Genomic DNA, 70,905 nt, shown 5'->3' on the forward strand with positions numbered 1-70,905 from the left:
TTCATACACATCTTACTCTTCCTGCAGTGTCCTTTTTCCTTTCTTTTTAATATGTTTTTCAGGCTTTTTTTCTTGAATTATGTGTTCAGTTTTGCATCCTAAGTGACTCTCAGGTCTGTTGGACTGGATATACCATACCCAGTATATTCACAATTTTATTCTGTGCAGTGGAGCTGGACTTACAAAACTTTTACATAATTATGCCTTTGTTTCTAACATCTCCATAGATGTCCCATAGCATTATTCAGGTATGTGTCTCAGCCCAGTTCTTCTTTCAGTCTAGGAAGAGAACTTTGCAGCTTTAAACTCACTCAGAAGAATACTTTTGGCTTGCCTTCCCTCCCCTGGTCTGCAATTTCATGTTAATGTCTTCTATCTGTAGCTTCAGGAAACAAGGCTAATTCTTCTCTCCCTTTCTCTCTGTGAGCTGTCATGCAAGGTACCCAGAAGTGTGGCTGTAACAATAACAGGCTACTTAATTTGAGAATTAGCTCTGGGGATTCAAAGGCTGTGAGCCATGAGTGTAACTTCACAGGAGCCTGCACCTCTGAGGGCCTTGCAGATAAACACTTTAATATCTTTCCTCCAGACACTAAAGGTTATTTCCATTTTCTTACACATGTGATGCAAGGTACACAGCATTTGTATTGTCTTCTTGGGAGGCAGCCTCTCACCACCTCCTGTGCCTGTTCTCAGCCTGCTGTCAATTGTGGGCTTATTTAAGAGAACCAAATGGCCAGAGTGAATGTCACCTCCCTCTCCACTTGCTGAACTCTGCCTAAACACAACACTGTTTTTCTGCCTCAAAAATATACATAAAGGTATGTATAGTATGTTAGCCCCTCCTTAGCCTTTCCCACCCTGAAACTTTTCAAACAGGGATGGCATGTTCCTCTCTTCACTGCCAAAAAAAAAAAATAAATTCCTTTCTCAGCATTTCCCCCTTCCCCCATTTCTTCTCAGCTGACAGCTGTGAGAGTGGAACTTTCTGGAGCTATCCTATCCATTTCCCCCAATTCTGTTTTTAAGATAGATTTGGTTTAAATATCCAAGCCATCTTTCACACTGCAGGATTTTTTTAACATAAAGTGGCTTTGCAAATGCTTAATGTGGGTAGAGACATGGCAACAGTTTACATATATTTATTTTTCTTTTTTAAACAACATTCCACCTTCTTCCCCCAGCAATTTAGAAAGTTGATAGAGAATGAAATTGAACAATACAGCCATTTAAGAAATTACAGGAAGGCCAAAGTTTTGTAATAAGGCAACTTTTTTTCAAGACTATTTCCTTATAATTCAAACCATCTATTTGATTTTCATAATAATTCACTTCTAACCAAATAAAAATTTCATTAAGAAATATAGGAATAGTATTCAAAATCTGGAGAGTAAAATGAAAATAATGGAATTTAAGACAATTCTGGAACTTCACACTTCTCAACCATGGAAGGCCTGATAGCTGTAGGCAGTTCTTCTGTTGGCTTTTTTTGTACTTTGATCAGACTTTGAGGTTATCTCTCACCTACTGTAACTCAGCTTTGTGGGAAGGTGCTTTTCTGCCCTCATTGCCATTAGCCTGTGCACAAAAGGAATCAGACATGTACTTGTCCTTCAGCTGACTTTACAAGGCAGGCCCCAAAGTACAAACATGTGCAGTTGTCTCTGCAGAATCTAACATAATTTAATTATTAAAACATTCAGGTAGTCATTTTTCCTTGGATTAACACAGCGGCATATCTGTGTGCTGGAAAATCTGGGTTTGACAGTGATAAAATAGGATCGATGGCTCCATGAGTTGTGAAATTCAGGAATTTGTGAAATCACATGATTTCTGGAAAATGTGTTCAGGGTGCTTTGAGTCTCCTTGTTGTCCTTTTATTGAATTTGATATGTTATTAGAGTGGACCCACTGGAATGTGGCACTAGAGATCCAAATGATGGAGACCATGTAGGAATAGGTGAAAGTGATGTTAAATTTCCTGTGGCCTTAAGGGCACACAGACTTGAATCATCAGATAGCCAATGTCACTTGTTTTGTATTTTATCAGTCTCATCAATTATCAAAGAGATAATTTGACTTCAGACAGTTGGGGGTTACCCATTCAACATTAGTCTATGATAAAATGGCATTTAAAAAAAAGGAAATCTACTTTTCAGATTGATTATAATAATCCTTGCTATCACACTTCAAAATAGTCTCTGCATTGTGCTTCAAAATCACTGTTTTCTGAAAAGGGTGTGCTGCAGGCAGACATGTCTCAATTGCCTGTAGTTTTAAATAGAGAATTTTTAGGAAAACTTAATTTTGGAAATCTTAGAGTTCTCCTTGTCTTCCCCACACTCTTGCATGCACACCTTCAGCTTCCCTCATCCCTGGAGCCCTGAAACCTCCACAGCAGGAAGTGCACTGGAGCTCTGTGATGTAGATTCACCCAGCACTACACAAGTGTTTTGTAACTCCTCAACAGAGGAGAACATATTGTTTTCCAGAGACATGATGGTTGGCACATGAACAACACCTAAAATGCCTGCTGCCAATTTGTTGTTTGTTACTTGGTTTATTAATTAAGTTACACAAAAGATTTGGAAAAAGGCCAACAGTTATTGTTTTATTTTTTGTCCCATATTTTGGACTGCCTGGCCAAAGCAGAACAATTGCTGGTGCAGAGATACAGAGGAGTCCCCAAAGGTTAGCTCTGTTCTGGGACTAAATTACACCAAAGCCTTGCTCCTTCACTGCTGCCGTGAACTTTAGTAGACATATCCTGTTGGGCTATTAATTGACTTCTTAAGAACTTCTGTTTACATCCAAGAGTCATGTAGTTTTGAACCAGAAGAAAATTTCTTCAAAGATCAAATATGCGTGAAATCGAAATTTCAGCTCAGCTCATTTGATATTTTTCCCTATTTCTATGAACTTTACATTGCTTTTTCTTGATTTCTTTTTACTTTTTGGTAGATGTTTTACCTTTAAGTTACACAAATAAAACACAGAGTTTCATGTGGCTTCTTTGTAACTTAATTATATATGTATTTTTATATGTATATAGGATCACTTTCAATTATATTTGCATGCTTCTATGTTTTTTCCAAAAGGAATCTGATAGCAAGATTCAGTTGGCATGCCAGATACAATTGGCAAGCCAGATTTCTAACTGTAGTTACATGTTCTGTAACAGGCGCACAAATTTATGAACAAATAATGGGTTTGCCACATAAATCTGTTCCTACACAATTTTTTTGACCATAGGAAGAAACTCTTCCATAGGAATTTCTGTAGTTATCAGACAAGGATTTAGCTTGGTTCAGTAGTATGTCTGAAGCTGGTCATGATCAGCCTGAGGAAAGCAGCCTTTGTGTTGTGAAGTGAGTGAAGTGTGAAATACTTTCCTCTAATTGTGGACATTCCTGTTTCCCATATAAAGTTAAATTTTTCAAAGTCATTGGAGTTCAGACTTCAACAATAGTTTGTGCTGAATGGTTCCACCTGGTCCTGAAGAGCAGAGTTGAGTGTGGGTCAGCCTTGCACTCATTGCTCATTCTTCCTTAAAATACCCTCATATCTAATAATTCACTCAGTTAAAAATGACAAGAAACACTTGTGCCTGCAGTATGCTTAACCAAGGTCAGACATTGCTGTGCTGCACTGGACGTGGTTTTGGCCCAATAACTCTCTGAATTTTTCTTCGGTGCAGTCCAAAAGCAGCTTCGAGGCAGCAGTGCTCACTTCCATGTCACACAATGAGGACAGCAAGAGTCTGTCCCATAGTGACATTATACACAGCAGGAAAATCTTCATCTGTGAAATCCTTTCTAGTGCCATCCTGAACACCGCTGACACATTTTCTTGAAGCTTCACTGGGTATTTTAGTAATTTACTCAGAGACACAGCCCCCTGAAGGACCTCAACTGCCTCAGGACATTGTGGCTAACACTCAGTGATGAGGCTGGGGGGACCATGCCACTCTTTACACCACCTTGAAAGGAAGTTGTAGCCAGGTAGGAGCCGGGCTCTGCTCCTGGGCAGTGACAAGACAAGAAGACACAGTCTTAAGCTGCACCAGGGGAGGTTCAGCTTGGGCATCAGGAGGAATTTCTTCACAGAAACGGTGCTCAGATATTGCAGGGGGCTCCAAGGGAGGTGGAACTTCTGTTCCTGAAGTGTTTCAGGACAGACTGAGCGTGTCCCTCAGTGCCATGGTCTGGTTGGCACGGCGGTGCTGGTCAGAGGTTGGGCTGAAGAAGCTCTTTTGCAGCCCAGGTGAGCCGGTGGCTCTGTGAGGACAGCCCCGGTGCCCAGGGCAGCAGCGCACGGCACTGCGGGAGAGCGCCGGCCCTCGGCCCCAGCAGCGCCCGCCATCGCAGCGAGACCTTCGGGGCCTTTTGTACCGCTCCGTTACGCGGCACGTTACTTTCTGTTCACCGAACCCCGCACACTTATTCACTGATTCATTATTTACATTTATTTCGCTACTTTTCACAGCGCGGGGCCAATTCCCCACAGGGCCCCTTCCCACACGCACCCGGGCCGGGCCCGGCCCTTTTCCCGCTTCCTCCCGCCGCCGCCGTGGCGCGCGCGCGGCCCCGCCCCGCGCACATCCGGGTCCCGGCGCTGGCCCCGCCGGCCCCGCCGCCGCTCCCGTCCCGCCGCCTCCCCCGGCAAAGTTTCGCTGCAGCAGCAGCGGCGGCCGCGGCCCAGCCGGCGCCTCACGGACACCCGCCCCGGGGAGGCCGCCTGCTCCGCGCCGGGTGGGTCGGGGCGGCGGGATGGTTGGGGCGGGCAGGTTGCGGGCCGCGGGGTCGCGGCGCTGCGAGTCGGGTTCCGGGCGGCCGTGGGAGAGCTGGGGGAGACGGGGCCGAGGCCTCGGGCGGGCCCGCGGTGACACCGGGGATTACAGCGGGGCGGGAGGGCACGGGGAGCGGCCTGCGGGGGAAGGAGCAGCCCCGGGAGGGAGAGGAGAGCGCGGGGCCGCCCGCGGGGCTGCTCGGACACGCGTGGTGCCGGTACAGGAGCGGGCACCGCCGGGCTCGGCAGAGGCTCCAGAGGGTTGTGTCTTATTTTTGTTGTTTGTGTTTTTCCGGGTTTTTTGTTTTTTGGGGGAGGATTCGAGGACTCTCTTAACTGGAGTCAGGCCTGGGCGAGCGAGGGGAGAGCAACAAACACGTTTGCAGGCGGTGGTGAAGAGGCGGGAGGCGATGTGCGGGCTCACACACACACAGAGCGATCACAAACACACACACACAGCGATCACAAACTCACACTTGTCCACCTTGGCCTTCTTCTCGTGTAGCCCTGACAGCTGCCTGACAACAGATGCACAGCTTCGGTGATTTAGAATGGCAATTTTTGTCTTCTGCGGGTTGTAAATTTAATAGAGGAAATATGCTCTTGCGGTTAAAAGCACGAGACTGGAAATCAAATGATCTGTGCTTTGTTCCAGTTGTGGGGTTTCTAATGTGACCTTAAGGTGATTGAGTGATATTTCGCAGGAAAGTGAGATAGGGAAGAACTGATTCAGCAGTAGTGTTGAATGTATTATTGAATAGGTTCAATAATGGTTGTTGAGTCTCTTGGTAGAATAGGTAGGGATTTAGAAATTCCATGCAGTGAATCACTTGGGCTCACTGCTGTAACAAAACCTCCAAGGAATAACTGTCAGAATTTGCATCAGCAAAGTTTTGTCTGTCACGGGAAATTAGATTGTCAGTGTATGATGGGTTTAGATGAAATCTCATGCTGTTTTCATTCCTTCGTTAATTTCAGATAATTAGCCTTCCATGGGTGGCTTAAAAAAGAATGAAAACTGAAATGAGCGTAGTTCATTGCGTGTGTCAGTTACAGAAGTTCTGCTCAGAATGTCTTCCTGGTCCTCTGAGGAATCACAGTTTGACTGGAGTAAAGAAAAAGGTGCAAACACTTGCAGGCATGTGCCTGTGCTCATCAAAACCTGTAATGCTTTATGAAGTTGGCAGCTAGTGGTAGTGGAAGTTAATAGAAGCAGCAAATAACTTAATTGAAGATGTTTCATAATTAGTGTGTTGTAACTTTTGAGAGTGCCCTGTCTGTGTTGGATTTAATGTCTTAATCCCTACCGTTTGATAGTGGTTTACTTTTACCTCTGATATTATAATTTTGTTCACTTGGCCTTGAAATTGCAGCTAAGTGACTAATGCCACTTATTTCTGCAAAATAAAACCCCAAGAAACCACGTGCTTACTGGGATACCTACCTTTTACAAACCTTTCTTTTCCTTTCAAATGTGGAGGGCATACACGTGAGATAGGAATTTTCTCTTTTTCTGAAGAGGACTTTCCAGGTGGAAGCCCAGATGGACAATCATGATGGGGCTGACAAATGGAAAAGAAGGAAGAGAGGTTTCCTCATTTCTTTCTATTGGTGACAAACGATCACAACAGGGTGTGCTGCTGAGTACAGCTGTGGTGGGTGGTTTTTTGGGTTTTTTTGAGGTTTGTAGTTTTAACCTCTAATGGAACTTGAAGGAACAACTGTAATTTTTGACCCTGTACTATTTTGTACTTGTTGGAAGTCAGATTGTTAATCTTGCACCTGGAGTCGGTGATCTGTGCAGAGTTTTTATGATCACAGAATATTATTTGAGCTGGAAAAAAATGTCTCCCAAGATGGAATGCTCATGCTCAATTAAGGAACTTTTTGGGCTTATTTGAAAGTTCTTTACAAATTATATTGTGATCTTTAATGCTTTGGAGGACATACTTAATTGCAGAAAACTGTCCTCTATTTTCTTTATAGGTGTCTAAGGAAGGTGCTAGGGACTCTTTTGTTGCTCTTGGCTGAATTACATACCTGCAGAAATACTCCAGTGGCAATTCTGTGCAATCCTGTGTCTTCCCTTCCTTCCAGTTAAGGCCTTGCTGGTTATACTCATGTTTGTTTGGGTTTTTTAATTTAAGTACGAGTTTCTTCAAATGTCTCTCTTAGATTTGGTGGAATGAATTTTATTTTAATCTGTTAATATTTCTTTAAAGATCTTTCCTGATTTTTTTTTAATAACAGGTAAGGAGCTCGTGTTCAAAATGAGAAGATTTGTTCTTGTGCGAGCTGAGTGCACTTGAGATATCTTCACGGCTAACGATAAGCAGCTCATTAAAAGCAAGCTGAGCAGTAATTTAACACTTTTGCCGTTATCATTAGTCACAGTGCAGGTTCCTGCCCTGTTTTCTGGAAGCCTTTTTAGCCGTGCTCCTGTGACCACGCAGAGGAGTTTGGCTGGCACTGGGGCGCGCTTGACCAGCGTGGGTTGGCGCGGTGCAGGGCGCTGCCTGCCAAGTCCCTCTCCCCACTGACCTACCACCAAGGTTGTGCTGCCAGCACTGTCATCCTCGACAGAGGATCTTTGTCAGAGTCCCTGCTACTGATACACCAACTATGAAGTAGTGTCTCTGAATTCTGGGTCAGTGGATGTCACAAACTGACAAATTTAGAATACTTTGCCATTCATTCATTCTGTGTGAGGGGAAAAAAAAAAACTTGCTGAATTACTATTGTCAGTGTTCCCTCCAATCCTGTAGCTTTTGTAAACTTGTCACAGGCTTAATGCAATTCAGTTGGAATGAAGTGTATACACACACACACACATATACATCTTTATTTTTTGTCTTCTTTTAAAGCTTTTTGGCTGGCCCATTTTCCAGGTTATACTTTCTGTTGCCAACTCATAGTATTTAGAATCTTGGTCTCTAATGAAGGTCTTGCACGTGAGCATTTACATTTTTAGAAGGCTTTGTCCAGCTTGTTAATTTTTTAGCATACTTTAGGGTTTGTGAAAAGCACAAGATGCCCTTTATTTTCCCATTTTTGTTTCCAAGTGTAGTACTGAGGTCATTCCTAATCACCCACTTGCTTGTCCATGTCCAACCTACCAGTGGAGGCATAGGCCTTTGTTTTCATGTAGTGAAATGTAGCAGTGCTTTTCTCTGGAATTTTAATTAAGAAATGGATTGTAAGTTGTAGTTATCTGCTTTGGTTAGAGTAGATCTTAAATAACCTTAAAAAGAGGAGGCAGTTTCAGGGCTGTCTGCTGTTGATGGTGGTATTTTCCAGCATAATGCTTCTGCTGGAAAGTGCCAGTTAGCTGAAACAGAAAAGTGAGAAAATGTACAGTTCTGATAAAACACTTAAGGAAGACAGGTTTTGGTTCTAAGATGGAAATTATAGTTTTCAGTATTTCTGCATAAGCTAATTGCTCAGTAATTAGTGCAGCTGCAGAGACCAGGGGCATGGGAGCATTGGATTTTTTTGTTGTAAATGTGGATGCTTAGAGAAATAGACCAATTTAGGCATTGCAAGTTTTGGTGTTTTCTCCCTCCCTCTCCCTTCCCCTGCATCAGAGTTAAATTCGTATTTTGCCATGATGCAGAACAAATTCTGTTCTTCAATTATAATTTTTCTGAGCTTTTACTGACATCAGATGGAAATGAGGATGCTTTGGAAACGCAGTGGAGCTCTCTTAGTGATCTCTTTGCCTGGACCTCTTTTGTGGTATAAATCATTATCACTGCTACTGTTTTTTGAGAAAAGTTTAGGAAGAAGCAGAAGCATCACTTTGCTGAGTTAAATCTTCCACGTACATTGTGTTACTTGCTGCTTGTGCTTGGCCTCAGAGTTTGTTAGGTTTTTTATAAGAGAGTACTGGTTAAATACTTCTCAGCTGACAGAGCTAAATGCTTCAGCTTTTTTTTTAAGCTGTGTTAGATGGTGTACAGATGTGGAAATTAAAAGCAAAAGTATTGTGTGAGACAGCCCTGTCAGCAATTGTCAGTAGATTTTTCTGTTTGCAGGGCAGTCACGGTTAGTAAAAGTTTTGAAGATACCAGATAGTTCTTTTCTCCTCTTGTTTACATATATTATCAGTTAGATTATTTTGCCTTACAAGGCATGCTTGAAGCAAGAAATCAAGTGCTAGGGTAGAAGCACTTACCGTAGATTTTGGTCAGCTGGATGCCAGTTCTCATGAAAATACCACAAGTTCCTTTTTGATATAATTTATAAAAGCTCTTTCATCTTTTACTTAAACTTATGGACACAAGAGGCAAAAGAAGTTTTTTCATTGGTGGTACTCCTTGTGGCTGAGATGTTGCACAGGGTAATTGAAGAGAAATCTTTTCTGTGGAGAGGCTTTGGCAATGGTTTGAAAGATGCAAGCCCTTCAAGTTCATTGAACAAGTTTTTAACCACAGTGTCATCTTAGGATTTGTTCTGTGCTTGATGTGTATGGAGAAACTGGAACTAACATTTCTCCTGTGTTTGGTTTAAAGACAAGACTTAATATGTGCCATTGCGTGGGACTGTGTGCTGGGCTACAACGTGAGCTTGGGAAAATGATAGTAAAACTCAAGCACAATCCTGCACAGTTCCTGTCAGGAAATTTATAAGGAAAGAAGGATTTTAATAAAACCAAGTGAAATGATGTGTGAGGTTGTAGTTTTAAAGAAGGTATTGATCTGTGTATATAGCATAACACACTATAATACACCACTGCAGTTGAGTTTCTGAGCCTTCTGTATGAATATGTATGTTAATGTGTGTATGGAGTCAAAATACTCGAGCATTTCTGAGTTTGAAGGGCAATAAAGTTGAGCACAAGGGCTGACTGCAGAACAGCTTTAACTGCAGATCTGCAGCAGCTTTAAGGAATTCCCAGTTGTGCTGCTGCTTATAAGTGGTGCTTTGTTTATTGTATGAAGTTGAGCCTCAAAACAGCTTCTAATCATCAGCAGTGAAGTTCCTTGTTTCACATTGGGTATGATGCTGCAGGAGGCTTCCTGAATTTGCAAACAAGTAAATGAGTGGGAAGAGAATAGTCCTTGAACATTTGAACACAGCCTTAGTGCTGGTTGTAGGAAGGGATGAGGGTCATTGGTTTTACCCATTTTAAAATGGTTTTACCCATTTTATTCTTGTGCATGTGAAAGCATCATTCAGTGCCCTGCTGTTTGGGATGATGGTTTGCTTGGTTAATGGTACTTCAAACCTAGATTTTGCAGCTGGGAAATTAGTTTGGAATCAATTGGAGAATACATTACATACAAAATGCATCTCATGAAAATAGGTTCACCATATTTAATGTTATTTTCTGTTCTGCAGTGACTCTTTCTCAGGTCCTTTTAGCCAGGAGATTCCTTGGTATGGCATCAAATGGACCTACTGAACTTGCCAGTTTGATGGAGTAGGCTAAGGAAATTTCACAAGAATTGATAAAGGGAAGTCAAGTTGCTCAGTATTTTTGAAGGTGGTAGAGTTCTCCCATCTGCTTAAATAAAATATAGGTTCTGTTGTTGGCCAACTTGGTTTATATCTGGCTGGATGAAGTATTAAGGAGGGGGTTCAAACAATGGAGCTGTTCACCCAACTAGTTTCCTTCCATTTGCTGTAGTCATTAACAAGAACTTTTAAAGTATAAATAATGCATGCCCCAAACTCTAATTTTGATACAACGATTGCTTCCTTTTATACTTGCCCTTTAAAAGCCCCCTCATGCTACTCCATGTAATTCATTACACTCACTCCTAAAAGTGTTTGTAGCTTTTTTAATGTAACAGTGTGGTTTTCAGTTGATATTCTCTTGTAATTCAGCTGAAAAGTTATTTAATAAAAGAAGGTAATGCATAATAGACCCTCTGCCTCTTAAGGAAATTTAAGCAAGCTTTTTTCCCCATGAAAGTTGTTACCAGCTGTGTCTAGAGGTGCAGCAATAAGAGTAATTTGTGCACCACTGAATGAAAACGTGACTTTTTAAAGCGTTTGTTTCTGTATTCAAAGCTCAGTGATGCTCTGTGGTACTGCAATCACAGCTCATAACCTGGGCTTTTAAACCTCAGAAGAAATTGATTGTAAGTACAGATGATCTGGGGAAGCTGTTCCTGGCAGATGTCAGGATTACTTAGAAACTTTTCACAGATTAGATGCTGAAATTACAGCAAATGCAAGTAAATGTTCTCAATGTGGTTTATGCCACACATTCAGAAATCTAAAAACCCTGCATGAATTGCAATCTCTACATGGAAATATTTGGTTTCTACTTAAATACCTGAACCTACAACTTTGTGGCCTTAAATAGCTCATGAAGCCAGCTCATGATTCATGAACCTTTTTAACTCTGCCTTGTTTTCTTAAGAAAGGCAAAAGCTGTAAACCTTCAGTGTTTTGCCATCCAGAATGAGCTTTGGGCAGGTGTGCAATGGGATAAATTCAGTGTCATTTTTTACTTCTCAAACCCTATTAGTATTTTGTTGCATTTTCTTTCTTGGCCTTGATTTTCTTGATCAGGTTCAAATACACTTCTAATGAAGAGTCTTTAAAGCCTCATAAGTGGCCAAAATGGAGTTACAGTGGATGATATTAAGGACTTCAACAGTTTCATTTTTCAGTGGTTATAGTTACAAGCATGTATGTGGAAACTTTTTTTGAAGAAGTTGAAGCAGTTTTGATCAAATCTGTTGATCAGAACAGTTTGATCTGTTCTGATGCTTCTGAAATACTTGTTTTACCAGGCTTTGCTTTTGTTATGGGCCTCAAATGTAAAGTTTTTAGAGTTAATTATGTTACTTACTGTGAGCAGATTATTTCTAAAATGATAGTTTTTAGGACAGTCATTTATCATAATTCCATTGCCACTTGCTCTTCAAATACAAATTACTGTAAAATATCATCTTAGTAGAACTGTTCCAACTTCCTTTCCTTTTAGTGAGCTTGTTTATTCCATGAGTGTGTTTGTGGGTAAATTATGTTGGAATTGTATAAAACAAAGTATCTTTCCTAGTCTATCCATTATGTTCAAAATAATAAAAAACAAAATGAAATTTTACATGATCATAGCATAGAATTGTAGGTCTTTAAATTTGGTTTCTTAATACAGATGGGGCTCCTGTAATGGGATAGATCAGGGGATGTTTGTTAAGATCTCCTTTGAGTTCAGCTTAACTAGAGCAATTTCCAATGCATTTTCTGCCTTGATGATGTGTAAGATTCTTTGAAAGCATAGCTGAAAGCAAAAATAGAACATTTTAATTGTCTCTGGTCTGAGCTTCTAGGTGGGTTCATTTCCTTTTCTAGGGGTGTGAGCAGTTGCTGATCTTGCAGCTATTGAATGTATGCGAGGCTTGAAAGTAAGTTAGTTGCAACTATAAACAGCTTTTACTTTTTGAAACAGTAAACTTTTATCCTCAGTAAAAGAAAAAATTCAGTCTGAGTTCCTGGCCAAGTTTATTTCCCTTTATGTATTTCCTGTTACTTTGAAGGGTGCAAAGATTCTCATGTGGAATAGTCCAAGGGATCTAAATTAGTCTGAAAGTGCAGACATGGTGATATTTCTGAAGAAAGCAGGTGATACGTAATTATTTGAGTTTTTTCCTTTAGTTTTTTTCTCAAGACCTTCTTCTAGGGAGTTACTGAAGGAGTGGGAAACTTCTATTCTCTTTTTTTTTCCCCCATTTTGTTTTTTTGTGAGAGCTCTAGGAAGAAAGACCTCCAAACAGTTTTACTGTCTGTTTTGCTTTTCCAATTTTTTTTCCCATATTACTGAAACAAAGTTGAATAATCAAAGAAGTACCAATGGGATTAAGCTACTACATGAAATAAATGGATTTTTTTTCCTGTAAAGAAACACCAGGTGTCCTTGGGTTGTTCCCTGCTTTCCTCACCCTCTAACTCCATAATAGAAAATATAGGATGGTTACACTTGGGACATGAATGCCTTGCCTGGGGATGTTTGCTGTAGCTTTGGCTGCTGGTGCTTAGCACATGGTTTTGTTACATAGAAGGATCTGCCCAAGTGCCTGAGTGAGCCTGTAAATGTGCCCAGACACTTAAAAAGCCTTATCAGGCTTTTAGTTTATCAAAGATGGGAGGAAAAAAGATCTTCGTGATTAAAGGTAGCAATCTAAGAGAACCAGCACAGAGATATTTAACATTTTGCTCCCCCCACCCCCTTTTTCTCTTATGTGCAGATTTGGTGTCTTGGGCTGGGGTAGGTGTTCTAATTCACCGTGGTTTATCAAAAGTGGAGAGACAATGTTGTTTGGCAGTCTCTGTAGCAAGAGAGGAAGCATCTTTTGTTATTGACATCCTTTCTCTTAGCTCTGCTCTTGCTTTTTGCCAGCTGCTCATTGTCTATACTTGCTTATTTAGTATTCACAAGGGATTTTACAAGTTCTTATCAGTTCGTTGCCACAGCACATCATTTCCTCTTGTCATCGGTACTCCTTAAATTGCTGGGGGGAGGATTTGCATTAGGGCTGGTGAGTGTTAAAACACCATTCATGAGCCAGTTGTTCTGCTCTTCTCCTTTCCGAGGCACTTTGTAGTAAAGGTCACATTTCTAATGCTTACTTCACCATGTCTTTTCCCCCCTTCTTTTTTCTGGGGAGAAGAAAACAAATTTTTTTTTTTTTTTTGCCAAGGCTAAAAATATCCAGCTCTTCAAATACTCTTCTTAAAAGATATAAGGAAGTGCAGCATAAAATTAGCTACAGCTAAAAAAAGGTTGACCACCTCTCTGGGTGGCTGGAGAAGGTTTGGTTTGTGCTTTTTACTGGGTTTTCTTTTAATTGTGCTTTGTTTTCTTTGTCTGCAGTTTCTTCCCAATTTCTTTTCATATTCTCAGAAACATGGGGTGACTAATTAGAGCTCAAGAAAAAGCAGATGCTTTAGAGTTTTTTTTTCCTTTTTGTAAATAAAGATCCGTTTGAAAAGCTGAGTATTTCCATGCAGTATTGGCCTTGGAACTGGTGGTTCCAGCCTGCCTCTTCCCTGTTCATAGCAAATTTAGTCTTTTAACACAGCACCATGACAGGGATATATTGCTATTTTTAAAGCATAGTCCTCAGGCCTATCTTCTGAGAGAAAGTAATCAATTTAAGGAGTGTTAATGGGAACTGTGCTGTCCCCACTGACCATCATCCCTTGATGGTCCCTTTTCCCACTAATCAGCAGTGCAAGCTTTGGGGACTGATCACTTTTTTTAAGTGTACATAGTACTGCTGGGATTTTGTTTTGAAACAGAATCAGGTGCAATACTAGGGTTGAAACAGGAACTCTTCTCATATATGCCTTTTGTTCTATTTACCACAGCCTTTACTTGTTTACTAATTCCTTGTTCAATTATCTTTTTACTAGAACTAAATTGGAGGAATCCATCATCGTTTTTGATGTGAAGGCTTCATCACTGACATCTCTATGTTCATTTGTCATCCTCCAGGAAATAATACGGCTCATCAGCTGCAATAAGTGCTTTGGGTGTAAACTGACATTTATTTGGAAAAAAACAAATTAGTTAACAAAAAACCCAACAGACAAAACCCAACAAACTTTTTGAAGACTTGTGTCAAATGACGTCAATGGCCAGTTTGTTCTCCTTTACTAGCCCAGCTGTAAAGCGTCTGTTGGGCTGGAAACAAGGAGATGAAGAGGAAAAATGGGCAGAAAAAGCTGTTGATGCTTTGGTAAAAAAGCTGAAAAAGAAAAAGGGTGCTATGGAAGAACTGGAGAAAGCCTTGAGCAGCCCAGGGCAGCCCAGCAAGTGCGTTACAATCCCCCGCTCCTTGGATGGACGGCTGCAGGTGTCTCACAGGAAGGGCCTTCCCCACGTCATCTACTGCCGCGTGTGGCGCTGGCCGGATCTGCAGAGCCACCACGAGCTGAAGCCCTTGGATATTTGTGAATTTCCTTTTGGATCCAAGCAAAAGGAAGTCTGCATCAATCCATACCACTACAAGAGGGTGGAGAGCCCAGGTACGTTTGAAAGTTACTGTCTGAAAAGCTGAACAGAATCTTTGGTAACCACTTAACTATTCACTTCATCCTCCTCCTCCTCTGGTGCTGTACAACCAATTGAAAGTGGTGTGAGGCAGTTTGGGAGAGGAATGTTGAAAGTGCACATTACTGGCGGGGTTTTGGGGAGGTGTGTGGTCCATTCTGTACTAATGGTCTGAACTGTTTTCTTTGGAATTAATCACCTTTTACTCACAGACTTCTTAAAGTTAGTAGCAAACTTCTCCTTTGTTGTGAAATAGAAAACAGAGATGTGTACTTTCAGATTCACTTTCTTTGAGAAACTTGTTTCAAAATCTCAGTCCTTGCAACTGGAGAAACTTGTTTCAAAATCTCAGTCCTTGAAAGGTGGCTGCCTTTCAGGAGCTTGCTATTTAATCAATGTGTGACATGAACTGAGGAGATGAAAAATAAAATTAATAAAATTCTAGGGTGGTAGAGTTCCCCACATGACTTCCAGTTAGGAGATAGCAGAGATGAATAGAAGCAGGAGATGTGATCAGTTAGAGAAAGGTGTGTGTCAGGTAAGGAGAGCCTGCTCTTTAAATGTGCTGTGGGAAAGGTGAGGAGGATTGGGATTGCAGTGGGAGAGATGAAGAATGTTGCTCTGGACAGTGTGGTGAGGAGTTGCTTCCCTTGCTCCCCAAAGTGGTTGTAACTACTGCATTGATTGTAGTGCTCAAGTGCACTGCTGCAGCACTGAAATTCCAGACTCCAGCAGTGCCGAAGTTAAAATATATGGCAGTGCAGATTTTGTTTCTCATCAGTGGAAAGGACAATATGTAACTGTATAGTTTGACTGTAGTAATAGAGACTGTATTCTCATTTTCTCGGATTTGCTAACGTGTGCAGATGTAAGTTTTGCACTTCTGCATCAGTGTTTCAGTGTGTGCCACATGTAGCCTGGTTTGGTTTATTATTTTTTTTAAAAAGGTCATCTTCGAGTTGTGTGGAATGTGTGTGTTTTTTTGTGATTCTTGCAAGAGTAAAGTTTGAATCTTTCATTAAGAATGATGTAAAAAATAAAGGAGAGAGGATGGGGCAAAGGCATGCCAGATTCATCCCCTCCTCCTCTTTCCACCCCAGCTAGAGTTGAAATTATCACGATGAGCAGAATATTTGTATCTCTTACCTTATATCTCAGGTTTTAACCTAAATGCATTTGGGATTTGTTTGTTTTTTGCAGTTCTACCTCCAGTGCTAGTGCCTAGACATAGTGAATTCAACCCCCAGCACAGCCTGCTAGTTCAGTTCAGGAACCTGAGCCACAACGAGCCGCACATGCCTCACAACGCGACGTTTCCGGACTCCTTCCAGCAGCCCAACAGCACTCCATTCTCCATCTCACCAAACAGCCCCTACCCCCCTTCTCCAGCCAGCAGCACTTACCCGAGCTCCCCAGCCAGCTCTGGCCCATCCAGTCCCTTTCAGCTGCCAGGTGAGTGCAGCCTGAATGGCAGGTCAGTAAAAATCACCGAAATGTCACATGTTGTTGTGACCCGTGACCTCAGGAATTCATGATGTTTGCCTTAAATGGCTTTTTCTTTTGTATTTTAAGGGGTTTATTTCCTAGTTTTGTCACTGGTCAGAGTTAATTGTTACAGTTTTATTTTTCCAACTGCTTTTTGTCATGGATGTAATACTGGTGAGGTTTTTTTGCACAGCTTCACTACAGATTAACTAATCCATATTTTAGAAGAAGAACTAGCAATGAAAAGAGAGCAAATACAGGACGCTGAACAGGAAGTTTACTGATGTCTTTCACTGAATAAAAACATGTAAAACATGGTGTGTAACTGGAAAAAAGTACCATTTTTGTTGGGAACAAGTTGGATTAAACTGAATCTGTTTAACTGAGTTGAAAAATACAGAAAAAACAATTGATAGGGACAAAGGAAAGAAATCTTACTGATTCTGTCTGATTATTGGTGTGGTTTATACAGCCAGGAATTTAGTAAAGACTTTATTTTTCCACTAGCTCAGTGGCCTAATCTTTTTAATCTGGTTGCTCAGTTCCCCAGAAGTGTCCCAGTCAGAGAGTATCTGTGTTGGCCAAGTACTGGGATCACTGGGGTGGATGCATTTATGGGGCACAGTGGGGTGTTGCCACACTGAGTGCTGTGCTGATGGAAGAAAACAGATCCACACCTCTGTCATAAATTCAGCCTGCAGGAGCAGCAAATCCCCCAAACTCTTCTAGGCCTTTGTTACACTAAGCAAATAGTTACTTCTTCTACTGCTTTGTTTTTGAACACTGAGAAGAGGGTAGGCAAGAAAGTTCATGTTGGTGTGACAAAAACGGGGAAACAGAGTCATCAAGCCCAAATGCAGGAGTGCAGGTATTAAAGAAAGAAAGAAAAATGAGCATGTCTTATTTTTTTTCAAGTTTCCAATCTTGTTATTGGTTCCATAGGTGAAATTTCAGCTATTGCAGGAGTTTACTGTAAAGACAGATGGCTGTGTTCAGATTTCTTTGAAAATGAGGCTAAATTTTTTAACATCTTGTTTGGGAATATTTTTGTATGTTTACAACTGTAGAATGTATAAATAAATACTCTAAATTGTTGAAATTTATTCTTATTTTTTTCATGTTTGTAGCTGATACTCCACCTCCTGCATATATGCCCCCTGATGAACAAATGGGGCAGGATAATTCACAGTCTATGGACACAAGCAATACAATGATCCCTCAGATCATGCCAAATATATCTACCAGAGGTAAGTTGTATAGTCTGGTGTAAAATTACATAGTTTGGTGCCTTGCAACTCCTGACCAAACTGAATTAATAACTTCAGATGGGCCAGTAAATCTTGCTGGTAGATGGAAGCAGTCCTCCTAGGCAAACTGGGGCTGTAAGAGACATAATTGAGAAATAAACTTAAATTGCTTCTTTTTATTTTCATCTTTTCCTTTCAAAGTTTCAGGTGCATAATATTGCTTACAGTGAGTTTTTGTTCATTTCTTTTCTGCTACGTTTGCCTGTTGCTGAAATAACATTTGCACAAAGGCTCTGAAAATTGAGTTAATACCAGTTATAACAGATTTTTTAAAAGTGGGCAGAAGAGTTATGTTTTACCTGCTGTCACATAGTCTGTTCTGTGTGTGTACGTGTAAGGTTGTTTTTGTTTAATATCAGGATTAGAATTGGAAAAAACAGTAAAATCAACAGGCCAGCTAAAATGCACAAAGGTCAAAATCTTTAAGGTTATAATCAGGACACTTCTTGCCCATCATAATTGTTTACTCAGATTTTACTTAGCTTGATGTTTTGGAAGGTCTGCTTGACAGTTGTAGTTTTAACTCTTCCCTAAACTGTTCCTTCCATTTGCTTTTCAGATGTTCAGCCCGTTGCCTATGAAGAACCCAAACACTGGTGTTCCATTGTGTATTATGAGTTAAATAACCGTGTTGGGGAGGCTTTCCATGCATCTTCCACAAGTGTCTTAGTAGATGGCTTTACAGATCCCTCCAATAACAAGAACAGGTTCTGCTTAGGTTTGCTCTCCAACGTTAATCGCAACTCAACGATCGAGAACACTCGGCGGCACATTGGCAAAGGTAAAGCTGGGTTTGTCTTATGGCAGAGGTAAAGCTGGGTTTGTCTTATGGCAGAGATAAAGCTGGGTTTGTCTTAAGGCAGAGGTAAAGCTGGGTTTGTTTTATTGCAGAGGTAAAGCTGAGTTTGTCTTATGAACCAAGTCCTTGGTTTTATTTCTCTACACTGCAGCAGTGATAATTCTCAGATGAAAATGCTAGAGGTAATCTGAGATGTGATACGTTATCTACCTCTCCAGTATCAGAAAACAACTTAGGCATGGTTTGATTCTAATTAGTCAGGAATTGCATGTATTTTTCTTTGTCATTAATTAAAAAGACTAAATATTACCCCTTCCTTACCAAACTAGATTGCCATTGGGGCTTGCTTGTTAGGATAAATGTAGTAGTCTGTGTTTCAGCACCAAGAAACATAACAGGATATGCCATGATACTCCACATTATATCTACTTCTTAAATTCTGCATACACCTTTGCAGTATGTCAAAGATTTTTTTTTTTTGTTTTGTTGTTGTAAGATATTACCTTCTGTCTACAGTATGTTCAAATATCTTGGTGAGTTGGCAGCAGGACTTTGAAGTGCTAATGCAAAACTGCAAGGGCTCATTTGTCTGAGTGAATCCATGGGGCGTGGATGTGTGTGGGAGGGATTCCTGGAGACAGCAGGTTTTGCAAGATCTTCTAGTTTTCCTGTACTGTTTTGGCTGATAGTACATAGAGATGCACTGTTTTCATCTTTGATGGAATGTGCCTGGATTATCTTAAATTGTAGAACACTTTTTCTGAAATTTTTTTTTGTGATTAACTCAGTCCTGAGAAGAGAGCCCTGTTTCTCTTGCACATGTTTAGAAGCCTTTTTACCACCTAAGCACATTTGGTAAAGTTGGTCTTGAGTTTTGATTGATGAAAGTTCATCCTTTCCCATAACAATCTTTTAATTAGAAATAACTATAAATATGACAAAATTTTGCAGATAATTTGGAGACCAGAAGTTCTGTTTGTGTCTGTTGGAAATTTGGCCCTGTGATGCAGTTGTCCAAAAAAAATTTATAAATAAAATAATATTATAAAGGCGAGCAAGTGATTTGTGGGGCGTGGGTGGTTTGTGAGGCTCTTTTGTTTTGGCTCACCCCTTTTAGTGGTATTGGCAGAGAAATCTTGTGCATCTGCCTAAGGTCAGAAGTGTAACCAGGACCCATCATCATATTGTAGAATAGTAATGAGCTTTAAAATGGCTGCATCTCTAATAATAATCATTGAACTTAAGCTTTGCTTTATGGTGACTCTTCTGACAACAATTAAGGTTATTTAAAGATAAAATACTGTTTATTTAAGGCTTTTGCTTGAAAGGTCTTGAAGTTTTGCCTCCTTAGAGCCGCCCAATCCTGTGTGCTAAAGTTTTTTACTGTAGCTGGCAAGTAGTGGTCACTGTCTTTTTAAATAAATAGGGTTGTGTTGTGGAAATGCAGTCTTGCCCACCCCAGATTCTGTGACAGCTGCTTGCAGTTGTTGAAGCCAACAGTTCTCTGCAACCTCCCTGCTACCTTAGTCCCAAGTGGCTCTAGCACTGCTCACAGCAGTGGCTGCTGTCTGAAAGATTAACTTGATCTGTTGACTTGCTGCAGCCTCCTCTGGCACATCACGGGATGGTCCTTAGTGCATTCTCAGGGTATTGCAGGGAAGACTTAAACAAAGCTTGGAAAACTGGGATAGGGGAGGGAAGGCAGGTGTCTCAGTGAAGCAGCAGGGAGCACCTGAGTTTGGATGCTGATGGGATGGGCAGCTTTTGTATATTAATTTTTAGCCAATAATAATATTGTATAGACTTCAAAACATGTGCATAGCTGAACACAGGCAGATATGATAGATCTGTGTGCTTTGTTGATGTTAAGGTGTGTAAACCCTGATGGTAATTAAGTGGAGCAGCTAGTTGGACTTACCTGTCCTTCAGCTTGATAAAATGTACTGAAAATCAGAGCAGACTGTGGATATTCTTTCTCATTCATGTCCCATCACTGACCCTTCTCCCAAGACACACCTATTTCTGTTCTGCTTGGCACTGGCAGAAGCTGCCAGGTGTATAAAACTGGGGTTTTAATAATAAATTCATATAAATTCTCTAGAAAAATAGCTTGAAATAACAACTGAAATGTGGCAGTAATTTTTTTTCATTCTATTCTGTAATTGATGAGAGAAGGACATCTAGTGGCTGGTGTTTCATGAGCCTGCTGTGTTGAAATGAGACAGTGTGTTATAATGCAAGCAAAAGCTTTCCTGAAAACCTCCTCAGGCAGAAATTTATTCTTTTTTCCCCCCAATAAAATAGAATTTAAGATAACTACCTCGAAATCAGAGACAACAAAGTAATTTGAAATGTTCTTATCTTTGTTTTCAAGGAGTTCATCTCTACTATGTTGGTGGAGAAGTCTATGCTGAGTGTTTAAGTGATAGCAGCATTTTTGTACAGAGCAGGAACTGCAACTACCACCATGGCTTTCATCCAACAACTGTATGCAAGATTCCCAGTGGATGCAGCCTGAAGATTTTTAACAATCAGGAGTTTGCTCAGCTTCTAGCTCAGTCTGTCAATCATGGATTTGAAGCAGTCTATGAGCTCACCAAAATGTGCACCATTCGAATGAGTTTTGTAAAGGTAAATTATTCTGAGAGTATTTAAGTTTATTGTGGGTTTGGGTATTTAGCAATAATTCCATTAGCACTGTGGCAAAGCTGTTCTGGCCTGATGGGGTTCTTTTCAATTATAAGTATATTTAAAGTGATTAACTGAGGAAGAAGGAAATCAATGCAAGAAGGGAAAAGCACAGATTCTATATTGAATGTTGGCTGTGTATTCAGTTACTTTAGTATTCAGGACAGGAATTTATTCATTATGGTTGCTGTAATTTTGTTAAAGGAGATTTAAGTTCATGGTCTAAATTTAAAGGAGTAAAATGAATAACAAGTCCACTAAAAGAATGGGAGTAGAAAGGAGCAAAATTATTGAAGAAAATTTTCAGCTTTTTCAAATTGATTATTAGTTTAAAAAAATCCCTGGATATGTAAAAAAGACATGGTTTGATTTCCTGAAGTCAAGGTGCTGTTATTGTCACAGGAGTGTTTCCTGAGCATCGTTTAATCAAGATGTTGTCTGTCTCAGGTTTAGTGTGGAGTCCAAACTTGGGCTTTCCAGGTGTTTTGTTTGCATCTTGTCCAAAAGATGTCTCATTGGTTTTGTCAGTTATGACAAATACTGCTGAGTTTGAGAGTGTGGAGGAGAGGGAGCAGGGGGGTGAAAGGGAAGAGAGATGTGGCCATGGCCAGGAGTCATCCTCAGGAGCTCCACAGGAGGCTGTAGCATGCAAGACATGACTGAGGCTTCCCGGTGCAGCTTCCCTCCTGCTCCTTCCCAGCCTCGGGTTTGTTCCTTTAGATCAGTGTGACTAGATTGACAATTACCTTCAGAGAAGTATCTTGAGATCATGATTTCCTGTTTCTTGTTGGTAGATATTTTAAAAGACAAGCATGTCCTCAAATTGCTCAGTACCCTTTTGTTCATTTTGCAGGGCTGGGGAGCTGAATATCACCGGCAGGATGTCACGAGCACCCCGTGCTGGATAGAAATTCATCTTCATGGGCCCCTCCAGTGGCTGGATAAAGTACTTACACAAATGGGTTCTCCTCTTAATCCCATCTCATCTGTTTCATAGTGCTGCAATTCCACCTTCAGCCTTATTTTTAGTGAACTTATTCTAATTCTAGAGAAACTTCCAGTGGATACTGTGAGCTATATGGAGAATGGATCTTATGATTTAACTTTTTTTTTTTTAGATCCCTTTGTGACCAATTCCATTGTGTATAGCTAATCAGTTTTACATTTCAAATTGTTCTTGTGATGCTTAAGTGACAGTTGAGCCCTAAGGGAAAAAATAGTCTATTGAAAAATTCAGAACACTTTTCCCCTTCTTCCCCTTAAAACTTAAACAGACAAATGTCTTAACTGGAAGACCTTTTTGTCCTATAGGGACAAGAATTAATGAAGACTGACTTCAGAACATAAATACATATCATAATTTGGGATTTTTTTAATGTGTTTTAATGAAACTGTTTGAACATGTGCAGCTCCAGCTTGCAAGCTATATTTTTAGCTTAGTGTTTTAACATCTTAAGGTTGACATCTGTCATAAGCAAAATTAGACTTTATTATGGCTAATTTGCCTCAGATTGAACAATGTGATTTTTTCTTAATGTACACATGAAATATACTTTTTACAAATATTGGAGTGGTGTAAAAACACTTGTATTTTCTATTGGAAAATGCTGTCATAAACACATTGTATATTAATGCAGAATAGCAGTTCTTAGCCTTTTCCCACTTTGGTTTTGTAATATCTCTTTTAACCACCATTTAAAGTAGTAATTGATCCAAGATAAACATCCTGCACAGTTCTGGAGTAGTGATTCTTGTTTTGCTTTGATTTACACTCATGCCGTTTGGATTTGGTTGCCAAGGCTATTTCTTTTTAGGTACCTTTCTCTATTTTAACATAAACACTACTATTTGTAAATGGCAGTGCTTACTACTTTTTGGAAGGAATAAGTTTTTTGTTTTCTTTTTGGTGTTCTAGCTGTTTATTTTACCTGTCTGGAATTGATCTGTGTTAGGCCTTTTTAGTCTCTCAGTAGACATTATGCAGTATTAGTGATTACACTGTATTTAATTCACTTTCAAGTATGAGTTTGAGTCTCTTTGAAGACTGTGAGTGGCTTAGCAAATGAGTAACTGAATGCAGAAGCTTTTACTTCCAGATCATGTAATTTAATTCAGACCTCTTGGTAATGACCAAAAGTAATCACTTCTTTGTAGCCTGCATAAAACTGTGCCCTTGATCCTGTCCCTGATGGCAGGGCTTCAATCAGAAGACTTGTAGCTGTGGTTGGCATCTTTATGGGATTGAAGGACTGTGTTAATATGACAGTGGAATTTCTCTCTCACATCTAAAGAATCACAGAATGTTGAGGGTTGGAAGGGACCTTAAAGATCTCCCAGTCCCACCCCTCCTCTCCATGGGCAGGGACGCCTCCCACCAGACCAGGCTGCTCCAGCCCTTCTCCAACCTGGCTTTGAACACTGCCAGGTCTGAGGGCATTCACAGCCTCTCTGGGCAGCCTGTGCCAGTGCCTTACCAGCCTCACAGTAAAGAATTTCTTCTGTATGTCTAAGCTAAGTTTGCCCTCTTTCAGTTTGGACCTGTTACTCCTTGTCCTGTCACTACAGTTGTAGACAAAGAGTCCCTATCCAGCTGCCCTGTAGCCCCTTCAGATGCTGGAAGGTACCCATGAGCTCTCCACTCAACCTTCTTTCTCCAGGCTGAACAGCCCCAACTTTTTCAGCCTCTCTTTGCAGGGGAAGTGCTCCAGTCCTTTTACCAGAATTGTGACCTCAGGACTTGCTCCAGGAGTTCCACCACATCCTTCTTGCACTGGGGGCCTCAGAGCTGTGCTCAGCACTGCAGGTGGGGTCTGACAGGGGCAGAGCAGAGGGGGCAGTGCCCTCCCTCCCGCTGCTGCCCAGGTCCTTGGCATGCAGCCCAGGATTCTGGTGGTTTTCTGGGCTGTGAGTGCTCAGTGCCAGCTCATGGTGAGCTTTTCAGCAGCCATCACCCCCCAGTCATTCTCTGCAGGGCTGCTCTCTGCCCAGCCTGTAGCTGTGTCTGGGATTGCTGGATCCAGGTGTAGGACCTTGCACTTAGCTTGGTTGAACTTAGTGATGTTTGCATTTGGCAAAGTAGAGAATTTAAACACTGTACTGAACACTAAAATCAATTACATAGCATATGTATATTTCTCTCCTTTATATCATCAAAAAGAGGCTGAGAGAAACATGTTAAGAGAATTAGAAGTGAATTATATACAAAATTTTGCATGCAGAAAGACCTTATTATATTTTTTAAACTCACCTTGCTTTTTCTCTTTCCTGAACACCTTTTCAGAAAAGGGTTCAGTGTTTGGGGGAGAGGCTGAAAACTATTATGCAAATACTTATTAAAAGATGTGTTGCAGTTAATTACTGCAATCCTGAGAAAATTATTTTTTAAACAAGTTCTTGTGTCTTCTGTTGAACGACAGTTTCTCCTCAAATGTGGAAATCGTGCATCGTATGGTACCTAAGTAACAAATGATCTTAGAGGATAAGAATTGTTTACGTGTCATTAAAATGTTTTTTATGAATTGCCTTAAAGGAATAAACTGTAACACTTCTGCAGAACCCTAATGTTCTCTTGTACAGGAATTTCTGTATTACTGTTTTGGTTTTTTGTGTTTTGTTTTGTTTTTTTAAACAGTTTCTCAAGTATGTTTGAAAACAGATGAGTGCATCTTCAGGAGAAGGGGAGTAACATTTATCTGCCACTTAGCTTTGGTTTCTTCCCTTTCATTCTTTGGAGCTACAGCCCACAGACAGTTTTTTTGATTGAATAAGATGCCAAGTCAGTTGGCCACAGGATCCTGCTTCTATTTTCTTCTTGGGGCCTGACGTTTGTCAAGCTGCTGAATATGTATATTTAACACTACAGAATATTATATTTCTTGACTAGCTTATGTAATAAATGACATGGCACATTGAATTAAGGAAAGATTGCAGTTGTGGGTACAAGATTTTACTTTATCCAAAATGTTTTTCACCTGGCTTCTTTCTGTTCACTTGTATGCTTCTATGTGGCCAACTGAATGACTCAAGAATGGGTGCTGCAGTGGGTGCTGTGAACCAGAGCTGGTGTTTAGTGCTAGTATTGTGGTTAGATTGGCTACCCATGCACTGAACCATAATTTCTGCAATAATATCCAGTTAATCCACTTCTGATGCTGTCATTAAGTACTGAAGTGCTCTGGCATTTTTCTGCTTGTGTGCATATTCTGGAACTGCAATGGCTGCAGTGCTGGGGTATCCTTGTGACTGCTGGTTTTGGCAGGGCAGGCTTGCAGGAGCAAACCCAGTCAGACTTGTCTGTGTTTTTTCCTAGTAGGGCTTTTTGGGAGCTTTCTGGTTAGCAGATTTTTTATGCTACTGATTCATGGTGTTGCTAATCCTGTTTTGTTCATCTGTGCTGCTGATAGAATATTCAGATCTGGGTGCATGGCTAGATTGGATAGAAAGTTGTTTGGTGCCAACAGTGTAAAGTGTCACCAGAGCAGGGAGTGCTGCTCCTGGTGTACAGCACCCTGCAGAAATCACCCCTTGGTCTGGAGAGAGGGATGGGGAGATGGACTCAGCCAGTGGTGTGGGAGTGGTGCATGGAGCATTTCCAGTGTAGCCCAGCTTAGACTGAGTGTTACTCCTCTGTAAAAACTCATTTGGCTCTTGTAGTGTATTTTCTTCTTTCTGGGCCTCTTCCTGCTTTGCACCAGCCCCAGCAGTGTTGACAGCTTTGGCAGTACCAGCAGAGAGCCTGGGGCAGGCTTATCCTGGAGGCTTTCCTGGCAGTGCTGTCACAGCCCCTGAGATAAGGCAGCAGCTTGGCTCTGGTTCCTTACACACCTGGGCCTTGCTGGCAGCCAGGCAGTGCCTTGTGTGCCACACTCATCAACTGCATTAGGCATGAAGGGCTGACACTGGGTTATAGAATCTACAGGACCAAAATAAAACCACCTAGCTAACTGACCAGTGAGAGACAAATCTGACAGAACAGCCCAACAGGCAAAAGAATGATGAAACAGCCCAGGTGTTACAATTCAGGATAGAATTGTTTAAAATGTTGGAATTCTTTTAGTTTTGCTTGAAGCAATGAATTTTTTTTTCCCCCACAGTATTAAAATGTGAAAGTTGTCAATTCTTGGTTGTAAGATTAACTTGGATTCTTGCAGTATAACTCTAGAGGACATTGAAATCTGTCAGACTTCCTCACTAGTCTGAAATAGTCACTTTTTCAGGATATTGTTTTACTTGCTCAAAGTGTTGCTGGTGATGGTTTCTGGAAAGGCAAAGAAACAAACAAAAACCAAAAACAAAACCAAACCATTTTCTAAATGTTTTGCTTCAAATGACAAACATGTGACTAACTTTCTTCTGGAGTTGTGAAGTTTCTGTTGAGGAGGGTTTCCCATTCTGAATTCAAATCAATAGACCAAACCATCAGATTACAATATAATGTTGCTTTCTTGTGCTGCTCCATAAACCTGCTTCTGTGTTTGTTGCAAGCATAACCTTTATGCTTTTGTTTACATTGTAGAAAACACAGTTCTAGCAATGAGGTTTTTTTCATTTAACTCTAAACATCTTTTTATTTTGTTAATTTTAAAATTACTAGGTTTTGCTATGTTATGTTTTTAAAGATATTTTTGCATACTGCTGCTCATATTTCAATAAACAAAACAAAAACCCCACAGATTCTTCTGATTTCCTTTTTCTGTAATTCTGTGTCTCAATTATTTGTTTACAAGGGTTAATTTATCACATGTAACTCGCTGCTGATACTTCTCCATGTCCATATTATTCCTCCTCACACAAAGGTGATCCTGGCATTTTAAAAATTCTTTTCTGTAGCTTTTTGGTAATGTGAAAGCTGCTGTGCTCTCAGAAACAGAGACTTAAATTATTTCCTAACTTCATTTTAAAGAGTTCTTTATTCTTGTAGAATGCAGCCAGCCAAAATGGTATCATTTTGATAGTACTTATGTAACTGTTTTTTGTACTACCAACTGAAGTATTTCTGTGAGACCTCAGCAATCTGCTGACTTGGGGTGGTTGGGGTTTTTTTCCCACTGTGGCCAACCATAACATTTTGAAACTCATTGTGCCTGAATGTGTTGAGCTTGAACTGCTGACCAAGAACCTTTCAGTGAATTGAAGGCTGCTCAGATATCTCTTGTAACTCAGTACTGCTGCAGTAAAAATGTACATTTAGAACTTTAGTGAACTGTATATTAGCTTCTTTTTTAAAGATTGAGGGGAAGAAAACATTTCCCTTGCTTACCAAGATACTGCAGAAATAGAGGGTGAAAAGTGGTGTGCATATATTAAATCTTTTTTTGGCAGGATGAGTACAAAAACACTGAATCCCAATGCCACAATGACAAGTGATTTCTTTAGTATAAAACTGAAATGAAAATGTTGATACAACTTTATCTTGTCTGGGCTTCCTGCTTTGGGATTTAATTTTACCAGCAGACTGTCACCTGCACTAATGCTCTGAAATTCTGACATTTTCCCAGTAATAAGAGGTTTTTTCCTCTGAATGAGAATCCAGTCACTCAGGTAAAAATGTATTTTTTTAATTAAACTCTTGATACTGTACTATTTTCATGGGTTTGCTTCCAAGACAATGATTGCCATGAAAATCCCCAGAAGATTTACTGTGTTAGTATTACACAGATAATACAGGCTAATTTTTGAGCAGGATCTCAGATGAAGTTTCAGTGGCTTATTGGCTTTCCAGAAGTTTTATGTGGATTTTTATGAATAGTCTTTTAAGTAAAAAGCAAGCAAACAAAATACTTAGTTTATTAAAATTTTAATAATGTAGAAATGAAGAAGGTTTTGTTTTTTTTTTTTTTTTTTTAATCTTACTGGTCTTTCTGGGGAATTTGGAGGTGCAGTAACAACTCTGGGAGTAGGTAGCCAAAGCAACCTCTGAAATCCTTTATTCATGAGATTTTTACAGATGGAAAAAAAGTTTTGGGTGAAAACAGCCCTCTTCCACCCCCTCTCCAGCCTACATGTGTTAAATAAGTCAGAGGCTGCCTCTGTTCACTATGTGAAAAGCAAATTAAAGTAATTAAACACTGGGTGTCCTTTACCCTGTGACAGGAGCGATCTTTCTTGTCCTGGAGTACAGAGCAGCTCTCTGCCAGCTCAGTCAGCTTCATATTTAATTGCTGAATTCTCTGGTGCTGTTTGATTTGCCCCTGCTCTGCTGCAGGGAGGAGCAGCAGGACTGGGCAGCACATCCCAGGTGTCACGGGCAGCTCTGTCACTGTCGCCTCCTGCATGCCCCTGCCTCAGACCTTGGACTTTGGAACCTTCCAGCATCCAAAGGGATGCTCTGAGTTAGCAGAGACTGAGCTGCTGCACTTCAAGTGGGGATTGCATACAGAGGGACCATGGCACGGAAATGTTCCTGCTACAGGTGATGTGGGACAGCAGGGGCAAGGTAAAAGTCTCATAAAGACAAGTGGGATTTATACACACCAGGAGATTAATGTGAAATCAATTCTTTTTTCAGATTTAGGTCTTGAAATTAAGCTTCCAACTTGTGTTCAGAATTAAGAGTACTTAAATATAACATTTCCCCTCCCAAAGACAAATTCTGTAAAACCGAATTTTTTTCATTGAGGTGTGAGGTGAGGGGGTTGAAGGATGACTTTCTGGGGGATAGAAGCTGTTGGGTCGTCTCCAGCCATTCTATGTTCCAGCTTCTTGCAGGGCTCCTTTTTTCCATAAGGTGTTGGAAGAAAAACCCCACACCTTTTAAATTAGCAGCTTTTCTGTTCTAAGGTCAGTTTTATTTTGTTGTTTATATTTTATCCCATTCTCTTTTTGAGAAATAACTTTGTGGTTTGCAATAATAGAATTTATTTCCAGGACTAAATTATAAGTGCTGTGTAACCCAGTCACTCCTGTAAATCCTGATTTTCTGAAGTCTCTTAGAGAAACTGCTGATGGCAAACTCAGGAGCCGCTGGAGACAGCTCAAAGCTGTGTGTGTGACTGACTTCAGACACAAAACAGAATGGGCTCTGTTCTGTAAGAACCAAATGGAGACTATTTTTTCTGAGATTTCAGATCTCTGGTGAGCAGTGTCACTAAAAAAAATTAATAGAAGCAACTCTTAAGTTTCCTCTAAGAAATTGAGGTAAATGCAGTATATTGAACTTAAAAGTGCAAATTGAGGAGTGACCAGGCTGTGTCCATTAATAGAATTCAACAGTGGTGCTCTATGCAGATGCTCAGCCCTGCAGGGAAGATTTTGATGATACCAGGAGGGCAAGAAGAGGAAAAAAAAAAAACCTTGAAAAGATGTGACTGTGTACCTTGTTGCCCTGGAGACTTTCTGTATGGATTAATGGATTTAGAGCAAACTTCTCTACTTATACATGCAGTTTCTGGAAGAGAGAACCTCCTAAACACAAACATGCTGTGAGCATAATCCAGGTTTTCCTTCCACCATCTCAGTCTGATGTATCTTCCATTGTTTTAAATGTTTCAAATATCAGGTAAGTAAAGCTCCTGGCTCTCAAAATGTGTAGGAGAGCAAGGAGCATGGGCAGAGCAGTGTTCAGTGGGGAAAGTGCCTTGGCAGAGCTGAACTGAACCTTTTGATCTGTTGGGGTCAGCTCTGGCCACACTCTGCTCTGTGGGAGTGGGGCAGCTGCTTGTCACCAGGAAATCAAGGCTTGAACCTGCTAGAAAAATCTTACAGCAAGTGAGTTACAAATTGCAGTGGCTCCAGTGGTTTAATACAGTTTGGAGAGTGTGATCATGCCACACAGCCTTGCTGGGCAGCACTGGCTTGGTTACCAGGCTGACACACCAGACAACATGGAATATTTAGCTCTTAGGTTTTATTCTTTGCCTTTTGTCTTGCTGTGCAGTTTCCCTGACATGTGAGTCCTACAGGTGAGCTCTTTCCAGCAGAAACTGTCATGGCCATGTGGCATGGGGTACAGAAAACCCTCAGCTCCTGATTTTTTAAGGGGAGAGGGAAGTGCAGGAGGACCAATGCTCGTGGGGAAGCCCACCTGCAGCACGAAATGTGAGAAGAAAGATGGGTCCAGCTGGAGCCCCAAATGTCACCAAACCCAGTGTTCAGGTAGAGCAATGGGATGGGTGAGCTCCCAGTTTGGAATGCTCCCCCAGAGGAGCTCAGAGCTGCTGGTTCCTCCCCGGTTACTCAGTACAGGGCTGTGGCAAACTCCCCATGGCACTGCCTGTGCATTCAAACAGAATGAAATATCACAACAGAATGAAATATCACAATAATAATGATCCATTGAAAGGGTGGAATCAGCTTCAAGGCATCTTCAAAGTGATGAGTTGTTTCCCTGGCCCAGAGGGAGGGTTAGAACCATCTTTAACTCTCAGGTCCTGATTCAGCAGAGCACTTAGCTGTGCATGTGAAGTGTATGAATGCTCCTCGAAGTGTTACAGAGGCTGCTCATCTTTTGAAAGCAAAGCCTATAATAGTAAGAGTTTCTCTGAATGGGGACCACTCTGCTTCTCACAGCCTCGTGGCCCAGATTCCTGGTGTTTCACTCATATTTCGTGTTTCAGTGTATTGACCTCCAATCTGCCTTGAGGAAAAGCCATCAGGAGGGGGAGGCTGCTGAAGGGTGTGTTAGAGGCTCTAAAAAGGCACATTGAGAAAATGAGATTTGGTCAAAGACACAGGGAACGGTGTGTTTGTGTCAGGGGCAGTGACTGGCAGAGTGAGGGAAAGGGATGGAGGATCCATGTAGGATCCCACATGTGTCATGCATCCAATAAAACAGTTCCAGCAAGTGAACAATGCCAGTCAGTCCCTCCCTGGTGTGCTTGTGGTTGGAAAGTGGATTTTTTGGCCAGCTTGAATTCTGAGCCTGGTAAAACACACGAAGTTTTCTACACATATGTTTCATACATTGGCTAAAATTATGGTGGTGCCCCATCCCTGGAAATGCTCAAAGCCAGACTGGAAGGGGCTTGGAGCAACCTGGCATTGGAAAATGACCCTGCTCATGCAGAGGGGGTGATCTTTAAGGATGATCTTTAAGGTCCTTTCCAACCCAAGCTGTTCTGGGATTCTATGACTCTGAATATCATTAATGAAGCTTTCTTCTGCAATAGAAATGATCCTGGATATTGATGAGAGCAACACAGGGCATGGATAAAAGCATTCCCAGAAAATCAGTTAACGCTCTCAGCATGACAGGTTCTTCTGTAGTATTACTCTAACCAGGCTGTGGAGAAAAACAGGATTATTCTGGAGCTATTCTTGAATGTTTAAATAAAGAGTGCAAAGCAACATGTGCTCTGTCAGGTTCTGAGGCTTTTGCCAGCAGAAATTCTTAGACCAAACTCATTATGGCTGGTAGCTGAAAACAAGCTGTCATTACTTAAAAATAAATAAGAAATGCCTGATTTGATAAAACTTGATTTATTCAAAAAGGGCTGAGAGAAATACACTTGCATTTATTGTTGCTTTCTGCATTAATTGGAATTACAGCAGTTAAATTTGGTTCATAGGAACTATTGGCCACATATCAAGGAATAAAATATTGAAATCTGTTATGTAGTAGTTTAGCTTATTGGAGCAAAATAAAACATGGTAACAAAGACAATGACATGGAAGTGTTATCAGCTGTGCAATTTTGGGGTTATAAAAGAAGAAGCTTGCAAACAGACTTCCATATATACACTTTTTGTCTGTGTTCTTGAGTGCAAGCCTGTATGTGTGTGTAATTGCATTGTAAAATTACCTCCTTTGGATGAAATAAGTTATCTACACATATATACACACAGCTCCTCTGCAGTACTCTGCAGGTCAAGAACAGGGTTAGGAGCAGCATCTGACACCACTTTGAACCCATTTCAGATGATCCAATACCCAAAACTGCAGCTAAAACAGGATTTAGGACTATTTTGTAGTTAAATAGGATTTAGGATTTAGCTATCCAGAAACACACTGTATCCAGGTGCTTCTGGATAGCTGCAATTCTCCTGTATGTTGAGCCATTTGATTAAAAAAAAACAAAAAACAAAACCAAAAAACCCCCAAACCCAAGCCCTTTGCCTGCTGTTTGTGGGAGTTATGGACACTCTTCCCGCATACATGCAGCTTCATCTGGAATTGTGCTGTAATTAAGTTTTCAAGAAATCAGCATCTACAAAATAGCTTGTCACCTACCAGGGTTAAGCAGGAGCTTTTTTGTTCTGATTTTAGAACAAAATCAGATAGTAATTTGAAATGGTAGGGCCTGCCAGTGACCAGTGTTGAATCAAGCTGTTGTCATATTGATCATTTATAGTTCTAATTGGGTTAGGTTTAGAGGAAGAGCAAGGAGTGGTAAAGTAAAGCTACTATTCCTATAAAGCTGTGTTTTATGGCTTTCAGAACTTACCCACTTTGTGTATCAAACTTGGAGCACTCTGCTCACACTTCTCATTAGTTTGCATAATATTAAATATATTAATTTTCTTTCCCTACTTCTCCCCAGCCTGATTATTTTGGTTTCATGCTGTGGCAAATAATTTCCTTTGCAGCTTATGAAAGATGAAAATAAATTCATTAGGTAGTAAGTGTTTCACATAAGTAGTAACTTAAGACTTGATCGATGATGCATTCAAACATCAAAAAACACCCTTAACAGAATGACAATCAAAAATCTAAATAAACATTTTTCATTTTCTCCTCCTGCCTGGCAGGCCTCCCACAGCATCACCATGCAGTTGGGAGAAATGGATCTGGAAAGTAAACTCATCTCTGTGGAGCTGTTAGGTAAGTACACTGGTTTTTTACATTTGATGCTTGGTTTCCTAAACATGGGGGAACAAGCTCCACCAGATGCCCAAATCAGAGATTGTTGTTAATACAATTATCCTTGTATGGACACTGAATGGGTGGATGATGACATTTGCATACACACAGAGCTTAATCTGGAATCACGGGGCGATATTTTGCAAAAACTGTATCAATTTGCTAAAGCATTCTCTTCAGTTCATAACAGAGCTTTTTATTTACAGCTACTCAGTTTGGCATACAGCAGAATTTTGAGCAATCTCCTCCTGCCCACTACTCTAAAGGGGCTCCCATCCTTGCACTGGCACATGGCACCAACTCCTCGCTGCACAGGGTTTGTGGTGCCTGCTCCTGCTGGCACGAGAGGTGTCAGACAGCTTGTGTCCTCCACGGGTTCCTCGCCTCCCTGAGCGATCTGTCGTAAGGAAGAGTAGCAAAAAAAGAGTTTTTCAGCTGGCAGTTTATGAAGAACACAATGAATGTCACAGTCAAGAACAGAAAGAAAAATAGAATGATGTAAGTCACCAGGTCTGGCTTATTTATTTCCCCTTCTTTTAACACCCTGGCTGTCGACATGTAAAGAGCAGAGGAGCTCACGGGTCTCGGGGTGCTGCTCAGGTAGGGCGTGTTGGTCTGAATCATTAGGTGAGCTTCAGTGGAACTGGTGGAATTGAGCAATTCACTATACATGTTCTTGCTTAAATTTCTTCCACAGCAGAAGTAAAACAGGAGGGCAAACGCAGTCAGTCTTTGGCATAGGAAAGAAACAATGTTCCTGCTTGTAAAAGGATGCAACCCAGCCGCATGTTGTCTGAAACAAATTAATTCACTTGCACGGCTCAGTGACTTTCCTTTAAATCTTCTTGCCTCATATTTACAGCATTTACCCACAAGTATTAATCAAAAATGATACAGGTACCTCGTGTCCTGGCCCTGGTTCCCCCAGCACTCCTCGTTTGGGGAAATGCGCTGGCTCATCTGCCGGTCAGCCGGGATGTGCGGGGAAGGCGCTGCGAGCCCGGTGCCACCGCTCCGGCATGGATTGGGGGACACAGAGCCTCTTCAGCAGCAGGCACGGAGCAGGGATGAGCTGGGAGAGCGCAGAGAGCCCGGTGCCACCGCTCCGGCATGGATTAGGGGACACAGAGCCTCTTCAGCAGCGGGCACGGAGCAGGGATGAGCTGGGAGAGCACTGAGAGCCCGGTGCCAACGCTCCTGCAGCATGGGCTGGGGCACACAGAGCCTCTTCAACCCCGGGCACGGAGCAGGGATGTGCTGAGCATGCTGCGAGCCCGGTGCCCCCGCTCCGGCATGGATTAGGGGACACAGAGCCAGGGAGCCTCTTCAGCAGCAGGCACGGAGCAGGGATGTGCTGGGAGAGCGCTGAGAGCCCGGTGCCACCGCTCCGGCATGGACTGGGGGACAGAGAGCCAGGGAGCCTCTTCAGCAGCGGGCACGGAGCAGGGATGAGCTGGGAGAGCGCTGCGAGCCCGGTGCCCCCGCTCCGGCATGGACTGGGGGACACAGAGCCAGGGAGCCTCTTCGCCCGGCTGGCGGCGGGCACGGAGCAGCCCCGGCTGGGCTGGCAGCGCTCACTGTCCGCCCAGGGGAGGCACGGTGGTTTTCCAGCGGCTCTGCAGAGGTGGGATGCACATAAATCCGGGGTTAAGCGGCATCTGCCTGCCCGGAGATCCGGCCGGATTTGCCGTCGCGGTTCTCTGCCTCGGGAGGCTCCGCGCTGCTGCAATCCCGGCGCTGGGAAGCATTAGTTGAGTTTCTTAATCCCGGTTAACGCTGGCGCTCTCTGGAGCCAGCGTGAAGAGGCTGAGCTTTCTGCTTGAGCTTTCCAGGCACTCCTTTCATTGCTATGAAGAGAAATAAATTAAAAAAAAAAAAAAAACAAAAACATTTAAAAGAGCGATGTCCCGTTGGTCGAGAAAGAAACCCCAAAAAAGCTTCCCTGGGGATGGGTCAGTTCCTTGGCAGCCTCCCCCGGCGCTGGGCTCAGCCGAGGCTCGGGCTGGGGCAGTGCGGCTCTGTCGGACCCGGCTCTGTCGGACCCGGCTCTGTTAGACCCGGCTCTGTCGGACCCGGCTCTGTCGGACCCGGCTCTGTCGGACCCCGGCTTTGCCCCTCGCTCCGTGGGCAGGGCACAGGGCACAGGGCACAGGGCAGGGCTGGGTGGTGCTGCCGACCGCTCCGCAGCCCGCGGTGCAGCTGGCACTGACACGATGCTAAAAAGGAAGAGATCTTCGGATAAATTCCCGTGAGTGCCTGAGGCTCTGGCTGGAGGTTTTGAGCTGGGGGAGGGTAGCAGAGAACGGGACAAAAAAGAAGAAAATTGCCTCAAAACCTTTCTTTCTTCTTCATCCCTTTATTGTTTAAATCTGGAGTAATCAATGTCCCTTCCTTTTTTTTTTTTTTTTTTTTTTTACTCCTCTGTGATCCCCAGCACCCTCTCCAGCCTGACAATTAGCATGTTAATTCTTTTTTTCCAGCAAATTGCTTTATGCTGCTATTAGCTCCTGGCTGCTTGCCAGCTTGCTCTCACAATCTCCCATACATCAGATAAGCGCCGTTAATACTTTTATTTTAACGCATTGGAACTTGAAAAATGGGCAGGGGAGAGGAAGAGTAGCTGGGCAGAGGAAAACACCACCTCCAGCCCCAGGGTGCTGATCCCAGCAAATGCTAAAGCTGCTTATGATGAGCTATTGTGGCCAACAGTGCCGGTGGTTAAACATTTCACTTAGCATAATAAATGTTTCTGCTGGGAGAGGGCGAATGAAGACAAGAGAAATCTTCTGGTCAGTTAGATTTGAATAAAGTAAAATAAAATCAACACCCTCTGAGGCCCTGGTCAGTGTGTTCCTCATGTCCTGCCAGGCTCCAGGTGCTCCAGTTAAACCCCTTGTGCCACCAGCAGCTCTGCTGGGTGGCAGAAAGCTGGCACATCCCTGTCACATTGCTGTTCACATCCTCCTGCGCCCATCCTCAGAAGAGCCATTCCCTGTGTGTTTACTCACGAGTCCTGGGGACCCTGCCATCCACAAGGAGTTCTTTCTCTATGGCAGGTTTTCCCGACTTTTGTTCCTCTCTCTCTTTCTCTTCCTCCCGTTTTTCAGCGCCAGTGCTCTGAGTGCTCTCAGGATGGCAGCAGGGCCTTTTCCTGCCTGCCCCCAGAGCTCCTCCTGGGAGCACAGCTCCTGCCCACAGAGCCACAGGAATTACACCTATTTACTCTGCAGGTTCAAAGAACAGGATGCCCAGGCAGGCAGCCGTGGGGGCTGGAAAAATCAACAGAGGCACAGAGTTTGAAGTCTCATGCTGAAATGTCTCCTTTCATGCCTCCTTCAAAGAGGGGACTCTGTGAGCAGCAGCACGGCAAGGCTGAATGCCTTCCCAGCACCATCCCATCTTCAGCTCTCTCCTCTCTGAACTGCTTTTGAGTTTAACAAAGCTTTATGTCCTTTTTTATTTATTTCCTTTATTGTTTTCATTAATATGTAAGAAAATCAAGAAGGCATCTGGGGCTGAATCCTACAAATAGTGTGCACAGTCTCAGTGTTTAACATACAGGCTCTCTGCAGATGTTTCCAACTCTGTAACAGGAGGAAAATACAACAAAAGCTGCATAGGGATGTCATGGTCATTGGTGTGTTTCCTCCCTGCACAGAGGTGTGGTGCAGGAGAAAGGGCTCTGCCAGGGGGTTCCTGGGCATCTTTCACCTCCATCCCTCTGTGATGGTGTTCACAGGGGTCTCAGGCTGAGGGAAGAGATGAGGATCTGACTCCATGTTTCAGAAAGCTTGGTTTATTATTTTATGATATATTTTATATTAAAATTATACTAAAAGAATACAAGAAATTATTTCATCAGAAGGCTACCTAAGAATAGAAAAAAAAAGGAATAATAACAAAGGTTTGTGGCTCGGACTCTGTCCAAGCCAACTAACTGTGATTGGCCATTAATTACAAACATCCAACATGGGCCAATCACAGATGCACCTGTTGCATTCCACAGCAGCAGTTAATCATTGTTTACATTTTGTTCCTGAGGCCTCTCGGATTCTCAGGAGGAAAAATCCTAAGGGAAGGATTTTTCATAAAAGATGTCTGTGACATCCCTCCATCCCTTGAGCCCATGGGGAGCATTCCCCTGGGTGTGTCCCTGGGGAGGATGGCACAGTCCTGGGACGGGATGGGATGGGATGGGATGGGATGGGATGGGATGGGATGGGATGGGATGGGATGGGATGGTTCCCTGCACTCCCTGGCTGTGTCCCTGGGGGAGGATGGCACAGCCCTGGGATGGTTCCCTCACTGCTGGGACAGGACAAAGATGCTGTTTGCCCTCCCTGGTAAATGCCCCCAAACGCCTCCTGGGGCTGCATCCCTGCCCTGCACACACAGGGTGCCCCCCTGAGCATCCTCTTTCCACCCTACTTCACTGCAGGTTGCACTCAGACACAGAACCAGAGTCTCTATATTTTCCCTTTTGCTCCTGCACAGTGTTCTCTCTCATTCCTGGAAGATCCCTGCCCCGAGGGTGCCATGTCTCAGCTCTGGCGCCAGAGCTGTGATTGTTTCCAGTGGTCACAGTGCAGCTGCCCAGCGTGGGGATCAATCCTTGGGGTGTTTTACAGGAGCTTTGTGTGCACACAGGGAGGTCTGAGCTCCTCTTGCTTTTTGGCTGCCTGGCTGGAGCTCATACACAAACCGATGAGAAGCCTTGGGAGTAAATCAGATGTATTTTCTGTGGCACCGTATCCAGGCTTAATCTTAAAACAGCTAAATTGCCATAAATAACACCTTAATTGCAAAAATAAGAGCTGATCCTTTCTCTTTGTTCTCCTTAATTTGGAAGAGTTTTTAAAATCTTCAGTTCCTTTTAATTTTTCCTCATTAACTTATTCCTTATTTAGTAGTTTCACTGGGTTTGTTTCTTGGTTTTGGGGATTTTTTTAATTCTTTCCCAAGGCTGCCAGCATTTAGTGGCTGATTTTGTGAGTTTTTATGTGCACTGGCAGTAGCACTGCAAGGACAAACACAGAGCCTCTGACTTTGGCTAGAATTTAATGATAATAAACTTTAGAGTGTTGCAACTTCCTGTCCTGCTTGGAAACTGGGTCAGCATCTCTGGCCCTGGTGGCATCATGGGGACAATGTGGGGCTGGAAAGGCTTCTCCTTCCTACCATGTCTGGGTTTGTCTGCCCTCAGATACATTCATGATGAAGAAATTTTGTTCAGGTGTGTTTCGGTGTTTTGTTCAGGTGTTTTGTTCAGGAGCTGGTTGATGGTTGTGGCGACTCCGTGGCAGTTCTGGTCTAGTCTTGTGAAATAAATAATGACATAAATGCCCAGAGGTGAGAAGAGGGAGAGCAGAGCCTGCGCCCCTCAGCCCCATCGCTGCTGCTCTCCGGGCTGGCAGGACAATCCTGTTTGCTTTAACAATCCTTCAGGGCCCAGCTCCCACCACACACAGCCCAAACCCTGCCGGGGTGGGAATTGCTGGGCGTGGATCCACGCTCTGAAGGGCTGCAGCCTTTCCCCAGCCCCAGCCTGGTAAATAATGCATGATCTCTGTCATGTGCTTACGCAACCCCTACCACGATAAACACCAACCCAGGGAAATGAAAGTGGAAAGAAACATTATCTTTCTCCCTAATGCAACCATTTACAATCTGCATTACGATCCTTCTGCTCTGCACAGTGAGCAGCAGGCAGGGGGATGTTTCTATTAGCAGACCAGAATGCCACAAATCACGGGCTGGAACGTTCCAGTGCCGCATAAAAGCAGCTTAAAACCATATAAAGGAAAGAAAATAAAAATAACATACAGGGATTATTTTCTTTTCTGTTCGCTCCAAAGGCAAATACTTATTTCCAGGTGCCTGAGTTTCAGATATTTAGGAACGTATTTTCAAATGCAGGGCCATAAAATTTAGCACTAGACATCTAATGTGGGAATCTTGCCTTTGGCTCTTAAATATGGGGCAGGATGCCTGAAGAAATTGGCTCAAGTGCAGAGAAGCCATGAAAATGTTTTGTTTCAGAAGGGCTTGTGTGTGTTATTTCAAACTAACTTCTACCATTAGGTTCCTCATGACACGTTTGCACCAGCTAAAGCAGGAGCATTTAGGAAGTTTCCAGAGAAGTCTGAGGCAGTGGGGTGGAACTGGGTGATCTTAATGGTCCTTCCATCCCAAACCATTATAAAAGGGAGTTTGAGTCTCTTTGGTCAGTGCTGCACCCAGATCCTTTGCTCTTCTCCAGGCTGGGAGGAGTGCTGTGATTCACCCAGCCATGGGATGGGCAATGGGCACCACACACCTCCTGCCATCCCAGTGAGCTTTGCCTCTGCTCCAGTGGCTGTAGGGAGTGACTCTGGCTGTTCATGAACGGTGGGAGCATCCCAGCCTCCCTGCCCTGCCTTCCCATGGTGGGCAGCTCCATGTGGCTTCTGGGGGGTTCTGCAGTGGGAAGAGCTTCACCCTTGGTGAGAGGTTGTGTGTGATCATGCATGGATTCCCTGGGTCCTGACAAAAATGGTCATTTCTCTGTGCAGTCACCTTCTTGGTGTGACAACTGGCCAGAGTTTCACCCAGCCAGGAGATGTGAGTGGGCATCCAGTGACACTCCTGGGGATGCAGCTCCCATACATCCACACAGGCACAACACGAGCAGGAGGCGCTCTGGAAGAAAAAGCAAAAGGTTTAACTGCAGAGAAAGGTTGTCTTTGGTGCCTCCTTTACACTCAAACAGATCCTGAGTCAAACAGTGGTGGTTTTTCACCTGAACTGGGAACAAAGGGGCCGTGGGGTTGGGCTGGGCTCTGCAGCAGCAGCAGCAAAGCTTCCCCCAGCTCAGGGCTCAGGTAAGCACAGTGGTGCTGCTGCTTGTGCTGGCTCAGGACCATGGCAGTGCTGGCCCTGCAGCACCAGGATGCTCCCTGGGGCTGTTCCTGGCCCAGCCTGGTGCTCTCTGGGCAGGGAGGCAAATCCAAGCACAGGAGTGTGCAGGAACAGGGCTGTGTGCTGTTCACTGGGTCTGTGTGGCCAGCGTTTAACCCCAGTTATTGGGGGGTGAATTTTAGTAAGAAAAGAAAGGGTGAAGGGATACAACTTCAACAAGGTTTCAGTTCTGAATATGGTTTGCTTCTGGTGTCAGCAGTCCCTCACCAACTTGCAAGATGAATAAAAGGCAGGATCAGTCCCATTCTGAATGGATCCTTTGGGGATCAAAAGGAGATTTGGGGAGGCTGTGGAAAATTGTGCTTCTCTGTCTCCTATTCATGTCTCTTCTCAAAAGGATTAAAGGGAGTCTCTCTCCAGGCTGCTGCACAAAAGAAATCCCACCTGTGTGTACAACCCTCCTCCTGCCTGTTCCACTGGGATGCTGCAAAACTTCCCATTTAACTGTAGTGTTGACTTCATTGCGGGGAATTCAGACCAGGAGGGGCTAGGAGTCCCCATTGTCTCTTGGAAAAGTCTTGACCTTCAGGAAGAAATCCTCTGGCATCTCCCTCCTTCTCCCTACATTAATTTTGCCAGCATTTGGGATGTCAGGTGTTTGGGATGAGCCAAGGATTATTTGTGAAGCTTCACAGATCATCACAGGGTCCTTCTATTACCAGAATCTGCTTTATTTATGGCTTCTTGCTGGTCCAGCTCACCTGCCTGGTGTCAGAAGTGTTTCCTGCTCTGTTCCTGAGCCCTGGGCAGGCTCTGTCAGAGCTGGCAGCTCTGGCTGTGGCTGTCAGGCAGCAGTGACAGCCTGGGGACATGGGGCTCCCCTTTCTTCTCTGGGTATTGATTTTTGCTCTGCTTTTTTTAAGGTTGACATTGTCAGCTCTGAGACGAGTCAACAGCAAGTAATAAGGTGAGATATTAAACCTGGTGATTCCCCTAGACACACAGAGGGAAGTTATTTTACAGCCCATGGGTGTTCCTGCCTCCTGCATGCGTGCCAAGCCTGGGTGTCCCTGGTCATGTGCTGTGCAACAAGATTTCTATTGTGCAATATCTTAGTTTGCAAACTCCTCCTTAGTTTGAAAAACAGACTTGGTAATACTTCCTTACCCTGCAGGGATCCAGAGGATTAATCAGTAAAGGTGGCAAGGTGCTCTGATGTGGAAAAATTTAAAAAACCCAACAAACTAAAGAACCATCTAAAACAGGGTGGAAGATGGAGCTGAACCCTGGGGGTGATGAAGCTGAAATCTTAATAAGCTATTGACAGTCTCTGGAAAGTTACACCATCATCCCACTGGAGTAGCAGTCCCTCAGTGTGGCTGGCTACTGCTTTAAGATGTATTTCCATCTACGACTGTGAAAAAATTAAAGGAAAATTGAACACAGTGTTCCTCAGCAGGCCAGGGATTGGGGAGTTTAATTGCTTGTGTGCTTCCTGATAAAGAAAAACAGTTTTGTGGTTTCTAATCTGTCATTCAGAACACTCTGACTCAAGAAATCACATTGCTTGCTTTTAACTCCAGGGTCTTTTTGATGCTATGATAGAAACCTCCTCTAAAACACACAGAACCCCTCTGAAAACAGGGGATGGTCTGTCCTCAGCAGAGACCAGATTTCCTCCAGATGAAATCTTGTTTGTGCCCTAAACTAAAGTAAATTATCTGTAGGATGGCAGAACAAAACCTTTGTTTCAATTTCTTTTTATGAAATTCTTAATTGAGAAAAGCAACCTCTTCCCTATTTTTCTGCTCTCTAAAAACACCTGCAGATGTACAAGGGAAGGGTAAATTCATCATTTCCATTCCTACAGAAGAGCTGATCTCAAAGATTTGTGCTGTTCACTGAAGATGCTCACCCAAAAAGGGAGACAAAACGCTCTTAGACCTGTACATCAGGTTTCTATGTCTGTTTATTCCTTGTTCTGGGTTGGAGTCTGAATCCCAGAGAAGGATTTGACATTACAAAATTTTACTTATTTCCATATTGTCGGCACCTTCTATTTCAGCTATATTTTATTACAGAAGTGACAATGCAGTGTCCCTGCATGAGCAGACCAGCCTCGAATCAGATGAAATTTTCCTGGTGATGCACAAACCCTGCATCCTTGTTCCTGTGAGAGGATGCTGGTGAGACCTTTGTGGAGAGGCAGAAGAGAAGAGAGCCCAGCTGCCAGGGAGGGCTGGAAAAGGAGATGTGTGTGAGTGGGAAGCCCAGCTGTCACTGCCTGCAGCAGGGAACCCACCCAGGGTGGCGCAGCTCGCCCCTGTGAGCGCTCTGTGTCCCCCGTGTCCCTTCCCAGCTGTGACAGCTCCGTGCCTGGCTCTCCCTGCCTCGGGCTGCAATTAGCACTAATCAAGGCAAGGTGCTGCCCACGCTGCCACAGGGATGGAGTGCTGGAGCAGATGAGCTTTGGGGAGCCTTGGAGAAATCTCCTGGCAGGGCCATGAGCAGCGGCTGCCCTGGTCCCCGTGGCCACCCCAGCAAAGCTGGAAAATGCCCTCGGCAAATCTGCTCCGCAACTTGGGTTACTGAATGTACCTGGAAATGAAATCTATCAATGTGTGACAAGGGTTATTTCAATAATCTAAAATCTAATTGCTTCCGGAATAGCTGCTCCTTCATGGAGAAAGAAAATTGGTTTTAATTTCATTGCCATAGTTTCACGGAAATAAATTTGAGAAACTCAAACTCCGCTATCAGTTAGAAAAACGGCATTTTCTTTTTCCCCGCCTGTAACAGTGCTCATAAAACTGCATGAAATATAAAGCAAACAGAAATACTTGCAACTAATTTCCCCCATTAGTAAAGTAAAAACTTGATCTGGTTTTTAACTTTGCAGGGGAAATCAGTGTTAGCAAGAGATGGTTCTTTTGAGGTGATGGAAGATCTTGTTACTCAGTCGTGTTCCTTGCCTAGATAGAAGCAGATACATTCCTGATGTATTTTAATTAGTTCTAAACCTATGCAGGTGAGGAGTACAGAACAGTATTGTTATTAAAATTCATGCTTCATAATCAGAACAGTTAGTGCAGTCTCTGAGAACAGCAAACCAAAGAGCTTTTAACTTTGGTTAACAGTGGAATTATCTAACTCCTGCTGTGATTTAACCCATTGCTAAGTTTTTAAGTAGATAGAAAGGTTGTGATCATAAAGTGAAATTGTTGCATTAAGATCATAAGGAGAAAAGCTGTGATCCTTCTCAAAGGCTACATCAGGCCAGCCATTAATTATGAATGCTCATTAATTATAATGGATTTTCTGCCACAAAATCTCTAACTGCTCTCTTGAACTGAACTTCATAGGGCAGCTGTGACAAATGTAGGAGGATTGCCCCCTTTTAAAAGGCTGGGGGTTTCTCTCTTGTGGCATCCATGCTGAAACTGAAGCAAAATGACTAATGAAGTGAAGAACCTCATTCTTTAGAAGATCAAAGTCATAAAATTCTGTTAATTTCCTTTGAGACAAAACTATCAATTATAGCAAAGAGATTTTTTTTCCCTGTAACTTTTTGTTGGATTTTAAAACTCCCTAATTGTTCCCCAAGCCCATCTTCCTTTGTATTCTGCTATAGACTAATTTACTGCAGTGTCGGGAATCCAAAAAAGATATTTCTAGGACAAAACATTAATTATTCTTCTTGAGAACAGAAGTAACACCCAATTCCTCTTCAGCAGAACCCAGCACAGGCTCTTCGGTTATCAGGGAGTGTTCAGGTACACAAGATCCATGTTCCTAGAAAAGGGGGAGTAAATTTGATATTTTTGTTTAGCGTTTAAGCTTCTCATCTTCTCCTTCCTATCTGAGCTGCTTCCTACCTCTCTTTTTGGGGTTCAGGAATTTTTGCTGAATTTTTGTAGGGTAAATGTCATCTGAACTTCTTCAAATCACCCCTCCCAAGTGTATTTTTGTGTGCCCATTCAGTTTTGGGGAATTCTGGATGGTAGGGAGGGCTGGAGATGTTTAACTGCATGGTTCCAACACAACTAAATTTGGCTGCAGCTTTTAATCTCTCTTTAACTGCAGCTTTTAACTCCTCCAGTGCCAGGCTGTTCCTAGAGCTGCCACCGTCACTTTCCACTGTCTAATGTTGCATTTGGCAGAAATATCCCAGATCTGAGTAGTCCCCACTCTGTAGCCTGGGGGTGCTCATCTCTTCAGTTAAAAATTTCCACAGAAACATTTTTTTCCTTTGATATTTTAGAAAAAAAAACCAAACGTAGGATGAAAATGTTGCATCAATATTTTCAATGGTTATTTAGAGAACGAGGAGTTTGGACATGCTTGAAAATACTGCTGGGCACCTATTTGCATGTGTAGGTGCCTAAATATCTGAGAAAAACAACCATCTGGTGTCTCTGGACTCAGATCCTCAGAAAATATGTAGTCTACTCAAACAAAGAGAATTTAGGCACATACATTTCCTTTGATGATTTGCTCAGCTCTTAATATCTCCCTCTCTAATGTGCAGAGGAAGAATACACAAAAGGCTTTGAAAGGCTCTGATGCCTTTGCACTGCCTGTATGTGTTTTACAGATAACATTATGGAAAACTAGCAGGAAACCCCATATATTTCATACAAGTATTCTGCTCTCCAATTTCAACATCCCTTAGAACTCTTACTTTTATAAAATAAATAATTGCCTACCTGGTGCCTAGATAGCATTGCCAGTTATTTCAAAGGCAATTAATTTCTGAAATTATTTTCAGCTACCTCAAATTGCTTCTCCTCCTTAAAGACTCATTTTCTTCCATCCTGTTCAAGCAGAATTCCAGATTTCATGTTTTAATTTCTGTAGAACTCCTGGGTAGTCTATAAGAGAGAATTTGGCCCTCAGCTATGCCAGAACACAGCAAGTGCAAACCTTTCCTGCTGCACACTTTGCCTGGGACAGAAGACAGAAGCATCAGCACCTGAATGGAGAATATTTTCTGATCTGTGCATGGTGTCACTGCTGGAAAGCAACACAAAATCCTGTAATTCTGAGCAGAAAGACCATACTGTGCCAGATTTGGGTGGAAGCTCTTGCTGACATCAAGATAATTCCCAGTGGGTGACTGCCAGCAGAGTTTTGGGGTTCTTTTAGTTTGATCACTATATTAAGTGGACACTGAGAAACACTGGTTTAAAAAAACCCCAATCCTCAATATAAGAACTGTTCCAGCTTCCACAGGGCAAAGGCTGGGACAGGGAATTAGTAAAATTATATTAATTTCAATGCTGATTCTTCAAATATAGGGCAATGTCTTGATTCTGAACCTGTTACATGACTTTCTTCCCTCAGTGTTGACAGTATTTAATGCCAAAATTAATGAGACACTCATTGATGCTGGGCCAATTCCCTGACTTGCACATTGTCAATCAGGTAGAAATCCAAATGTTCACCCACTCTCTAAACCATTTAATGTCTCTGACTCCATCAGAAGCACATGACACATCTTGTGGATCATGTGGAATAAAATCAGATATTCTTTCCTTTTCACTCTGATGGAAAAGAAAGCACCCCACGATTCTCAACTGTGTAATCTTTTTCTATGAAATAAATTACTTTATCTGTCTTAATGCTGTCACACTTCTGTTCTCCAGTGATCTCCTTCTTCCATCTGTGTGCATAACTGCAATCTTCTCTACACCTACTCTATGTATGCTCAAGTGTCAAAATCCAGCCTCAATCATTGCTGTCATCAGTCTCTTGTTCCTGCTGGGGTAGTGGGTAAAATATCACTGCCCCTCAGACTTCTCTGGGAGATTTCTGGGCTCACCATGCAGAGTCTGCATGAGCTATCTGAAATACAGTGTGACTGAGTTTTGCTTTGGTTTTTGTCACCTGAAATTTTCCACTTATGGAATGACAGGGTATTTCACTGCTGTGTGTCTTGTTTCTCATGACGGATGGCATTGCAGTGAAGCATAATTTCAGGAAGATATCCGCTAAAGTTGACTTGCTGTTTCTTATTGTTGAGTAATTTCTGTGTGACTCATCCTTTGTTCTCTGATACAAATTTTTTTCACTCATTTGCAGAATATTGTTCAGACAATTGAGCTTGCTTTCTGAAATCACCATCTTTTCTGGTGAGGCAGTACAATCACCTTCCCCTTTCACAAAGCCCTGTGAGAGAACGAGGCAACCCATTTGTTACCACCATCTTGTTTGCCTTAAAATACAGATTATACTTGGCTAAACAAAACAACTGCAGGAAAAAAGAAAAATAAACCTTCCTGGATGTTCTGCATCTCCATAGTTTGACATGACAGCGTGCCTCTCCTGCTGAGCCACGACTGGCTTTGCTCACAAAATGCTCTCATTACCTGCCCCCAAACATGAGGCTGTGGGAGCCCCAGGAATTCTGTACCTCAGGATCTGAAGTGTCAGGCACTGACAGTCCTGCAATGTGGATTTCTTGTGAATCCTGTGCCAGGGGCCGTGCTGCTTATCGTATCTCATGTAAATAAAATAACCCCTCTTCTCCTGCTGCTGTTGGTATAATTTCCTGTCTCTGGCCCAGATTCCAGGCTGCCCTCAGCATCCACTCCTCAAATTCACAGCTGAATAAATTTTGCCATCTCATGAAAGATTCTAATACTTCTTTGGACTGATTTATTCATCAGCCTAATTAAAATGTTTGGCTCTGGTAGTTCAAAACATCTTTTCTTCTCTCTTCTCTTCTCTTCTCTTCTCTTCTCTTCTCTTCTCTTCTCTTCTCTTCTCTTCTCTTCTCTTCTCTTTCTCTTTCTCTTCTCTTCTCTTCTCTTCTCTCTCTTCTCTTCTCTTCTCTTCTCTTCTCTTCTCTTCTCTTCTCTTCTCTCCTCTCCTCTCCTCTCCTCTCCTCTCCTCTCCTCTCCTCTCCTCTCCTCTCCTCTCCTCTCCTCTCCTCTCCTCTCCTCTCCTCTCCTCTCCTCTCCTCTCTTTCCTTTTCCTTTTCCTTTTCCTTTTCCTTTTCCTTTTCCTTTTCCTTTTCCTTTTCCTTTTCCATTAATGGATAGGAATCCTTTTTCTTTTACACTGTAAATACAAATTTGTAAATATTCCAAATATTGGGTAAATAGATTTTCCCAATCTATTGTGTTCATCAAACTTGGTAGGATGCCTGCTCATGGAGAAACAGGAGGCAAGATTTTAAGCATTAACAGCTGTGGGAATGACCTACAACATATGGGACATTTGGTAATTATCCAGTCTGCATTATGTAAGACATAATATCACACAGTTCTGCTAAAACTTGAAAGTAGAGAGAGGAAAATGATGGCAAATGACTGATTGCAAAGATAAAGATTCTCAACTGCATATTCACATTGTTTGGATCTTTAAAAAAAGCCTAAAATTTCCTTGTTGAATTCAAGTTGGTTACAGAGCAAAGGCTCGGCTTTGAAGGATGTTTATTGATAGAAGAAGAAATGTCTGAATCATAAACATCCACAGCTGAGAACGATTTACAAATGCATGACTGCAGGCACAGGCTGTGGAGGAAGCCTGTGCTGGTTTCTGTGCTGCAGAGTGAGCAGGGAGGGTTTCTGATGCGTGTCAGGAGACAGAAGGGTGAGCCTGGACCTTCCCAAAGCCCCCCACCCCCAGAGCGAGGTGTTTGATGGCCAAATGAGGCAGCAGGCATTTCTGCTTCCAGGGGTGAAGTCATCAGAGCAGAACCAGCTCAGAGCAAGGAGAACTGTGCAGTTATGTGCTGAATAGATCTCAGTAATGAAAAATTAAGTCAGTCTGTCCTACCAGATATGGATGTTGAGTTGGACACTAAAGGCTAAGATTCTGTGTTGGAAAGGCTATCCACTCCTGGGATTTCTACTGGGAGTTTCTTTCCACAAAATTATCAATGTTGTTGAGCTAGTAACATATTGGAAAACCAGCTCACAATGAACAGTGTTTAGGGACCCCAAATGAATTTACAAACTCTCTCTGGGAACTGCTCCAGTATGTAATTTCCTCCCTGACACTGGAACTTTGAGTAACATTAAGGAGTCTCACTGCACATTTATCAGCTTGGAATTTGGATACCACTGCTCTTGGGAAGTAGAAGTGTTCTATTATAATATGTACCATAATTTTTGAAAACATGTGTCTTTGTAATTAAGATGTGTACAGAAGTGGCAGAGTGAGGGCCAAGGTGTTTAGAGATCCTGTGTTTGACACTACAGTCCAAATGATGAGTCCTGAAGAATTCTGTTTCATAAAGGCGTAATCTTCCACCTTTTAAATGCTCAGAAGTTGACATTTGCAGTAGTTCTCAAACTCTTTGCTTAGCACTTACAAATTCATTTTGTGTTGTATTTTGCTTCCTTATGGCATTGCTTCACTTGGATTACAGGACTCGCCCTTGCATATAGCAGGAAGCTGTTTGTGCTGCATCTTGTAATCTGTGTAATCTGTGTACTTGAGTGAATACATCTTTTATTATTCACAGTTCCAGACATTCTGCTGGCGAAATGTACTGGTGAGAGCAATGCCTGAATCAAGGATTGGAAATTGTCCTCTAAGTTATGAGAAACACACACACCCAGCCCTGCCCTTCTCAAGAAGCTCCCTGACAGCTGCTGAAGCCCTGCTGTGCTGTCCCTCAGTGCCACACACTGTGTTGAGAGAACTTTATAAAAAATAAGTGACATATAGTAAATATCTCCTCTCTGAGCTTGCAGGAGCCTCAGGATCCTCCAGAGCCAAAAGATGATGATGTCCTGTGCTGTTCCTACCAGCTGGCTGAGGTAAGAATCTGCTGTGATATGCAAAACTATAAAAAGGAGAAGATTCTGGTTTATAGCTGAAACCACAGCCTGCCACTGGAGGATATTTATTAGAAGGGGCTCAGACACTGCTTGCCCTCCTCATTTTGAGTTGTCCCTTTCTCTGCAGTGGAGTTCATTGATTTCATCAGGCCTACTCACATCCTTAAGTACTAACACTTCTAAGTGAGGGTGAGAGAATTGTACCTTAATCCCTAGACTGTTTCAGACCTTTTTGTCCATCCCCTAAAATTTTTATGCCACCAGAGTAAAAAAATTTATTTGCATCAAAAGTCTTCATCTTAGATAAAAGATTTGAGTTGCTGTTTAAAAAAATAAGTGACACCACCTCTCAAATAGCTGCAGATTCAATTTTCAGATATGCAATTTTTGTTCTATTGAATTTTTTGACATATGGTTATGTAAAACATCTAAAGCAAACTCCATCCATTTACACCCTCCAGAAGGTAGAGACTTCAGGAGTTAATGTGGGATTATTTTTAGCATGTATTCAAGTTTATTCATGCTGAAAGGTAGTACTTATCTTTTGTAATTTTAGAGTAGTTATTTGAATAAAAACATGAGTATAATTCTATTTTAACTGTCATGTGACATCTGGGAACTGGTTCAAACCTCTCTCTCTTGAAGAGGTGGAAATCTCAGCAGTTTTTCCTTCCAACATCTCGGTGGTACACACAATACCTGTGTATGTGTTGAGACCTATGTCTGTAAATAATATGAGTAACAAAATATGAGTAATCTTCTATATGCTGAGAGAACATTATACCAGAAACAAAGAAAGCATCGACCAGAGAAAGCGCAATTTTCAGTGTTCTTTGTAGGAAAAGCTTGTTGAAGTTAAATTACCCCTTAGAGTACAAATTCCATGTTAAGCTGTCACTAGAGACACTGTTAGATAAAAATCTGTGGCTGAGTATTTTCCCTCTCGCTGGGTAAATATTTCTGTTAGCCAACTAACTGAGCCCTTTTGCAAGTTCAGAGATGCTCTGTGCAGAGGTTGAGAGTTTCTCATGTTTTGGGGTCACTCCTTATATAACTCTTATGCTGTTTCCACTCTGTAATGGAATAATAAAACACAAGGGGGCTGCAAATTTAGTTTGTAATTTTGGTGGAAGGACTTGGACTGTTTGTCCAAGAGGACGCACAGGGATTTGGCCGGGGCCAAATGCAGAAGCAGCAGCAGGAGGTCAACAGAATTTCACAAAATTTTATTTGTTCCAAGTTTGATCTACAGGAAGAGGAATATAAACCTCTTACTTAGAGATGATTGTGGGTCTAACACTGGGAAAAGCTTTGCAGTAAAAATAATAAAGTTACAATGATAACAAGGCTGCAGTCACACAATGTCAAGTGATCTTTTTGCCTTTGCAGGAGATGCACAATTGTGCATTTTGATATTCAAGATAATCTGGGTTGCTCCAGCCTTGGGCCCTGCATTGACAGGTCTGTGCTGTATCATCCCGCAGAAAAAATATACCTATATTCACAGAATAATGCCTTTCACAGTCTCTTTCTCAAGCAAACATGCCATAAAAGTATTTGTGAGACTGGGTCTGTTGACAGTGATGTTCAAAAAGTCATTTTGTGATGTATTTTGTGATACATGGGTAAAACCTGACAAGAGAAAGGGCTTGTAAAATCATGGCTCAGGCCTTGCTGCTGTGGCTGGGTACAGCTAACAGCCAGCATGATAAGCTTCTGTGAGAAAGGAATTGAACAGTGAGAATCAGCTTGGATATCAGTCTATTCCTGTGGGAACCAATTTGCACCTGTGAGAAGAAAGAAAGATTCTACCCGTGTGAAGGAGACAAGAGTGTAAACATCTCTGGAGAGGAGAGTTTTTGATGGACACATACAATAGCCATTACTAATCAATGAACTGAATTGCCATAAGTTACTAACCAACTAGAATTAAACGTGATGCCTTAGAAAACCATTAAAATATGAGCTGTGAAGAATAAAAAATTGATGTTCTGGATGAAGACACAGGTGTCATTTTCCATCCCTACTGTGACAGTATTTCTTCTACTGATCTATATTTCTATTCAGTGCAGTTTGAAAGCATTTTCCAGCTCTGAGTCCCAGTGACCCAGCCCTGAATGTGCCACTTCCCTGGGTGACAACTCTGAACCCTCAGGCAGTGTTTGTCACACAGCTCAGCCCATCAGTGGAGAGCAGATTCCTGGCAGTACCCAATGCACAGGAATGAGGGAGTGTGCTCAGTTTTGCCCTCACAGCAGCAGAGAAGTTCAACAGAGCCATTCCTGTAGGATCCCCCTGTTTCCTTCTGGCATGAGCTGTGTGTGGGGCTGGGGTTGCTCTGGCAGGGGAGGTTGGAGCTCAGCTCCTTCCCAAGGGCTGCACCCATCTGCTGCTGGGATCCCAGCCCCAACATGAACCTTGAGGCCTTCTCAGCATCTGCTCTGACCCCCAGCAGATGCTGGGCAGACCGGGTGACCCCTTCAGCTCCCGTAAAACATGAAACAGCCCTTAATTTCAGCTGCTGGAACCCACTGCTGGCTGCAGATTTGGTGGCAGGGTGGAGAGGAAATAATAATTTTGTTCTCATGAGCTGCTAATTTTCACACTGAGTGTGTGTATCTTCTCCTAATCCTTTGCCTGAATGGGATATTTCCATCACTTGCTATTGGAACTAATTCCAGAAGACTGTAAAGAGATCCTGAGCTGAGTGATCTATTTTAATTCACTGAGAAAAGACTCGGCAACATACATGGATACAAAAAGAACTGAAGTAAATCCTCTTTGTCTCAGTTACAGGTCTTTTCTCTTGAGTTTGGAATTTCTTAGTGAGAAGAAGAAGCTCCAAGAGATGTTCTGTCCCTCTTAGCGTTGCTGCTGCGTCAGAAATAAACTTTGGTTAAAGAGTTATTTAAATGAAGGAGCCACTTTGCAAGGATCCTGTCAGCTTTGTTACCATTTCTCATCAAATTGGTGTGGTGGGAGCTGTCCCTGCCTGTGGCAGGGGGTTGGAACAGGATGACCTGTAAGGTTCCTTCCAGCCCAAACCATTCTGTGATTCTGTGCTCTTTAACACTCCTCTGTGCTGCCTCTCATTTGGAGAGTGGCCACTTGGGCAAGCTGTTCCTGGGAGTGTCAGGACCCAGCCCTCCAAGTTTCACAGAGATGGATTGAAAGGAAACACCTCTGTGCCCAGCTGTCCATCTCTGCTGCCAAGCCAGGACAAGCACTCCCCGGGCCATGGAGAGAAATTTCTCCACTCGTTTTGGGAATAACCACTGGTACAATAAGATGGTGGAGTACAACAATTCTTGGATGTGAGAAACAGTTGTTTTGTGCTGTGTCTGTCTTCCTTGGGAAGGTGTCAGTGACATCCCTCCTGCCCCTCCTGTGTCCAGAAATGCCCTTTCATCCTCAGACTGAAAGCACAAACAGAAGGCTCTGTCACTGATCCATCCTCCCCAGCGGTGGTGGTGTTCCACCCTCACAGGTCCACCCTCCCCAAGAGCCAGAGAAACACCCCAGTTATCTGAGAGCTGCACTTTGATCCCTCTTTGAGAGCATCTCTCCAGCCATCCCTCCTCACCACCCACCTTGCTCTTGCTGGGAGCCCAGCACCCCTGCATGACCCACCGGGGCTGCCCCTTGGTCCCAGCAGGAGCAGCAGAGCTCAGCAACATCAAGAACTTTATTTCTTTACCCCCAGACCTTCCCCATTTTGTTACTCTGCTCATTGCATCAGTAATTGATAAACTGAGGCAATTTCCTTTCTCCTCTTTCCACCTGCATCCTTCCTTTCCCTCAAGGGCAGCATCACTGCTCCTGCATCACAGAAATTGCTCTGCTCCTACTGTTGCTCTCTGCATTCAGTTTTTCTGCATTTCTGAAGCAGCGTTTTGGGTGGAATTGCCTAAATCTGAAGAAACACCCCAATAAATCAGACCCATTTTATTCTTTTGATTGACTTCTCTTTATATAAACTGGGTGGGAAGTGACATGGTGAGACAGATCCAAAACCCAGCAGTGACTTGTGCCCAGGGGAAGCCCTGCTGCAGCTTGTGACTTACACACACTGGGCCCTGCCAGCCCTTGCACTCCTTGCTGCTGACAATTTTAAGTTTGTCAGTAGTGAAAGCAAGGCAGGAACTTGTCCCTGACCCTGTTAAAAAAAGTCTTAATACAAAAATACATCCCTGGTGGACTCCAAGCACATGGCAATTGGCAGGAGCTGCTGGCAGCAGGTGGATGGCAGCTCTGGGGCTTTGGAGACCTGTGTTACACATTACTTTTGGTTTTTGGCTTCAAGAAAGCAAGAGAACAGCCCAACATCTGCTTTTGCAGTGAAAATTATATAAGCTCCTGGCAGTGCCAGGGTGTTTCTAAATTGATTCTTACTCCCTCTGCTTTCTTGTGTGAAATAAATTGATATAATTTGTTTGTGGATTAACATAAGGTGGCTTTAGAGATACACAAGGTCTTTGCCAGGCTTAATCCATTTACAGCTCGTGAGCAAATTGTTTAATTAGTGGGAAATATTTATACTAAGTGCACGTGGGAACTTCAGACAGGATCTTACTCCAAGCTATGAGCAGCCCAGAGTGAGCCCAGGATAAAGAGCCACGATGGATCAGGTCCTTCCTTGGACATTTTCACTCCAGATGAGATCTGGTGTCTGATATGTTAGACACAGGTCCTTATTTCAAAGGTCAGGATGAAAAGGGATTTTCCTCCACCTTCCTTGGAGTGCCTGGAGTGCTGGGCAGGGATGACCCTGGGGCTTGTTGGCTTGAGAATGGGCAGAGGCCACCAAGGCATCCCTGGCCAGAAGGAACAGGGCTCTGTGGTTTGGGCTGGCCTCAGTGGCTCCCAGTCTGGTGTCCCAGGGCCATACTGGGATAAGGAGGGGACTGGTCCCAGAGCCCTGGGACCCCTCAGCTCCAGCCTCACCCCATCCCCTCCATCCTCGGGCTGCATCTGAGACAGGACATGGGGATGTGGTAGGAAGGACCCAAAGCAGCAAAGATCTGCAGTGATCTTGCAGGTGGTGTCTTTTCTTACCTCTACAAGACACCCAAACACCTCTATTTTAGGGCAAATGGACCTGTTTTATTTATTGACCTGCATCTTTGGTAAACTAAGAAAAACAAGGAAAAAAACCTAGCTCTTGGGTTTTTTTTAATCTCTGTATCTGGCTTTATGTATACAATCCATCAAGGGGTATCTCATCAACAACATTATTTAAGCTGAAATAGGAGACTCACTATTAGACTTAAAAATTCACAGAATAAACAGGTTCTGGCATTTAATTTGTTGTAGCCAGTAAAAGAATAATTACCAGGCAAACATTATGCAGAAAATATTCAAGCAAAGTAGAAATCAGTGTTCTTTATATGGGAACTTAAACCAGAACCATATATTTTGTGTGTTGTGTTTATTTTTGTGTTGGGTAAGATGAAGTGTGCAGTTTGTATTGTTTGCTTAGGGAATAATTTAAGCATGGCTAAGAATGGAGCATCTGTCGAGCAACTCTTTGGTCAGTAAACAATGTAAGATATTTTTTATTAAACATAGCCCTGCCCTCCCGCTTTGCAGGGATGGATGGGAACAGCAGGCACATGAATTTTCTCCAGCAGCAGGACCAGGCTGAGCTGAGCAGGAAGGAATGGCTGCTCTGGTTCAGAGCTATGCAGGCATCAAAATGATTTGTGCTGTGAGGAAAAGAAATGAGGGGTAGAGCCAGTGCAGCTGGGCTCCAGAAAAAGTAATGAATGGCAAATTAGTGAATGCCTGAGGTAGCATCCTCCAAAAGAAAGCAGAGTGGAACTGGGCTGGTGGATGATAGGATTTCCATTAGTTCACCCAGACTCATCATTTTGCTGAGTTGATTTGGTACAGAAAGGACAATCACGTCTCGTTCAGAGATCTGCTGAAACCCATGAATGGCCAATGCAGAGAGAGCCCATGCAGGACAGGGTGTTCTCAGGGGCAAACACATGGACAGAACTCAGGAAACAGCTGGCTGTGATATCAAAGTCTTGGGGCTGGTGGGACTTCACCCTCTTCATCAGAGAGTGTTGGAACTGCCTGACTGCAGTGCTGCCTCCTCCTGCCCTGGCTGTTGTGCCAGAAACCACCCTGGCCTCAGTATCTGTAATAAATCAAACATCATGGTTATGGCTTTAAAAGCATCTTATTTAAAATTTATGAATTGTTGAGAAATTCTGTTATAAAAAACAGGTAAGACTGCTGGAGGTAAACACACTGCTCTGATTATTTACTTCTGTTTATATTTCAGTAGCTTTTAAAAAATATTAATAATGAAAACCACACGCATATAAGTGTGGTTCTTATTCAAAGGAGCACATGGTATAAGCCTTGGAAATTTGCCTATCTTTCCCTGTTTTGCTTTCCCATCCCTCCATTTATTCACCTGCATCTCTCACTTGGTTCTGACCTGCAGAGATGACTTCCCAGGGTGAGCTGGGGCTCTTGGCTCTGCTGCCCTGCAAATAATGACAAGACGTGGCCAAAAGGTGTTTCCACACAGAGCAGAGCTACTTTGATTATTTCTAACAATGTTATTTCTAACATTTATTTAAATATGTTTCTCAGTGAAACTTCCGAGTTGAGGTACAAATTAATGAATGTGTTCTTGATTTGGTCTAATGGGAGCTGTGGTACAGACAAGAGAGATGAGGCTGGGGCTGAGCAGCCTGTGCTGGGATCCCAGGGTGGGCAGCAGATGCTGGAGGTTGTGCTGAGAGATTGGATTCAATTTGCTCTTCTGCACTGAGTGCTCTGAAATTGGGAGCTGGGTGAGCCTGACCAAAGCAAAGAGGTGGCAGATGGGATGAGGGCAAGATGATTAATTGAAATATACCAGGCAGCCCTGTATCAGCTCCTGCTGCGTGTTCTGAAGTGTGAGATTGTGGAGATCATCTCTGGTTTAGGGGCAAATCTGCTGCTCTGTGGTGGCAGTCCCACTGTGGCCTTCAGAAGCACCTGGCTGTCCACAGTGCTTACCCAGCTGGCAAGTGAAACTGGAAAAGAAAGGAAAAGAGAAAAAGGAAAGGGGAAGGGGGGAAAGGAAAGAGGAAGGAAAGAAAAGGGAAAGGGAAAGGGAAAGGGAAAGGGAAAGGGAAAGGGAAAGGGAAAGGGAAAGGGAAAGGGAAAGGGAAAGGGAAAGGGAAAGGGAAAGGGAAAGGGAAAGGGAAAGGGAAAGGGAAAGGGAAAGGGAAAGGGAAAGGGAAAGGGAAAGGGAAAGGGAAGGGAAAGAGAAGGGAAAAGAAAGGGAAGGGAAGGGAAGGAAAGGGGAAAGGAAAGATACACAGGAACAGAGTCTCCAGCTCCCTGAAGCAGTCTGAGAAAGAGGGACAGGAGAAGAGGAGCTGCAGTAGGAAAGCATTAAATAGAGACCCAGACAGGCATAATGATAGAGGCAGACTTTTAAATCAGTAAGAAACTGTGAAGAAAAGCCTGTTCAATAAAAAAAACTGCCATCAGTGAACCGCAGGGACAGTATCCACTAAATGACATCATTTACCACTCTGCTTGTTATCACTCATTATGCTGTAGATCCTATTATGTGCTGCTTGATGTGAATCTGGCCCCTGCTGTGTCAGGCACAACACGCAAAAAGGGGGGAAAAATTATTTCTTGCCCCAAGGGGTTCATGGTGGAGAGTAAGGACTATTTCTATGAAAGGTTGCATTATCAGTTCAGTGCTGGAGGTTCTGGAAGACAGTGACAGGTGGACAATATGTTTCTCAGAGTTTTACAACAAAAGCAAATTATATATATGTAAAGTAGAAATTAAATTGGCTAAGTGCTAGAAAACCTTGGAGGTACAGCAGTTTCATTTTGTTCAAGGGAAGTGATACATTTAGTGGCACAGGGATGCTGGAGATTTCATTAGATCTTAGATTTTAGTAGGCTACAAATCTTCACTGCTCTAACTCCTGTGGGATTTGGGCTTTCATTTGGAACCCAACCATCCTTGGTAACCACTCTTGCTTTTATGTGGTTGGTGCTTCTAATGAAGAATTCAAAAATTCAGCAAGTGATAAGTGCCATAAAATAGAAGAATTCAGGAGAAGTCTTGTAATCCAAAATGATCTCTTTTTAAATAGCTAATAGGAAGGCTTTATAACACCACTGCAGTCTCAGGGAGCAGCAGGAGCCAGCAAGAAGGATTGGCCAGGAGGAGGCTGCAGTCAGCCCTGCAGTACCCACAGGCTGGCTGAATTCAGGATAAATAAGAATTACCCCCTCCTATGGGGGACCTTGACTTGTCCTTCTTCAGAGGGGGTTTGAGGTTATGTTGTTGGTTTTAAGCAAAATTTGTTTGGTGTTTTTTTGGGTTTTTCCCCTTTTTTTCTGTTGTTTTATTTTGTTTTTTTTTTTTTTCTTTGTTTTTTTGCGGGGAGCTTCATTTCCTGTTAATAGGGATCTATTTGATGACAGCAGGGAAGTGAATTTGTGAAGGAATGATAGCCAGCAGATGGCTTGTAGCTACAGAAGGATGCATCCCAAGCCTGAGGTGTCCTTAACTACCCCAAATCACAAAATTATCCTGAGACCCAAGAAAGTGGCTTTTACCCAAATTCATCCACCGTGGTAAGTGGGGTTGGGTGTTCTTTGCAAGAATGGCAGGGTAAGAGACAAAGCTCAGCAAATTTCAGGGCATAAATTAAACTCCACAAAGCCTTGTCAGGCTTCTCCATATGTAAATGTATGTTTAATTCATACATCTAGCTGAACAAATTCAGGAATGTGTAACAACACAGGACTTGGCTGCCCTGGACTCTGAAAGGAAACCCAAGCCTTAGGCTCTGCCATTTGCATAGAAAATGTGTTTTGGAGTCGACCACTGAATGGGTGTGAAGCAGGTACAAATATTTCAGAGCAGAGGACTTCAGAGGGAAATTCACACCAGGACCCTCCAGCCTGGTCAGAAGAAAATTCCTGCTTAGGAGAGAGAGGCTGAGGCCAGATTAAACACCAGTGCTTTGTTTAGTCATAGGGACATTGCTCTGACTCAGTTTCCTCAATTTAGGGTTAATTTGATTTATTTTGGAGAAAGCACCTTTTCCCATAGAATTTACCATATTCCATTTATTTCCAAGAGTCCCCATCCACTGCAGAAATTTCCTCCTTTGTTTCACTGCATTTGACAATAGAAGAGAATTTTCCTATCTCCACTGGCAGATTACCCTTTGTAGTTGGTGAAAAATACTGTCCAACAAGGTTAAGTCATCCCACTCAGATGGCTTTGACTTTGCCATGCCAATTACTAATTTCCATTAAATTCAAAATATGTTTTATGCTGATAAAGGTTCTTAAAGCAGTTTCTCTAAAGCTGCATTAAAGAAAGTGACGCTTACATAAGTCCTTTGGAATACCTAATGTGCCATGACTTTTGCTATAAATATGTGCCAGTTCATTATTTTCACTAAAGTTCACAAGTGGGTAGGTATAGATTACTTTACAGTTAAAAGGGAAAAATCTTGGGTACTTGCACATGGTCTGGATAAGCTCGCAAAGCAATCTGCTGTTTTCACTCTGGCCAAGTGGGTGATTATTTTCCTGGATTTCCTACTTTCTGTTTCCTCTTGGGTTTTTGTATTTTTTATGCTGGCCAGTAATTTGCTGCCTGTAAAAGGTGCTTTACTGTTAGGATTCAACTAGAAAAGTCTCACCAAAGTCCAAACAGGTTTTTCACACCAGGGAAGAACTTAAAGAAATGTGAGGATGAGAAGAGCTTTACAAAAAATGCGAAGATGGGGTGGGGAGGGCTGGTTGTGGGTAGAGCTGCCCCACAGCAGCTCCAGTCTGTCCCTGCTCTCTGGGACAGACTGGATTAATGGCTCCATCTGCACAATGCAGCATCTCACACTTTGCCCAAATTTGTCCTTGTTTGTCTCTGACTTCCCCCTTGAAGCTCCTGCAGCCCCAGGGTGATGGGATGCTGGTCCAGCCTCCACTGTGGGCTGAGAGAGGCTTTGGGGTGTTAGTCCACACTGTGTATCACTTAATTAGCCTGGCTGCTAATTGATTCCCTGTTCCTCTCACTAATAGGACAAATAAAGGCAGTGGAGGGCTGTCAGTCTGCTGTGTTTGGCACCTTGGAGCAGATGCAGAGCCTGGCTGCTAATGAAGCTGTGTCAGCTGAAGGACACCGTGCCTGCTGCTCTGGGGTGAGCCATCAGCTCTGGGGCACTTTGCTTTGCTGCTTTGCTTTTCCCTGTCATTTTCTCATACAGAAATTATTTCCAAGGTCTCGTGTTCTGTTATAAAAGTCTATAAAATCATCTTTCTCTGACAAAAATGATTCAATGCTGTCCGTGGTCTTCTCACCTCTTCCCATGGTTCAGGGGGTTCACAGCCATGCTGGATGTGACCTCCAGTTAATCCTGAGATTTTAGAGTGTAATATGTCCTTTATTTCTGAATACCAGAAAGGAATTTGCTAATTAGGGGGGAACCAAGGTCTCTGACATGGGGAACATTTTAAGAAATCAGAAATGTCATTCTGCTATGACAAATGACACTTAACAATGATAAAATAACATTTCATAGCAGCAGAGGTTATTTGCTGCTGATATTGCAGGAGTCTGGAACTTTGAAGGACTCGAAAAGAAGGAAAAGTAAAGCATGATTCATTACTTAAAATAAGAGAGGGGTAGGAAGTGAAGAAGATGACATTCCCACCTCCACAGGGAAAGATGTCCAAAGACCAAGCTGAAATGTCTGAAGGAGCAGCAGAGCTGATCCTGCCAAGTTGCAGCTTTTACACTAATTTCCATCACCACACCTTCCCTCCACTCTGAAATTGCCTTTGGGTCACTGAGCCCAGTTCACTGTGTATCTGGGTTGTGCTGAACAGGGAGATGTTAATTTTGGTGGGGAGAAGGAGGACCTAAGGCAAAGGCTTGTGGCACTGGTAATTCACATCCTGGTAATTCACATCCTGGCCGTGTTGTATTGGTTTCTCAGTGGAGGCAAGCCCTGGGGATGTCACTTTGATTATCTGAATCAGGCAGCTCCAGATTACCTTAATGTGGGGCTGCCTTCATCTGGAGTGCTGTGCAAAAGGGTGATTAACCAGCCAGCCCAGATGGGATCAGCTCCAGGAGCTTGGGGAAATGCTGGGAGATGGCTTAGTCTGCTGTGAAACTGCACCAGGGCAGGCTGGAACAGCAGCATTTGCTCTTGATGGATGAGCCCTAATTTATTTCCACTGCAAGAGGTCTTGGTGACAAGTTTACCCTATAAATAATGCTTAAATTGGAATTTTGTTAAGTACCTTTCTCCTGTAGGGAAAAAAAAAATAATTGCTGCCTTCTTTGATTATTCCAGGTATTCAGTAACCATCCTCGTGCCCAGTGCTATTAGTTATTTTATACATGTGGCACAGTGGCTACAGACTTTTCTCTGTTGATCCTTGAGTGTGCTGGTTTCCCCAGCAAGTGGCTGGGACCTGACTGGTGTTTGGTTTAAAGGTTTAATTTTTAATAGAAATTTGGCACTTGATTTTGAGAGCAGCTCATTGTGAAATACCTGCTTATATTTTGAAATAATTTTTCTACTAAAGACCTTTGTTCTGCTTTTGTAGCCTCAGTAGGGATGTGTCAGCCAGCAGAAGGCTGGCTGATGTCTCAGATCCAGGCTTTTTGCCTTAAAAAAACGAGAAAAAATTAACATAAAATCAGGAAGTAAAAAGTGTTTAATTTAAATAAAGTTGGTGGGGAGGGGGAGGATATTTGTTTAAGTTTGTCTTCAGCACTTTAATAGACAGGTTAGATACCTTTGTGCCTGTGAGCAGCTTTGCTGCAGCATGATGTGAGCTTGCAGCAGTCCTGCCAAAAGCAGCATCGCCTGTTTTACGAGTGGGGGTATTGCAAACTCGGTCTGGAAACACTGTTCAGAGGGATGTCACTGGGGTGCTTCAGCCAGGATGGCAGCTGGGGTGGCAGGGTTGGTGACACAACCAGGATTGTTTCCTGGGCTCTCCCAGAGGGCTGCAGCCCCCTTTGCCCGAGGCTTGCCCCATCTGCAGCACGCACACAGCGCTCACACAGCTCCGGGCTCTGCCAGGCTTTGGGATCAATCTGTGCAGTCATCTCCCCTCGGGGATTTTGGCAGCTGCAGCACTCACGGTGCCTTGCAGTGAATCAAGTCTGTCTGCTTTTCCCAGCCCGGGGCTGTGTCTCCTCTTGGATCAGACTCTGCCAATGAATGCTCTTTCCCCAATGCCCTCAGAGAGAAGCACTGAGGGCTGGATGGAGACTTCCTGAGGAGCACCAGGAACTGGCAGCAGCAATTGCTCAGCATCTCCTCAGAGGCCTCCCCAGTGCTCAGGGGATGTGGAGATGCACATGGCAGGACAAAGGCACCAATGGCAATGGGACATGGGGATGGCAATAGTGGGGCACTGCAGATACCTACCGGGAACTTAGACTGGTTGAGGGGACAGCAGTGTGCTGATATTAACAGTCATTAACTCCATTCTCAGTGAGAAATATTATTTATCATATTTACCTCAAAAAACAATCAAAAAACCTTTGTAGGGAAACCAAGGAATTTCTAAGGGGATGTAGCAATAGGGCAAGGGGGAGTGGCTTCAAACAGAAAGGAATAGCTTTAGATTAGGTGTTAGGAAGAAATTCTTGCTTGTGAAGATGGTGAGACCCTGGCACAGGCTTCCCAGAGCAGCTCTGGCTGCCCCATCCCTAGCAGTGTCCAAGGCCAGGTAGATGGGGCTTGGAACAACCTGGGACAGTGGAAGGTGTCCCTGCCCATGGCAGGGGGGTTAGAACAAGATGTTCTTTTTGGTTCTTTCCAACCCAAACCACTCGGTGATTCTGCACTTCTTTGAAGTACTGGTACTAAGAGAAGATGCTTGCAAAGGTTAAACAAGTGAGTTGTCTTGCCCTAGAGAGTCAAGGAAAATTCAGCTGGGTCATGACTGATTTTTGTCCATGGAAGAAGTCACAGACAGACCCTGACAGACACATTCTGTCTATTCAGACACCAGGGAAGGACTTGTTTCAGTCTCAGGGAAGTGACTGCACAGGACTCACAGCACTGAGGGCTTGAGCTCCCTGATTCACTGCACTTATCTAATGGGGAGAGTAACGTGAAAGGTGGGAAGGGTTCTCAATTATCAGTTTATACAGCTTAAAAGTTCAGCCCTGTCTCTCTGGAGCCCTGCTGCAATGAGACACTCACAGAGGAGCAAAGTGCAGAAGTTTTGGTTCAGCAGGTCCCATCATTGCCTGGTTAGAAGCCTGGAAAATCACAGGTTGCAGAAGCAGACTGCCCTAACCTAACTACAGATGTGCTCTGTAATTACAGGGCTGTTTATGTGCAGAGCCAAGTCTGCTGTGGGACACCTTTCTTGGCTGGAATCAATGAAAGAATCCAGCAGCCTCATTGAGCAAATCAGGAGCCAGGTAAGTGCATTCTGTCAGCACAAGGAGATTTTAATGCTAGGCTTTGGTCTATCATTAATTAAAATAAACATCTATTATTTGGTTTTGAGATTCTTTCCAAGAAGGAAAATAGAGTCTGGAAAGGTTTTCAGAGCTGATTACTGTGCACAGCCTGGACTGTGCTTGAGACAGGCACAAAGAGGATCTGGGGAAGGAAGACAAGAATGAGGAGGAACAAAAGGTGTTGAAATCAATGTCAGAAATTAGAGAAAGAACAGGCAGGGAGGGAACAGAAAAAGAAGCAGAACAAAGCCAAAGAAGACAGACAAAATGTGATTGATGGGGAGGGAGGGTGGCAAGAGACGGCTGAGTGACTGGTGGGGGTGACAGCACAATGTGAGCTGGGGAGGTGGCTGTGGGACATTGTTCCTGAGGTCTCTGAGGGCAGGCTGGGCAAGCCTTTGCCAGGCTTGGTGTGCTCCTTGAGGTGGAGATGGATGAGGGGACCCTGGACTCCTCCAGCTCTGGTTGTGCTCAGGCATCCCAAGGCCCCTGTGTCTGCCCTCCCCTCACCCAGAGGGGCTGCAGGTGGAGATTCCACAGGTCACATCTTCTCCTGGGTCCCTTTCCAGTTCACACCCAGGAGGCAGACAGATGCAGGAAGGGCTTGGAGACCCCTGCCTGGCCAGCATCATCCTGAGCACACACACAGAACCCAGGGCCAGCTGCATCATGTGCTGCTCCTGTCCTGCAGTGGTTCTCTGGCAGCAGACACCAGAGAACTTCTCCTGGGAGTGGAGCAGAAATCCCTGGCACCTCCATAAACCAAGTTCAAAAAGCATCTGTGTGTGCAGGGGCTGTCAGGGGAGTGCTCCAACCCCAAACCCTCATCCCTCAGAGGCTTTCTTCACTGAGCAAATGAGCTGCTGTGGTGGCTGCTGTGGTCCTGCAGGGACCTTGTGTCTTCTCCTGTGGCTGCAGGAGAGACAAGCCTGCACTTAGCCATGGTTTCTGCTCTCTGTTTAGCTCCCAGCAGAATAAAGAGCTGCTCTTTTGTGGGAGGCATAAGGCAGATTTGAGGGCAGAAGGAGGAAAATGTCACAGAGCTTCACACCATCTCTGTAGACACACACACACACACACACAAAATGCAACTCCCTAAAATCACAGTTTTTCTTATTGCTTGATGTTACACCTATAGAAATCTGAGGAGAATCTACCATTGAAACCAGATTAAATGCTGATATTGTAATTTTGGATTTTATACTGACCAATAATCAAGAGTAGACCGTATGTAGAGAGCACAAGGTCTGTAGGCAGAGAGAATTTTTTTAAAAAATTTATCTGGTTTTACCAGAGAATTCTGAGGGCTTTTCACCATCTAAGTGTTTGTAAGTAGGAACAGCATCCTTCAAAATGAAACAAGAATAGAGAAGAGTTATTAAGAGCTTACCTGATGTCTCTTAGGCCATGGTAGGAGGGGAAGAAGGAGGGGTAGCAATGAGAACTGGGAAGCAGTGAGAGCAACATCTCATCTCCATGTCTTGTGTGCTCTTCTGAAGGTGCCTGAGACTCCTGTAACCTTTGTTTCTGCTGGGAGAGACAGGCAAGCTGGGAAATGGGAAATTCAGGTGTGACCTTGGCCAGCTCTGGGTAAGGTAAGCCAGAGTGGGATATTCCAGTTAATGGGATGGGCATGGGATCCAGCCTGGACTGCTGCCTCCTGCCTGCAGCTGGGCACAAGATGTCCTGGGAGAGTGAAGGGCTTGGGATGTTCAGGTGGTTGGAAGATTGGAGATCCTGTGGGCAGATGCAGATTTCATGGACCCACAACCCCAGAATGGCAGGATATTTCATGCCTGCCAGCTTCCACCTGCTCATTCTCATTCCTGAGCCCCCTGGGACCCTCAAGCCCAGGGAATCCCATGCTGTCTATGCATCCATGTCACAACTGAGCACGTTTCCAACATTTTCTACTGCTGCAGAAAAGCTTTCAGGGATGCCTTGAGATTCCCAGGTGAGTAAAATACAGCCTGAGCTGTGTGCTCACATGCCATTTGATAAATTCTTACATAAATTCCTTAACAGCATTTAACTCCCATGGGGTTTCCAGTCTTTGGTGTTGGAGCTAATGGGCAACAGTAGCAAACCACAATATCAAATGTGACATCAGAGATGTGGCATTTCTTATGTGCTCTAAAGGAGTGACTAATTTCAGAGCATTTGCCCAGATGTCCTGTTGATGGGGGAATGTTTTCCTTCCTCCTGTAACTATTTCACACCACAGGGAAATCAAAATCTGCTCTCCAAACAGCTACAGACACCGCCTGTTTTCAAGAAGGTGTGAAACAGAAAAGAATAGAAAGATGCTCAGCACCTCCTACGTGGTTCCCTGCTCTCCTTGAGCAACAGCACCGTGCAGGATGAGGCCCCGTGTTGGCACTAGTTTCTGAGTAAACTGCCTCTATAGAAATTGAGCATCTGTTTCTATTAGCAACAGCTGCTTCTGCATGTAAGAGTGTGTTAGTGCATTTAAACACCTCATTATTAAATGGAGTTTGTTTGTGGGTTTGGAAGTGGTGAGGAAGGGGCTGGTACAGGTTACCTTTGGTGGGAGAGCACGATTCCTACATTCACCTTTGCAAGAGCATCCTCTGCAAAGCTCCAGTAAAACCTCCTGAAAACAGGGTGTTCTGTCAGGCAGGGATGTGCCTGACACACAGAGGCTGAGCCTTGAGCCCTGCTGTGTGTCCTGCTCCCCCCAGCCAGCCAGGACAGACGGACACCATGGATAGCAAAGGGAAAGCACTGATGGGGCAGTTCTCGTTGAGAGCAACAGGATGCTGCTGCCAGGGTGTTCCTGCAGCCATTCCCAGCAGGTCCAGGGGCACAGAAACGCTTTGTGCCACTAGACTAGAGCAGCAGGAGAGGAGCTGTGCCTTTCCCTGGCATGGTTGTCACCGTGATATTTTCTGAAAAATCTCTTTGCCAGGATTTTTCTCCTGAGAAGACTCAGAGGTAAAGAAAAACAATAATTATCTGCTGCTGTGGAATGCAACAGGTGCATCTTTGATTGGTCCATGTTGGTTGTTTCTAATTAACGGCCAATCACAGTCCAGCTAGCTCGGACTCTGAGAGTGACAAACTTCTGTTATTGATTCCTTTCTATTCCTTCCTGATGAAATCTTTTCTTCTATTCTTTCAGTATAGTTATAATATATAATTTTCTTTTAATATAATATATATAAAAATAAGAAAAGTTACTATATATATATATATATATATATATATATATATATATATATATAAAATAAAGTATGCCTTCTGAAACATGGAGTCAAGATTCTCATCTCTTCCCTCATCCTGGGACCCCTGTGAACACCTCCACGCACGGTGCCTAGAGCAGCATGAAGGAGCTGCTGTGCCTTTCCCTGCACAGAGCAGCACTGTTGGGCAGGGTGGATGGGGCTGAGCCAAGCTCCTTATTCACTCAGAGCAGGGATGGAGCTCAGCATCTGCTCTGCCCCGTCTGCCGCCTGCATCCGCAGCAGGAAAATAAACACACCCTGGGGACAGGCTGGGTGTGGGAGGGTGGGAGCTGCACAGCAGGAGCAGCCTCGGCAAAAGCAGCTCCTGTTGGCAGAGCAGGCAGCCCAGCCAAAGGAAAGGCTGGAGAGCAGCCACGAAGCAGCTGGGGAATTTTTTCCTATTTAGCTGCGGGGATTTTGTTGCAAGTCTCAAGGCGACTTTTTCATTTCCTTTGGAAAATAGGCTGCGATCCCCCAGAGAAATGGCATGTGACAAGATTAGGCAGGAATCACCAGTGAGATGAGCACCCAAAGTGAGCCAAAGGCTGCATGAGCATGTATCACTAAATGTTTCACTACAGGTGTGAATATTTCATTCTGCTGTGCTAAAGCATCTCTTGCAGTATCAGTATTCTCTCATTGAAAAAACAAACCCATGAAATTCGGAGGATGCACAAGGTGAAAATTACACTGAGGTTCCTCTCAGGCTCTGAACTTCCTTGCATACAAGCTTTGTCCAAATGGAATTTTTAATTTTCTGCCACAGGAACACTAAATTCTTCTGACTCAGAAAGTTGTGTTGGAAGGAGTAAAACTAATCAGGCAGGGTTGTTTGGTAGCTTATAGCAAACCTTAAAAGCTGGGCCAGGCTTATAGCAAATTCAGCTAAGTAGATTAACATGTATGGATCCTGCAAGCTGTCAGTCCCTTTGCCAGGATTTGTATTGGGCAATTTGGAATCCTTGGCGAGTCCCTCCTGGCTGACACTGCCTGCTCACTCCAGATTCACTGAGCAGGAAACTTTTCTGTTCTCCTTGGGCTTTTGTACCTCAGCTAGTTTCCCTGAGAGGGGGGAAGGGAAGCACATTTACGTATTGCCATGGTTGCAAAGTCTGGCATTCCAAAGGCAAATCAGCTCCCTTTGTGTGTTGTTGGGTCAGCTGTGATGAAATGAGGGGCAAAGAATGTGTCTGAGCCCTTCAGCTTTTGAATGTTCACTGAGAGAAGCATTTAAATGGCACCAGGAGTTCGGCTGTGATCTTGAAGAAAACATCTCCACTCGATGCTCACATCTCCTCAGCTGATAATAACCACTGTCACAGCCAAAGGTGACAAAAATTACATAAATGCTACTGTTTCTGCACAAAACCGGCTGGCAGCCTTGTTTTGGCAGCCTTCATTGGTACAGTTAGTGACCATGGCCTGTGAGCTGAGCTCGGATGGAGTGGTGGGATGGGGAAGGTGTGCAGGCAGTGTCGGCATCTCCAGGTCACAGCAAACAGCCCGAGGGGTGGGCTGGAAGGAGGGCAGGCATGCAAACTCCTTAAATTCCTCCAGGCAAGTCTCCTCTGGAGAAATCTGGCACAAGAGGGACGCTTTTAAGGTGTTTTAGTCATCTTGTAAAAACAGCGCAATGGTGAGTGCCTGGAGAGAGCAGCACCCCTGCTGTTCGGGAAGAGGGGGCAGCTGACTCCTGTGGGTTCCTGCCCTCCGGGGTTTGCTCAGCAGGCAGCTGAGGGAACTTTCTGGAACGGTTGTTGAAAGATCTTGCTTTTACATGATGTTAAAAAAATAAGAAAAATTGCACCTCTCACTTTGTTGCTGTTTGAAACTGGATATCTGCTGGTTTTCTCTTCCAGTGCTAATCCTGTGCCTTGTTGCTGACTTCTATCAGCAGCCCCTCTGATGGATGCTGTTGATCGTCTGCCCAGTACAGCAGATGACAGCCATGAAATCACACTCCTATGAGACCCTGCTCCAGAAAAGTACACCCGGAGGGTGCTGCCCTCTCTGCTGCTGTCCACAGCCTTCCCCGGGGGTGGAGGACAGCGATTCAGGCTGGGAGCACAGCTGGGATCACTGCTCCCACGTATCCAGCTCTAATCACCCTCCACCGTGGGAAGGAGCTGATGTTGGAACCCATTTGCCTGGAAATGAGCTTTTCCTGAGCAGCCTAATGCTCAGCTTCTAGGTGAGCTACTATAAATGTGTTTTTAATGATTTACCTAATTGCAAGTGCTTTCACAAACGATTTTGGTAGCACTTACTGGGACTACAGTAACATCTGAGGTTGTAGTAATGAAAATGTAATGTGATAGCATGATAACAGCACCAAAAGGACTGATCTGAGAGGGATTAACAGCAAGATCCCAGCTGTGGGTGCTTAGTTAGGAGCTCTCAGTGCAAGGAACTGCTCTTAAGTGTGGACAGGCGTGGGGAAAAGGGAGATGGTAGGGATGTAGAAAAGAGCAGGACACCAGGAAACCAGGATCCTTTCTTAGAAGGATTGTCAGAGGTCATGGGCACTGACAGAAAGAAAACATTTTTTTTAAGTGACTGAATAAGGCATCCTGGTTTTCCCTGTCTTTTTCTCCTAAAATGACATGAGATTGCAAGGTGGTTATTGCTGAATAAAGACAGCTTCAGTCTAGAATGCAGAGCCCATAGAGGGGAGTTGCGTGCAGAAGGTGCAGAGGAGCAGGTATTGAGCATCACTGGTGTGTGACAGTGTTCACAGGAGTCTGAGGGAAGAGATGAGGATCTGAGTCCATGTTTCAGAAGGCTTGATTTATTATTTTATGATATATATTATATTAAAACTATAATAAAAGAATAGAAGAAAAAATTTCATCAGAAGGCTAGCTAAGAATAGAAAAAGAAGGAATGATAACAAAGGCTTGTGTCTCGGACAGAGTCCAAGCCAGCTGACTGTGATTGGCCATTAATTACAAACAACCACATGAGACCAATCACAGATGCACCTGTTGCATTCCACAGCAGCAGATAATCAATGTTTATATTTTGTTCCTGAGTCCTCTCAGCTTCTCAGGAGGAAAAATCCTAAGGAAAAGATTTTTCAGAAAATATCATGGTTACACTGGGGCAGGGCACAGCCCTTTGCAGGTGCCCCTCCCCAGCAGGTAAGGCTGGAGCTTTGTCCTCTGTGGGACACATGCAGAGAGACCATGGAAGGTGCAGAGGTGACATTACCCAGGCAATGAGGACATTTGGCCTCTGCCTGGGAGTGCTTTTGTTTATAAATGTGTATCCACTTCCCAGGAAAATATTTTTGATGTTGACTTCAGACATCCTCTCTGGGAGACGGCCCAGCCTCCTGCCTTGCCCCAGAGACAATAGAAGGAAAACAAGCACAATAGGTGCATGTGCTAAACACTTTAATGAGCACTTCCACACCATTCTCCTGCATTTCCCCACATGCCCATGAGTCAATAAGCACCTCATGCAGCTTTCTAGATAGTGTGCAATAAACTGACAGAGCCACGGACCAGCCCCAACGTCAGCTCTCGTTCGCTGAATAATTGATGGAGATGTGAACTGATTTTGTGCTCTGTGTGTTGTCTTAGTGACTATTCCCACTAATCCCTGTGCCTGTGTGAGCTTCCTACAAGGAGATTATGCTTCAAATATTTCAGATACAATTATACCCATTTGTGCAAGAGGCACTGTGATAATTTTTGCACTTGCACAGATGCCCAGTTGATTGATCTGCACCTGCAAACAGAAAAGGGCCCTTGAATTTGTTGCCCTGTGGCTCTGGAGGATGTGTGCCTCTTGTTTTCTCTGGTTCATTTTGAATGGTAAGTTAATGATAGAGCACAAATCCCCAGTGATTATGCTCTGGTCTCCATTGTCACCCAACATAATGTCCTCCTGTGGCTCTTTGTGATGATGCTCTGTGATGCACAGAGCATTCAATAGGAAATGCTGTAAGTTCTGTACTAGAAAGTCAGCATTTACAGTAGTTACTTGGGACAATTTTATCTCCTGGAGACGGGGCTTTTAAATTATGACTAATACATGGTATCTGGGAGTCTTTCATCTCCAGCTCTCTCTCAGATATTTAGCCCAGATATACTTGCATTACTCCCAAACCACTCAGCCTTTCTCTTTCAATGCACACAGGAGAAATTTTTATGATTTATGTAAAATGAAAATTATCAGGCTTCAGAAAATTCTTTTTTTTTTTTAGTATTGTTTCCTTACAACCAGTAACAGGATCTGGACTGAGGGATGAGGATAACAGAGCCTTGTAAAGAGAAAAGACATGAGCAGAGAGGACTAACTTCTCATTCATTTAGACTTTAATAAATAATAAAAATGCTGGTTTGGGATGAAATTCTGCCTCCATGTCCACCAAGATCAGCTGTTTCAATAAAGTTGATCTGACTGAGCTCTTTATTGGTTGCAGCAGCTCAGGACTTGTTCTGATCATTCCTCCCTCTCTGCTGACTCTCTCTGCCAGTTTACCAACAGCTTTTCAATTACCTGAGCCTGAGAAAAACCCATATAAGCACCTGATTTCATTTAGTGCTTTCCATCATGCTCTAGGTTACACTCAGTGCTCATTATCTTTGCATGTTTTGGAATGATATGACTACAAATATAACTTAGTGTGAGTATTCAGAATGAGGGATTGTTGGGAATTTTTCAATGAAATATGTTTGCAGAAGAAAAAGAGTTCTCAAACTGGCAATGCAGCACTAAACCCAAAAATTGTACTGGGAAAGATGATTGCTCACCTCATACTGGAGAATGGGATGCATTTTACAAACTGCCTCCAGTAAATACTCAAACACTCTAACTTCGTCTTTGCACACCTAGGTTGGAATCTGAATCAGCTGAGCCTGTTGGAACAATTTTAATGTTGAAACAGGGATTTCAGCCTTAATCTCTTGGACTATACCCATGCTAATATAATCAGCAATGCTTCCTTGCTCTGGGCACCCTACTCTAGCAATATCCTTCCTCCTCCCCTCTGGTTATTTGTTTTCTTGCAAAGGCAACCCAAGATTGAGGGCAGAGTTTTCTGCCCTCAGTGGCTGCTGTGATGTGTCTGGTGCACTCTCAGCCATGTCCCACAGCCTGCTGGCCTGGCCTTGCTGCTTCTGATGCAGGGACTTTCCATTAATTTCTGTTGGGGAAAAGAAAAAAAAAATTGGGGAAGTCCTTAATTTCATCCCTCTGCCAAACCAGACCTTTCTGAGGGCTTTTGATGGTCAGAAGACATTGGCAGAATGAAGCTGTTCCTCACTGCCCTTTGTAGCTTTAATCACTGTTTTCCCTGTTGTTCATATGATGAACTCCAAACCATAGCTTGGTTGGCAGCTCAGTATCTCTTTAAATCACTACTGGTTTCTCCTATGTCATTAATATTTTATTTATGTTGTATTAAATTTCGCATCAGTCTCCATGCCAACAGTTCATGCCAGCAGCAATGTCTGACAGAATAATTTAAACCCTCAGAGCTATGAGCAATTCCTTTTTGAAAAGCATCACAAAGTTGGATTCATTTTGTCCTTGTTTAGCAGTGTCAAAGAGTCAGGCCTGGACATAGAATCAGAGTGGTTGGGGTTGGAAGGGACCTTA

The 70,905-nt window shown here is 43.3% G+C and overlaps 2 protein-coding genes and 1 long non-coding RNA gene across 4 annotated transcripts; 2 read left to right on the forward strand and 1 right to left on the reverse strand.

Annotated features, from left to right (window-relative positions):
- Positions 1 to 4,683: 4,683 nt before the first annotated feature.
- Positions 4,684 to 26,745, forward strand: SMAD5 (SMAD family member 5). Of its 2 annotated transcripts, none has more exons than XM_063168716.1 (7): positions 4,684 to 4,751; positions 14,158 to 14,772; positions 15,998 to 16,249; positions 17,410 to 17,529; positions 18,149 to 18,370; positions 20,763 to 21,019; positions 21,930 to 26,745. In XM_063168716.1, the coding sequence occupies exons 2-7, from the start codon at positions 14,370 to 14,372 to the stop codon at positions 22,071 to 22,073; spliced, it is 1,398 nt and encodes a 465-aa protein (XP_063024786.1). In that variant the 5' UTR covers positions 4,684 to 4,751; positions 14,158 to 14,369; the 3' UTR covers positions 22,074 to 26,745. The 2 variants fall into 2 exon arrangements, with proteins under 2 accessions (XP_063024786.1, XP_063024787.1); XM_063168717.1 differs by having other exon boundaries at positions 4,733 to 4,751; positions 14,240 to 14,772.
- A 4,731-nt stretch (positions 26,746 to 31,476) lies between these two features.
- Positions 31,477 to 36,068, reverse strand: SMIM32 (small integral membrane protein 32). Its single transcript, XM_063168718.1, has 2 exons — positions 35,881 to 36,068; positions 31,477 to 34,719 (listed from the first exon to the last, which is right to left on the reverse strand). Exon 2 carries the CDS (start codon positions 33,542 to 33,544, stop codon positions 33,224 to 33,226), a length of 321 nt encoding a protein of 106 aa, XP_063024788.1. The 5' UTR covers positions 33,545 to 34,719; positions 35,881 to 36,068; the 3' UTR covers positions 31,477 to 33,223.
- LOC134424726 (uncharacterized) lies at positions 35,039 to 50,532 on the forward strand. Its single transcript, XR_010029481.1, has 4 exons — positions 35,039 to 35,120; positions 40,693 to 40,736; positions 48,475 to 48,540; positions 49,951 to 50,532. It is a non-coding gene; the product is annotated as an uncharacterized LOC134424726 (long non-coding RNA).
- The last annotated feature ends 20,373 nt before the right edge of the window (positions 50,533 to 70,905 follow it).

The sequence above is a fragment of the Melospiza melodia genome, chromosome 14 (assembly GCF_035770615.1).
Source record: "Melospiza melodia melodia isolate bMelMel2 chromosome 14, bMelMel2.pri, whole genome shotgun sequence".
Classification (NCBI taxonomy): domain Eukaryota; kingdom Metazoa; phylum Chordata; class Aves; order Passeriformes; family Passerellidae; genus Melospiza; species Melospiza melodia.

Coding starts and splice junctions, on each gene's coding strand:
- SMIM32 (XM_063168718.1), bottom strand. CDS start 33,544: ATGTATAGTGAATTGCTCAATTCCACCAGTTCCACTGAAGCTCACCTA.
- SMAD5 (XM_063168716.1), top strand. CDS start 14,370: ATGACGTCAATGGCCAGTTTGTTCTCCTTTACTAGCCCAGCTGTAAAG. Junction 17,530..18,148: donor GCCAAATATATCTACCAGAG/GTAAGTTGTATA, acceptor TTTGCTTTTCAG/ATGTTCAGCCCGTTGCCTAT. Junction 21,020..21,929: donor TTCGAATGAGTTTTGTAAAG/GTAAATTATTCT, acceptor TTCATTTTGCAG/GGCTGGGGAGCTGAATATCA.